This window comes from Chionomys nivalis, chromosome 1 (genome assembly GCF_950005125.1).
Source record: "Chionomys nivalis chromosome 1, mChiNiv1.1, whole genome shotgun sequence".
Lineage (NCBI taxonomy): Eukaryota > Metazoa > Chordata > Mammalia > Rodentia > Cricetidae > Chionomys > Chionomys nivalis.
Genome location: NC_080086.1, coordinates 22,482,072 through 22,554,160, shown reverse-complemented (window position 1 = coordinate 22,554,160; position 72,089 = coordinate 22,482,072). Strand labels below are relative to the sequence as shown.

Below are 72,089 nucleotides of genomic sequence, written 5' to 3'. Positions count from 1 at the left end.
ACACATCAGAAAAATTATCCATTATGATCAAGTAGGCTTCATCCCAGAGATGCAGGGCTGGTTCAACATACGAAAATCTATCAATGTAATCCATCATATAAATAAACTGAAAGAAAAAAACCATATGATCATTTCATTAGATGCTGAAAAAGCATTTGACAAAATTCAACATCCCTTTATGATAAAGGTCTTAGAGAGATTAGGAATACAAGGGTCGTTCCTAACTATAATAAAAGCTATTTATAGCAAGCCGTCAGCTAACATCAAATTAAATGGAGAGAAACTCAAAGCTATTCCACTAAAATCAGGAACACGACAAGGTTGTCCACTCTCTCCATACCTCTTTAATATAGTGCTTGAAATTCTAGCAATAGCAATAAGACAACATAAGGGGATCAAAGGGATTCAAATCGGAAAGGAAGAAGTTAAACTTTCATTATTTGCAGACGATATGATAGTGTACATAAGCGACCCCAAAAACTCCAGCAAAGAACTCCTTCAGCTGATAAACACCTTTAGTAGCGTTGCAGGATACAAGATCAATTCCAAAAAATCAGTTGCCCTCCTATACACAAAAGATAAGGAAGCAGAGATGGAAATCAGAGAAGCATCACCCTTCACGATAGCCACAAATAGCATAAAATATCTTGGGGTAACCCTAACCAAGGAAGTAAAGGATCTATTTGACAAGAACTTTAAGTCAATGAAGAAAGAAATTGAGGAGGATACCAGAAAATGGAAGGATCTCCCTTGCTCTTGGATAGGGAGGATCAACATAGTAAAAATGGCAATTCTACCAAGGGCAATTTATAGATTCAATGCAATCCCCATTAAAATCCCATCAAAATTCTTCACAGATCTTGAGAGGACAATAATCAACTTTATATGGAGAAACAAAAAACCCAGGATAGCCAAAACAATCTTATATAATAAAGGATCATCTGGAGGCATTACCATCCCTGACCTCAAACTCTATTACAGAGCCTCAGTATTGAAAACAGTTTGGTATTGGCATAAAAACAGAGAAGTCGACCAATGGAACCGAGTAGAAGACCCTGATTTTAACCCACAAACTTATGAACACCTAATTTTTGATAAAGGAGCTAAAAGTATTCAATGGAAAAAAGAGAGCATCTTCAACAAATGGTGCTGGCAGAACTGGTTGTCAACGTGTAGAAGAATGAAAATAGATCCATATCTATCACCATGCACAAAACTCAAGTCCAAATGGATTAAAGACCTCAATATTAGTCTGAACACACTGAACCTGATAGAAGAAAAAGTTGGAAGTACTCTACAACATATGGGTACAGGAGATCACTTCCTACGTTTATCCCCAGCAGCACAGACATTAAGGGCAACATTGAATAAATGGGACCTCCTGAAACTGAGTAGCTTCTGTAAAGCAAAGGACACTGTCACTAAGACAAAAAGGCAACCCACTGACTGGGAGAAGATCTTCACCAACCCTGCAACAGACAAAGGTCTGATCACCAAAATATATAAAGAACTCAAGAAACTAAACTTTAAAATGCTAATGAACCCAATAAAAAAATGGGGCACTGATCTGAACAGAGAATTCTCAACAGAAGAAATTCAAATGGCCAAAAGACACCTAAGGTCATGCTCAACCTCCTTAGCGATAAGGGAAATGCAAATTAAAACAACTTTGAGATACCATCTTACACCTGTCAGAATGGCTAAAATCAAGAACACCAATGATAGCCTTTGCTGGAGAGGTTGTGGAGAAAGAGGCACACTCATTCATTGCTGGTGGGAATGCAAACTTGTGCAACCCTTTGGAAATCAGTGTGGCGATTTCTCAGGAAATTTGGGATCAACCTACCCAAGATCCAGTAATACCACTATTGGGAATATACCCAAGAGATGCCACATCAAATGACAAAAGTATCTGTTCAACTATGTTCATAGCAGCATTGTTTGTAATAGCCAAAACCTGGAAACAACCTAGATGCCCTTCAATGGAGGAATGGATGAAGAAAGTGTGGAATATATACATATTAGAGTACTACTCAGCAGTAAAAAACAATGACTTCTCGAATTTTGCGTGCAAATGGATGGAAATAGAAAACACTATCCTGAGTGAGGTATCCCAGACTCAAAAAGAGGAACATGGGATGTACTCACTCATAATCGGTTTCTAGCCATAAAATAAAAGACATTAAGCATATAATGTGTGATCCTATAGAAGCTAAATAAGAAAGTGAACCCAAAGAAAATCATATAGTCATCTGCATGGAGAGGGGGAAGTAGACAAGATTCCAGGGCAAAAACTGGGAACTTGCAGGTGAGGTGGCATGGGGCAAAGGGGAAATGGGATGAGAAATATGAGAAGGGGAGGATGGGAGGAGCTCGGAGGATTGGGATGGTTGGGATATAGGAAGGATGGATACGGGAGCAGCGAAGTATATATCCTATCTAAGGGAGCCATCTTAGGGTTGGCAAGAGACTTGACTCTTGAGGGGTTCGCAGGTGTCCAGGAATATGTCCCCAGCTGGTACCTTGGGCAACTAAGGAGAGGGAACCTGAAATGACCCTATCCTATACTGATGAATATCTTGCATATCACCTTAGAACCTTCATCTGGCGATGGATTGAGGTAGAGACAGAGTCTCAATTTGGAGCAACGGTCTGAGCTCTTAAGGTCCAAATGAGGAGCAGAAGGAGGGAGAACATGAGCAAAAAATCAGGACCACGAGGGATGCACCCACCCACTGTGACAGTGGAACTGATTTATTGGGAGCCCACCAAGGCCAGCTGGTCTGGGACTGAATAAGCATGGGTTGATTCCGGACTCTCTGAGCATGGCGGTCAATGAAGACTGATGAGAAGCCAAGGACAATGGCACTAGGTTTCGATCCTAATACATGAACTGGCTTTGTGGGAGCTTAGCCTGTTTGGACGCTCACCTTTCTGGACGTAGATAGAAGGACCTTGGTCTTCCCGCAGGGCAGGGAATTTGGACTGCTCTTCAGTATCGAGAGGGAGGGGGAATGGAGTGGGGGGAGGAGAAGAGGAGTGGGGATAGGGGGAGGGAAGTGGGGGGAGGGCAATATTTGGGAGGAGGGGAGGGAAATGGGAAATGGGGAGCAGGTGGAAATTTTAATTAAAAAAGAATAAAAATAAATAAATAAGTAAAAAAAAAAAAAGTAGATGTTTCTTTCTGTCAAATGAGAAAAGCAACAATGCCCACAGCATGGGTTTTAAATAAAGATTGAATGAATCATTAAAGACAAAATATTTAGGATAATGCTTGGCCTGTTACAAGAACTCAATAAATATTAAGACTGATGAACTGGTAGAGATTTTATGTCTAAGCCAACCTTGGACGCGGTGGTCTCTTTGCTGCTGTCGGATGTGACCACAGCACAATGTTCTGTCTCTATGGTTCCATACATGTTTAGACAGCCTAGTCTATGGTTAGCTTAACTGATATTTCTAGCCAAAGAAAAGGTCAGTTTGCTTAGAAGAACAGTTGCTAGCTGGCTGCCAGGCAGTGGTGAGCATTGTTCCAGGAAGAAGAAGGATCATAAATATTTTGCTGGGCCCTGGACTCTGCCTAATTGATCCGTCACTGTGCAAATGATTACAACAATGTTTGGTTAGTTCAGCCCAACCCAACACAGAGGCGTTGCCTCCATGCTTCCCCGCTTCTTCCAGGACTCAAAAGCTTGGGAGGGGTGGGATGTGGAGACTGAAAAAACAAAGCAAAGCAAAAGCCCTACCCCAACCCAACCAAACCAAAATCTACGTATCACTCAGATCTTTCAAAAACCAGGCATTTTCTTATTTTGGGATTATAAAATATTAGCGAGTCCACATTAGGCTAATGTCTTTGTTAGCCTTTTATGATCTGAACCGTGTCTAGCTTCCCTTTGTTCACTGACTTGTGATCCCTTTAAATATTTAAATGGAAATTGTGCACTACTCCAAAGCCATGTGAACAGAGCCCTTGGAAGACAGACCACCTGCTCTTCAGGACCCTCATGAGGCCACCTTTTGTTTGTTCTGAAGTGGGACTTCCATTAACTCCACAGACCTCATCCAGTCTCAGCAAGTCCTAACCAGTCCTGCTCAATTCAGAATTGACATTGGTTGTGTCATTCAGTACTCAAGCAAAAGTGTGAGCCAGAGGTGTGTAAATGGAAATCCACTTAATCTTTTTTAAATAAAAGTGTGTTTGTTATTATAATTATTGTTGTTGCTGTTTGTTGTTTTGTTTTCATCTACATTGCTTTTGACATTGCTAGTTCGTTATTTGTTTTTTCTATTTAATAGTAGAGAGCAAAACCTGTCTTTTTCTGCTTCTGTTTCTGTTTCTAAGCATAGGACAATTGCTCGGTATGCATTTTTACACAAATGGCTATTTTTATTAATATTATGGAGAAATTGATCAAATGTGAATTATTCAATTACTAGGTATGATCAAAGTTTATCTTTAAAGTAAGAGCAGCTTTTAAATCCGTTTTAATTTTATTTTTATGATGTTCTTTTGAATATGTGTGTGTGTGTGTATGTACCACATCTTTGTAATGCCCATGGAGACCAGAATATGGCATCAGATGCTGTGGAATTGCAGTTACAGATTGCATTAGCCAGAGTTCTCTACAGTAACAGAATGTATAGAATGAATCTTTCTTTAATTATATTAAGGGGAATTTTTTTGGAATGACTTACAGGCTGCAGTCCAGCTAATTCAACAATGGCTGGCTGTGGATGGAAAATCCAAGAATCCAGTAGTTGCTCGGTCCACAAAGCTGGATGTCTCCACTGGTCCTTAGTATATGCTGGAGTCCAAAGAAGTAGGCTCTCATGCCAGCGAAGGAACAGGTGTGCTAGCAAGGTGAGGGCAGGTAAGCAGGCAAAGAGCAAAAGCTTCCTGTTTTATGTACTCGTATAGACTTCCAGCAGAAGGCGTGGCCCAGAATAAACATGTGTCTTCCTGCCCCAGGATCTTCATTGAAGGCATGTATCTTCCTACCGCTAAGGTCTGGACTAGAAGGAGATTCACCCACTTCAAACCAAGTCAAAAAAATCTCTCACGGGTGTGCCTTCCATTTCTGGATTGTAGTTCTTTCCAGACGTAGTCAAGTTAACAAGCAAGACTAGCCATCACACAGATAGATGGTTGTGAGCTGATATATAGATGCTGGCAACTGAACTCAAGTCCTCTGGAAGAAAGGTCAGGAGTACGGAATTAGTCCTTTGTTCTTGACTGTGGTGCTGAATGAATATGATAGCATGTTAATGAGCCAATTATTAAGAATCTTACTTTATTCACATTAGGCATAAAATAAAAACACCCTTTAAAATATTATATAGCAAAGCCAATTAGGCAATTGAATGGATTTTTCTGAAGTGTTGCGAAGAGATGAAACCTGCAGATATGTATTCTCCAGGTATGGTGGAACGCACCTGATCTCCCAGTGCACAGTACTGAGGAGGTGGGAGAAGGATGGGGAGTTCAGGGTTATTTCTGGCTATAGGGTGAGTTTGAGCAACCTTTTCTGCTCAAGCCTCAGTATCAATAGTAAATAAAGACATAAAAACAAGACCTACTGCCTTAGGCTCTAGGTAGCAGTCTAGGAAACACTCTTGCAGTACACTCAATACATTTTTTCTTTCTAAAAAAATGAATTTGAGGTAGTTGAGCATTATTGCCATATAGTTACTGAGCATTAGCCAAGCAGAGCCAGTCAAGGTCTTGTAAGAATTTAAATCAATAGCCACCACTGTATTTATCCTAAAAACACATAAAATTAAGGCTTATGTACTTCAGGATAAAGCAGATTCCCAGGAAATTTTTCAAGTGTTTTAATGCATGATCAAATATAACTCTAGCCAAAAGTCCAAACATAATTTTACCCTGAGTTTAGTGTATAGTTTTGAAGTATCTGTAGCAAGTCTCATCATGTTAGGTCAATATTTCCTTTGAAAAAGAAGAGGGGGGATATCGACTTTTGGCAGAACCCACAATGATTTGGGGTTTGTTTTTCCTTTGTTCTTTTCAGATTAGATTAAATTTAAACACAAAGAGTATGAGATGTGTTCTAAGGGTGGTGGTGGTGGATGCCTTTAATTTCAGCACTCAGGAGACAGAGGTAGGCAGATCTCTGAGCCAACCTGCTCTCCAGAACAGGTTCAAGGACAGCCAAGGCTATACAGAAAAACCCTGTCTCAAAAACCCAAATGAAATAAATAAAGAAGAGTATGACACTGTCAATATAAATTAGTTTTCCAATATTCTTTATGTTGTAGTTACAGAATCATCTTACATTACAGTTTTGTTCATATTCTGTAATGGGAGTATGGCTCTCCAATCACGCTCTTGGCTGAAAATCGTCCCCACTCACTGGAATTACACACTAAACACAACTTACCCAACATTTTTATGACCCTCAACACCATCTCTTACTCATTCAAAACAACAAAATGTTAATCCTGCGTCACTAGAAATAATAAATACTAAGCATTTCATGAATAAAATGAGGTGTTTGGTCCAAAGATACTTTTGGCTCTCTAATATTAGGTATTTTTACACAGTTGGCAAACCATCTTATTGTTTTACTAGTTCATCCTACCAGTCAACTCAGAACAAAATAGTTCTATCTGATGATATTTAAGATGGAGAGTTCTTTTTATTATTTTCTTATTCTTTGACAGTTTCATAATACAATATTTTATGGTTATATTTAACCCTTCATTACCCTCTCTTATCATTTATTCCTCTGAATTATATCTTCCACCTAATTAATTTCCCCTCTATTTTTCTATTTTTGTGCCTCCTTTTTTTCTTTTCCTTTCTTTGACCCACTAAGTTTGTTAAGGTTGCTTGTAAGACAGTGGATAGGGGGTTGTTTGTAGGAGCCTGGGCAACTTACAGGGTTACACCACTGGATAAAATGACACCCTCTCTGATGGCAGCCATTCACTCCTCACAAAAAGGTGGGGCCTCATGGCACCTCCCTCATATATGATGGATGTTCAAGGGCTTAATCTTGCGCAGTCACCCTTGGCTGCGGCTAGCTCATGATCAGCACAGTCATGGCACAACCAGACGCCAGGGTTACAGCAGTCGGCTCACACCCCAGTTCTTACAGCCTGCTTTTTTCTTCTGCGTTGCCCTATTACAGCTGAGCATGCAGCTGTCACTTATTCTCAGTACTTTGGCCAGATAACAAGCTTCTGCATGAGTCATTGCCTGCTGCAAAAAGGAGATCCTCTCTCAAGGCTGAAAGCTACACCAGTCTATGGGTATAACAGAAGGCAGTTTGACAATATATCTGTTTACCATTTTGGCAAGGCTTACGGTATCATGCATGTTGTGTTTTTAAAACAAGCGCCATGAGAGAAAGACGCCAAGTGACAGAGCTCACATGGAGGGCTTTTCTATTAGGAGGAAAGGGAACATAAAAAGAGGGAAGGGGAGGGGGAAGACCAGTCCCTGGGGACAGGAGTAGCAGAAGAGAGAGGGAGAGAGAGAGAGAGGGGGGGGGGGGAGAAAGAAACAGACCAATAGAGAGAAAGAGAGAGGGATGAGGTGGGCAGGGCCCTTTTAAAAGGGAACAGAGGGAATGTGCACAGCAGGTGCTCTTAGTGGCTGCAGCTGAGGGCTATCCTGTGAGGACCCCAAGGGCAGGCCAGTGCAGATGCCTGGATACTAACAATGCATGTGTGCTTTCCCGTGTAGTGGCATCAAATCCAATTGGAGAGCAGTTGCTTATCCCCGAAACACTCATGTCCTTATCGCACCAGTGGACATTTCTTGCCTAGCAGGTCAATATTGTATCATGCTGTGTCTACAGCTGGGTAAGATCATCAATGAGGCTGCTTTTCCAGTAGGAGTCTGCATAGTACCTTCTGGCATGATGTATGGTCACTGGAAGGGAAGGAGCTTCTAGGTTTGTTCCAGGTAGATTTCTCTGTAGCCTGTAACCAAAGTATTTGGTATCTTCAGCAATAGGGACTACCATCTAATTCTGGGGGCCAATCAAGAGTCAGGACACTAGCTGGTATTATTTGAGGACCTTCTGAGGTCAACAATTCGCAGGGTGGTGTCTTGTATATGACATTGGGATTTTAATTTTAAAACCCATGACTCTGGGTAATGCAGGATTCCTCCATTCCGATCTCATATATATACAGGGTTTCTCTGTAGCTTTTGGAGCCTATCCTGGAACTAGCGCTGGTAGACAGGATGGCCTTGACCTCACAGAGATTTGCCTGCCTCTGCCTCCTGAGTGCTGGGATTAAAGGCGTGTGCCACCACCATCCGATTTATAAGTATATTTTTAATTAGCCCATAAAATAGTAAGTTTCTATATGACTTTTCCACAAAAGGTTTCACTTCTAGAACTTTAGGCATTATTCTTTGGATTGAAGCAGTGATCCTGCATCTTTATTAAGATTCTTACACTTTAGACCAGAGCAGGCCTAAGACAATGAACTCTACAGGAGCAGGACTGAGCCAGCAACCTAGACTGGAGCAGGTCTGAGACAGAAAACTCCACAGGAGCAGGAGCAGACCCAGACCAGGGACATTTACAGAAACAGGACTGAACCAGCACCCTAGGCCAGAGTAGGCCTGAGACAGTGAACTCCACAGGAGCAGGAGTGGACCCAGACCAGGGACATTTAGGGAAGCAGGCCTGAGACAGCAAACTCCACAGGATCATACCAAACCCTGGGAGCACAGAGTGACTTCCAGGAACATGGAGTGACCAACAGGGTGACTGGAACCGTGGCATTGACTGCACCATGAGGAGCAACCATCTGAGCCTTGATTCCACTGGCACCTGGAAGATTGATCACCAGAGTCACAGGTAGCCCCAACTACACCAATCAGAGAAAAAGATGGGTAGACGAGGTAAGAACACATGCAACACTGCAAAGAGTAACATAACACCAGTAAAAACTAGTGGCCCTCCAACAGCAAACTTGAACAACCAAATATAGATGAAGCAGAAGAAAATGACCTAAATAAATATCTTTAGGAGAATGTTTGAGGACCATCAAGAGGAAATACAAAATTCCCTCAAAGAAATAGCAGAAAAGACAAACAAAAAATTGGAAGATATCAACAAATCCCTTAAAGAAAACCAAGAAAAAGCAATCAAATGTGAAAGAAACTATTCAAGACTTGAAAACTAAAATAGAGACAATAAAGAAAACACAAGCAAACAGAATTATAGAAACAGAAATCATGAGAAAACAATCAGAAACCACAAATGCAAGCATGAACAGCAGAATACAAGAAATGGAAGAGAGAATCTCAAGCACTGAAGATATAATAGACTCATCAGTGAAAGAAAACATTAAATCTAAGAAAAGCTTAACACAAAATATTCAGGAAATATAGGACACCATGAAAAGACAAAACCTAAGAATGATAGGTATAGAAGAAGGAGAAGAAGTGCAATTCAAAAGCACAGAAAATATATTTAACAAAATCATAGAAGAAAACTTTCCCAACCTAAAGAAAGATATTGCTATGAAGATATAAGAAGCTTACAGAATACCAAATAGACTGAATCAAAAAAGGCCCCCTTACTGCATAATAATCAAAACACTAAACATACAGAATAAAGAAAGAATATTAAGAGCTGCAAAGGAAAAAGGGCAAATAACATATAAAGGCAGACCTATCAGAATTACACCTGACTTCTCCTTGGAAACAATGAAAGCCAGAAGGTCCTGGTCAAGCATTATGCAGACATTAATAGACCATGGATGCCAGCCCAGACTACTTTTACCCAGTAAAACTTTCAATCACCATAGAATGACAAAACAAGATATTCCATGACAAAATCAGATTTAACCAATATCTAGTCACAAACCCAGCCCTTCACAAAGTACTAGAAGGAAAACTCAAACCCAAGAAAGTTGGCTACATCAACAAAAACACAGACAATTGATGATCTCACAGCAGCAAATCTCAAAGAAGGGGAAAACACACAAAATAATATCATCAACAATGAAAACTAAATTAACAGGAGATAGCAATCACTGGTCATTAATATCCCTTAATGTAAAGGTACTCAACTCACCTATAAAAAGGCACAGGCTAACAGATTGGATATGAAAACAGAATCCAAAAAAAAAAAAAAAACAAAAAAATAAAAAAAAAGAAAGCAAACAGAATCCATCCTGCACACAAGAAACATACCTCAACCTCAAAGACAGACAATGCCTCAGAGTAAAGGGTTGGAAAACATTTTCCAATTATTGCAAAGAGGGTCCACTTGTTTGTTCCAGCCACCCGACTAGCTTAGCCCAGACAAGCAAACTAAACAGACCTATAACTGCTGAAGAAATAGAAACAGTCATCAAAAGTCTTCCAACCAAAAAAAGCTTGGGACCAGATGGTTTCAGCTCAGAATTCTACAAAGATTTTCAAAGAAGAACTAATACCAATACTCCTCAAATTGTTCCACACAATAGAAACAGAAGGAACATTGAAAAACTCTTTTTATGAGGCTACAATTATCCTGATACCCAAACCACAGAAAAACATTGCTAAGAAAGAGAATTACAGACCAATCTTACTCATGAACATTGATGCAGATACTAAATAAAATACTGGCAAATTGAATCCAAGAACACATCAGAACCATCATTCACCATGATCAAGTCAGCTTCATTCTAGAGATGCAGGGATGGTTGAACATATGAAAATATGTCAACATAATCCACCATATAAACAAACTGAAAAATAAAAACCACATAATTACCTCATTAGATGCTGAAAAAGCCTTCAACAAAGTACAACATCCCTTCATGATAAAGGTCTTGGAGAGAGCAGGGATACAAGAAACATACCTAAATATAATTATGGCAATATACAGCAAGCCAACATCAAACTAAATAGAGAGAAACTCCCAGAGATCCCACTGAATCAGAAACAAGAAAATGTTGTCCACTATCTCCATATGTATTCATTATAATTCTTTAGGTCCTAGCCACAGCAATCAAACAACAAAAAGAGATCAAGGGGATACAAATCGGAAAAGAAGAAGTCAAATTCTCACTATTTGCTGATGATATGATAGTTTACATAAGCAACACTGAAAATTCTACCAAGAAACTTCTACAACTCATAAACACTTTCAGTAATGTAGCAGGATACAAGATTAACTAAAAAAAAAAAAATCAGTAGCCCTCCTGTATACAGATGATAAAAGGACTGAGAAAGAAATCAGAGAAACATCACCCTTCACAATAGCCGCAAATAGCATACAATATCTCAGAGTAACTCTAATCAAACAAATGGAAGACTCATATGACAAGAACTTTAAATCTTTGAAGAAAGAAATTGAAGAAGGCACCATAAAGTGGAAAAATCTCCCATGCTCTTGGGTAGGTAGAATTAACATAGTAAAAATGGCAATCTTACCAAAAGCAATCAGATTCATGCAATACCCATCAAAATCCCAGCAAAATTCTTCACAGACCTCAAAATAATGTTACTCAATTTCATATGGAAAAGCAAAAAACCAAGGATAGCCAAAACAGTCCTGTACAATAAAAGAATTTCTGGAAGGATCACCATCCCTGACTTCAAACTCTACTACAGAGCCACAGTACTGAAAACAGCCTGGTACTGGCATAAGAACAGACAGGAGGACCAATGGAATCAAATGGAAGACCTGGCTATCAATTCACACACCTTTGAACACCTAGTTTTTGACAAAGGGGCAAAAAATATCAGATGGAAAAAAGAAAGCATATTTAACATACAGATTGTTTCCAGGTTCTGGCTATGACAAACAAAGCTGTTATGAACATAGTTGAGCACATGTCCTTGTGGCATGATTGAGCATCCTTTGGATATATACCCAACAGTGTTATTTCTGGGTCTTGAGGAAAGTTATTTCTTAATTTTCTGAGAAATCGCCACACTGATATCCAAAGGCTATAAACATAGAAACATTGTTTGCCATAGCCAGAACCTGGAAACAACCTAAATGCTCCTCGACTGAAGAATGGATAAGGAAAATGTACATTTACACAATGGAGTACTACACAGCAGAAAAAATAACATCATAAAATTTGCAGGCAAATGGATGGAGCTAGAAAACATTATTTTGAGTGAGGAAACCCAGACTCAGAAAGACAATTATCATACGTACTCACTCATAAGTGGTTTTCAAATATAAAGCAAAGAAAACCAGCCTACAATTCACAAACTCAGAGAACCTAGAGAACAATCAGGACCCTAAGAGAGACATACATGGATCTAATCTGCAAGGAAAATAGGAAAAGATCTCCTGAGTAAATTGGGAGCATGGGTACCATGGGAGAGGGTTGAAGGGGAGGGGAGAGGAAGAAAGAGGAGGAGGAGAGAAAAATGTATAGCTCAGTAAAGTTAATAAAATAATAAATAATTCTTACACTTTTTCTCTCTCCACATACTATGATCTGCCTCTCTTACCTCATGAATGCTTGACCTTGCTTATACTCCCAGTGTTTAGCTGTTATTAGAAAATTATCTAGTCTTTACATAAGTCCTTTGTAGATTCCTTCAAATAATATTGATTTCATTTTATTTAATAACAGTATAGATTTAAAAACAAAACATATTAAGAATGTCAAGGAGGCTATTCAATTACAGATTCAGATTTAATCCAGAAACATGTATGACTGACTGATATAAATATCCCCCCCTCCATTTCCAGGCTAAAAGAGAAAGGTCATCCTTTGTACAGATAGTGCTGTGTTCATTTTTTGTTTTATTTTTTGTTTTGTTGCTTGCTCACTGGTTGATGGCTTTCCACTGGAAATATTCTAAATAACTTCATAAAAATTTACACTTTATAAAAACAGCTTCTGGTATTCAGCAGAAAACAGAACCCAAAACCAAAAAACCTTCAGAAACTGTAGATCTTCTATGTCTTAAAAGGGAAATATTGCAAAAATTGGTGAGAAAGAAAAACTCTACCACTGTCTGTTTAAGGCACTTCCCTAGTGTAAACAGGATTGATTAGATATGGCAGTATCTAGTATCAATACTAGATTGACCAGTACTATATTGATCAATACTAGATCAATACTATTGTTATATTGATCAATACTAGATCAATACTATTGTTATGTATGAATCTTCTTGCTGGTTCCTGGCTGCTCAGCCCCAAAATAATCACACAGAAACTATATTATTTAAATCACTGCTTGGTCCATTAGCTCTAGCTTCTTATTGGCTAACTCTTACATCTTAATTTAACCCATCTCCATTAATCTGTGCATCACCACGAGGTTGTGGCCTACCAGTAAAGTTTTAGCACTTCTGTCTCCCGCAGCAGCTCTATGGCTTCTCCCTGATTCTGCTTTCTTCCTTCCAGCATTCAGTTTAGTTTTCCTTGCCTAGCTAAGTTCTGCCCTGCTATAGGTCCAAAGCAGTTTCTTTATTAACCAATGGTATTCACGGCATACAGAACAGAGTCCCACATCATTGATACAGTCTTATCTCTAAACACGTAGAAACAACTTTTCTGCAACAATCACCAAGCACGTCCCTTCATGACTTGAACATGGGAATTCATTTTTCCTAGAGAGACACCATGAAAACAAAAGCTACCACCACCCTTTGAATGAAGACCTTTGTCACTACTGCCATCAGCAGCACAGCCACCATGGAGTATTTTAAATATACATTACATTTTTTTCTAGCAGAATATTTATAATAAATGATACTGGTAGCATTGCCTATATGAATATGGATACACATGTCCTTATATGGGACAGAGCCAGATCATTTTTGGAGAGATCATCTCTGTGCTGGATGTTCTTACATCTAAGACACCCCATGACATATTGAAGATCAGACAATTTGAGTGACCGAATTAGGATCTCAGTCCAGAGAATCTCCTTTTTGCTTGTGCTGTATATACATGATACATGAAAAGAGACTTTTTAGATAAAGAAAGGAACAGCTTTCCCAGCTTCTTCCTTGCCCCTTAGAGCAAGCATAAATAGTGAAATAAGAAATGACTTGGTGCTGGCATTGGAGATCAATAGCACTCACTCATTGAAAGATGAGACTTCAATGATTGAAGCAGTTGCTGGAAACATTAAATGTTGTAACAGTTTGAAGGATTGGGAAAAGGTCCCTTTAGACCATAAAATTCTATTTATTTATTTATTTATTTATTTATTTATTTATTTATGTGCATGAAAAGTAATCTATGATTCTGAAACATCACCAGGGCCATCAGCCTCATGAACAGAACTTGGAGCTGAAGGGGCAATAAAGATAAATTTGTTTCAATCATTTATTGTATTAAATGTTCTATGTACTACTGGGCAAATTCCCCCCAAATGCGCCAGATTGAAGCATCCCTTACTTTATGACCATCTACTGTAGCGTGGAGGCTCACCTGGTTCCACCACGTGTTTTCCTCAGTTTCCACTGGAGTCACACACACAGGTGGTTCCTCTGACTGGGGGCGGGGGGGCTTTCCTGACTTACACACCCATGGAGAAGGGTGTGCATCACCCTGAACCTCCACCTGGGACTGTTGGCTAGACACAGCACACGCAGAGTCTCCAAAACAAGTTTCCCAGGAGGACTGGGCAGAGCCTCTTCGAGCTGTGTATCAGCACCACCCGGCATCTCCCCCACTCCATCCCACCCCCATTCACTGAAGCAAAAGTCTAATCTCGTTCAAGACATGGAGGTGGACTCTTCCCTGCAGAAATTGTCCAAGAATTTGCGACCCAGCTTTTGACACTGACACTGAATGAGGAAGAGACAGTCACACATATCCAAAATACCAGGAATTCTACAGTAAACTTGGCTTGGACTCGTCAGTCAACGAATACCAGAGTGGAGGGAAGGATGGATGGCTCTTTTAAAAAAGAGACCAAAGTGTCAACAGCCAACTCTAAGCTCTAAACTGGGACTGGACTCTGGTTCTAGAAGGGGGAGGTCCAAAACATATTAACAATAGTTTAGTAAAATTTGGAAAATTCAGATATAAGAAGTATCTTAGAATATGAGCTTGGTTTTTTCAAATCTTAGTTTCTTCCTTATGAATGACTTTCAAATCATTCAGAAAAAAGGGAGTCAAGAACATTTGGAAAGACTATGACTATTATGGACCTATATAGGGAAGATACCAGTGTTCACTAAACATTGTCCATCAATTGAATAAAAGTGAAAATGCCCCTAAGGTGCTATGCTTTCAACGTTGCAACTGCATATTATGGACACAAGGTGGCGATAGACTCACTTTTGGATTTTTGTGAAAACACTTCTGTAACCCAAAGAAGCAAATACTTCCTAACGTAAAACCCTCACTAACCTGACCCAGGAAGAGAAATGTGTGAAGGTGCCTCAGAAGGCAGGGGGCTCCGAGAAAGTTCACAAATGAGTAGTTAATGTGCAAATCAGCTGGAAGTCGAAGAAGCAACTATTGGCCTTGAGAGAGATCTAGGCTCAAGCCCTGGCTCTCATGATGGTTAATTTTGTGAATTACCAAGACATATGGCTTTGAGAGGCAAAATGAGGAGAATGGTTTTGAATATTTGGGGCTTTTCTTTTGGTTGGAAGAGCCATCACTTCCTGTTTGGTTATACTTACACACACACACCCAAGTAAATAAGATTGAAATTTTAGACGAATATGCAATTATATGAATGTTTCTGTGCAGTATCTCTAGTGCAGAACAGAAGTTATTCCCAGAGCACAGAGGTGGATTGGTAAGAACTAAGCTGCCACTGGGCAGGAGTATAAAGGTTCCATGTGCTGGTGCACAGTGGGGGTGACTGTAGATAATGATACAGTACTTAAAAGGGAGGGAAAAAGCTGAGAGAATGATTAAATGCTTTCATTATAAAGAAATGATAAGCATTTGAGGGTAGCTACATGTACCCTGCTTCAAACATTATACAATGTATATAGCATCTAAACACCGCATCCTATAAACATGCACAATTTTATGTCTTTTTAAAGATTTGGTGTGTGTGTGTGTCTACTCACACACGTGCATGCCACATGTGTGCAGTGCCCGCAGAGGCCAGGAGAGAGCATCAAATCCCTTGGAATTGGAGTTATAGGAAACTGTGGTCACCCCACATGGATGCTTGGGACTGTTTGGAAGGGCAACAAGTTTTGTTAACTGCTAAGCCATCTCCCCAGCCTTGATTTTATGTTTTATATACTAGATGAAAATTTCAATGAAAAGATCAAATGTCTGGATTTCTGTGACTGTTTCTTTCGTTTTTATTTTCCTTTTCTCTCTCTCTTTTTTTTTTTTTTGTCAGAGAACACGGCTGTTTGGGGCCAATTATTTCTCCTGCCTTGAATGGCACTGGTGGGTCCTAACAGGGAGGTGGTGTAAAGTAACAGATTCAGAATGAGGAGACCACAGTGATAGGGCAGACTTTGAACTAGCAAGACTGAAATGTTGTATTATGTTATTGGAAAAGAAAGTAGACTAGCCCTTTAAGGAAAACCACACTATGCGACAATCACCTTGCTTAGGGCCCCTTCCTGGAGCCTACTGCCAGACGCTACACTTTCAAAGTTGTAGCTGTGAACTCAGCACTCAGAGATGTAGAAAAACCCAGACCTCCTTCTATTGTCCTGTCCCAGCCTGCTATTGTTATTTTTCTAGCGGTCTTGCTATCAAATGACTCCTAAACATGTTTATGCTCATGGACCTGGGCTACTCTTGGCTTGGGTCAAGGAAGCTTTTGTGCAGTGAACAGCCCAGCAGACAGATGCCTTCCTGACCAGAGCGCTGAGAATAAGGCTGAGTGTGGAGTCAATGACTGGGTGAAAGCTGCCCTCCACACACAGCATGGCTACTTCACTCATGAGCTCCCAGCAGCTCTGATTACTGCACAGCTGGGGTAGAAGATTTCCACCCTCTACCAAGTAGTTAGCGGCAGTGGACAGATGCCCAGGGAGAGACAACTTCTCTCTCTCTCTTTTGTTTTTGAGGATGTGGCCAATAGTAGGGCCCTCATGCTCCAGTGGATCCATGCTGACTGTAAAGTGACTTTGATTCTCCTTCCCTAAAGACAAGACAGCAGGTTCCCCACACTTGCACCTAGGGTGGTCTTTTGACTTGATTTACCTAGCAGAATGTGAGGGGCAGGAGTTCTGAGTTGACATCTATCCAGTGACCCCACAAACAAGCCATCTGAGAACTGGAGACACATGAGTGTGTGAGCCACGTGGTCCCTGAGCTCATGTCCCACGTGTGGTGGAGCTCAGCCTAGAGCAGCCTGGTCTCAGACAACCAATCGTGGGTAAGTTGGGTAGGTTGAGACTTGACGAGTCCAGATACCCAGATAATCACATCTGACACACAAAGTCAGTGGATGCTGAGATGATTGGCATGCAGCAAAGCTTTGCAGTCATGGGCATCAGAGGCCGACGACATTTGTATTGATTTATGCCACTACAATTTAGTTTGTCCAGATTAGACAATTTTGTCAATTACTTTGACGTAAGTTTGAATCATTTGCTACTGATTTATTTGCTCTGATCTTACAAACTACAATTTTCAGAGGTTTTCTTTTTAGTATTCATTTGGCCTATGTCTGTTTAACAGGTCACTGCCATGGATTCTAGATTAGGAAAATATATAACTAGATCAAAAGTAGCCTAATTATGTGCTAACCAGGGCATGGGTAGTGTAAAAAATACATCATATGTCCTTTCTAGTACTGTTCTATGATGTAAGGAAACAGCACAATGACCTTAGTTAGGGTAACCATTGTTGTGATGAGACACCATGACCAAAGCAAGGTGGGGAGGAAAGGGTTTATCTGGTTTATGTTTCCACATCACTGTTCATCATCAAAGAAAGTCAGGATAGAAACTCAAACACCACAGGAGCTGATGCAGAGGTCATGGAGAAATGGCCCACCTGTTAAAGTCTAGGCATCCAGGGTCTTTAAAAATTCAAAACCTCTAAATTGTAGGATCCTATAACATTAAAATTAGCTTACTGGTCAAATACGCCTTCATTTATACTTGGCGCCCAATGTGGGGATTTTTAGAGCCCTTTAAGGCTCTGGCCAGTTGGGGCCACCCGCACTGGTACATTTGGGCATAGATACCCGCATCTTTGCGCTCCCACTTTCTGTGTACCCCATCATTGTGTTGCGCACTTCAGCCCTCCCACAAGCCCTGGCTCCCCTCTGGCCAGCCTGTGCGCTTGCATCAGATTTGCAGCTATCTCCCCAGCGGGGCTGGGGAGATGGCTCAGAGATTAAGAGCACTGGCTGCTCTTCCAGAGGTCCTGAGTTCAATTCCCAGCAACCACATGGTGGCTCACAACCATCTGTAATGAGATCTGGTGCCCTCTCTGAGGCAGTGTAAGTGAAGGCGTATTCGACCAGTATGCTAAAATAACCAGACCAGCTCAAAACAACAAATATAATTTAATAATTGAAAAAATGGGAAACCAGGTCCAAAGTCCAAACAGGCCAGGTGATCACCGCGCCTATCTCCCTTGTTTATCTTCCTGGCTCCAGGTGGCCACAACCAAGCCAGATGTGATTGGCTGAGCTTCCCCATCAAAGTATTCAAACACCTGAATTTCATCTTATTTCCATTTTATAATACTGTATAAAACACAGCTCTCTATGGACTGTGGTGGTTAGAATGAGGTGAGACTAATCTCCGTAGGCTCAGATGTTTGAACACTTGGTTTTCAGCTTCTAAAATTATTCATAATTTGCAGTAGATAAAAAGGAAATTTCAGGATACAGTGAAAAGATAAGATATTGTTACTGTTTACGTGCTACATATTCTATTTATGAACCACTTTATCCTGTTAAGATAAATAGATTCTATGAATTAACTATTAATTTATATCATCCTGTAGTGCTTCTTAGTGTCCCAAGTGACAAATTGAAGCAAGTCAGTAGCAAATCCCAGTGGGGATTTCCTCTCCTGTGTTACTCATGAAAACCGCTGCTGATGAATGGAGATGTCTGACTCTAAGCATCTGAACAAAGCCAGTCAAATGCAGAGGAATGACAGTCAGCCTTGGAATTTGATTGGTTGCTGGTTGAAAAACTTTGCTCAGAAATGTTTAACTGTTGTATTGGATAGTTTTATATCATGTTGACAAACACTGAAATCATTTGAGGAGAGAGAACACCAATTAAGAAATTGCTTCAGGGCAGGGCAGTGATGGTGCACACCTTTAATTTCAGCACTCAGGAGGCAGAGACAGGTGGATCTCTGTGAGTTTGAGGCCAGCCTGTTCTGCTGAGTGAATTCCAGGACAGGCTGCAAAGCTATAGAAAAAAATCTGTCTAAACAAAAATAACTACAACAACAAAAAGAAAGCAAAGCAAAGCAAAACAAAACAAAACAAAACAAAACAAATCCAACCAACTTTCATAAGGTCAGGCTGTAGACCTGTAGGACATTTTCATAATTAGTTATTTAGCAGGAGGGCACAGCCCTTGTGAATGGTGCTATCCCTGGGCTGGTGGTACTGGGTTCTATAAGAAAACAGGCTGAGGCCCCCTATTCATAGCTAGAAACCAATTATGAGTGAGTACATCCCATGATCTTCTTTTTGGGTCTGGGTTACCTCACTCAGGATAGTATTTTCTATTTCCATCCATTTGCATGCAAAATTCGAGAAGTCATTGTTTTTTACTGCAGAGTAGTACTCTAATGTGTATATATTACACACTTTCTTCATCCATTCTTCCATTGAAGGACACCTAGGATGCTTCCAGGTTCTGGCTATTACAAATAATGCTGCTATGAACATAGTTGAACAAATGCTTTTGTCATATGATAAGGAATCTCTTGGGTATATTCCCAGGAGTGGTATTGCTGGGTCCAGGGGTAGGTTGATCCCAATTTTTCTGAGAAACCGCCAGACTGATTTCCAAAGTGGTTGCACAAGTTTACAGTCCCACCAGCAATGGATGAGGGTACCCCTTTCTCCACAACCTCTCCAGCAAAGGCTATCTTTGGTGTTTTTGATTTTAGCCATTCTGACAGGTGTAAGATGATATCTCAAAGTTGTTTTGATTTGCATTTCTCTGATCGCTAAGGAGGTTGAGCATGACCTTAAGTATCTTTTGGTCATTTGAACTTCTTCTGTTGAGAATTCTCTGTTCAGTTCAGTGCCCCATTTTTTAATTGGGTTAATTATCATTTTAACGTCTAGTTTCTTGAGTTCTTTATATATTTTGGAGATCAGACCTTTGTCTGTTGCGGGGTTGGTGAAGATCTTCTCCCAGTCAGTAGGGTGCCTTTTTGTCTTAGTGACAGTGTCCTTTGCTTTACAGAAGCTTCTCAGTTTCAGGAGGTCCCATTTATTCAATGTTGCCCTTAATGTCTGTGCTGCTGGGGTTATACATAGGAAGCGATCTCCTGTGCCCATATCTTGTAGGGTACTTCCCATTTTCTCTTCTATCAGGTTGAGTGTGTTCAGATTGATATTGAGGTCTTTGATCCTCTGAGTCTATAATATGTGGTCCTAAAGAAGCTAAACAAGAGGGCAAACCCAAGGAAAAACATATAGTTATCCTCCTGGCTATGGGAAGTAGACAAGAGTGCCGGGCAAAAAATTGGAATCTTGGGGGTAGGGTGGGATGGGGGTAAGGGGAGATGGAGAAAGAAAAGTGTGAAGGAGAGGATGAGGGGAACTTGGGGAAACGGGATGATTGGGGATATAGGAAGGTTGGATAGGGGAGCAGGGAAACTCATATCTTAGTTAAGGGAACCACCTAAGGGTTGGCAAGAGACTTGAACTTGGGGTGGCTACCAGATGCCCAGGGCAATGTCCCCAGTTAGTTCCTTGGGCACCTGAGGATAGGGAACCTGAAATGATCCTATCCTATAGCCATACTGATGAATATCTTGCATATCACCATAGAACCTTCATCTAGCGATGGATGGAGATAGAGACAGAGACCCACACTGGAGCACCGGACTGAGCTCCCAAGGTCCTAATGAAGAGCAGAAGGAGGGAGAACATTTACAACGAAGTCAGGACCACGAGGGGTGCACCCACCCACTGATACAGTCGGACCGATCTATGGGGAGCTCACCAAGGCCAGCTGGACTGTGACTGAAAAAGCATGGGATAAAACAGGACTCTCTGAACACGGCGGACAATGAGAGCTCACAAGAGGCCAAGGACAGTGGCACGGGGTGTTGATCCTATTTCAGGTTCTGGCTTTGTGGGAGCCTAGACAGTTTGGATGTTCAACTTCCTAGATCTGGATGGAGTGGGGAGGACCTTGGACTTTCCACAGGGCAGGGAGCCCTGACTGCTCCTGGGACTGGAGAGGGAGGAGAAGAGGAGTGGGGGGAGGGGGAGAGGGGCGGGAGGAGGGGGAGGGAAATGGGAGGCGGGGAGGAGGCGGAAAATTTTTTTTTCAATTAAAAAAAAAAAAAAGAAAACAGGCTGAGCAAGCCATGGGAAACAATCCAGTAAGCAGAACCCCTCCATGGCCTCTGCATCAGCTCCTACCTCAATGTGTCTGCTCTGTTTGAGTTCCTGTCCTGACTTCCTTTGGTGATGACCAGTAATATAGGAGTGGGAGTCAAATAAACCCTTTCCTCAACTGGCTTGTTGATCACAGTGTTCCACTGAAATAACAGAAACCCCAATGAAGACAGCAGTTACAGGTTACCTGCTTTCAGTGTCATTTGCTGGGAATTTAGGATGAAAGACAAAGCACACATGCACGGCATGCCATGATTTCATTTTCACAGGCGTGTGAGAAGGGGCCTTGAATTGGTGTTGGGGTAGTGCACACCAGTGCAGTCAACTCGGGGTTCAGCTCTATAAGTGGATTACCTCCAAATATTGACAAATCATTCCACACTCTGCTTTATTATTTGAAAAATAGTTCTCTTGGGAAAGTCACTGTTGCTGCCCAGTTTAGGAAGATTGCTAGGTGTGTTGTTTAGAGAGTGGTGTGTGTGTGGACTTAGCCTGTACAGAAGAGGAACTGAGGACGTCAAGGGCATTACCAGAAGAGAGGTATGTGCATGACTCAAATGAGTTAGATGCCTTGTGACTAAATTGTTCCCTGTGCTTGCCGGCCTCACAGGCAAATGTGTTCACTCTAATTCCAAGAGCAGTGTTGTCGTTTTTGATTAACTCACTCTCTCCCCACTGACTCCTCTGCTGTTTTGAAAATCACCATGACTAAGGTATCCTACAGAAGAAAGAATTTATTTTGCATTTTGGTTCCAGAGGATTAGAGTCCATAATGGTGGGAAGAAGGCAGGAAGCAGGGTGGCTGGAGCAGAAAGCTGAGAGCTCACATCATGAACTGAAAGCATACAGCACAGGAAACTACAGAGTGCCACCAAATGGAGACCAAGTGATAAAATGCCAAAGGCTGTGGAGGACATTTATCATTTAAACCACCACACCCAGGCTGTCCTTGAACCCTGGATCCTCCTGGCTCAGCTTTTCCAGTGCCATTCATGCGGGGCATGTGCCATCAGTTCCCATATTAAGAGATTTTAACAATGATTTTGCAAATGGTCATCTGTGCTGTTTGAGGATGACCTCAGACACAGAGAATGAGGGTCACAGACTCCAGGATTAGAACCCAATGTTCCTCAGCTGTATGGGCTTCTGTCCACAGAGCACTTCTCTGAAATGGCACATCAGTGTCTCTATCCTCTCTTCAGAACAAAGAAACAGAACACGGGCATCTGTAGAAGTCACAGTGGTTTTAGAGTCCATGCTTTGTGTCACCAACTGTGCATTGTTTGGGCTGACAGCCTAGACAGAGGTAGTGCAAAGATCTGTATGATAAAGGAATCGAGGTGAAATTCAGTATCAGGAGTCGTTACACCTGGTTTCAGAGATATTTTGGTTCCTTCTGGCAGATCCACCTGTTTTCTGAATCACAGTTCTCAGAAACCAGTTTGCCATTTGAGACAGTGACACAGCTGTTTCTTTTAGCATTACCAATGATTATGAATCTGAGGAGGAAGAGAACAGCCACTCTTAGTGTTTAGGATTTTGTCATAAATGTCTTGTCATTGCTTTCATGAGGAATTTAAAGGAAACAGGAGAATGCACAGTTGTTCAGTGTAGTAAACACAGACATAATGTTATAAACATTGAAGGCAGGGTTGATTCTAAAACCTGCTGTTTCTTCACTGGCAAAGAATCCTTCCAGTAACAATGTTCATGATGATGAATAAAGGAGAGGTGGTTTGAAGGGATGGAGGCCTCCTCATTCCACTACTAACATGTCATGTGACCTCCTCTTTCCACTACTAACATGTCATGTGACCTCCTTATTCCACTACGGACACATCATATAATGAGCTTCTTTTTCTTCTTTTAGTTTCAGTGTTCTTTTATAAACATGGTTTGGGCTGGTTAGATGGCTCAGTGGTTAAATCACTGAATGCTCTTGCAAGGACCTGAGTTCAGTTCCCAGCACCCACATGGCAGCTCACAGTGTCTGTAATTCCAGTACCAAGAAATCTATACCCTCTTCTAGCTTCCATGGACACAGACATTCATTTGGTACACATACCCACATGCAGGAAAACACATAAACCAAAAATGAATAAATTTCTAAACAAAGATTAATAGCAGAAAAGGATGAATGTATACATCGTAATGGACTGCTCTGTCCCTTTAAAAGACAAGCCATGCCCACTCCCTCCCCCATCACTAGGCAAGCTGATCTTTAGCTTCCAGTGAGTCCCTTCTCTTTTCTATATCTCCCCTGAAGAGGCAACTTCTGTCTCTTTTTTCCCCACTTCTCCCCTTCCCCCTCTGTTCCTCTCTCTTTTTCTTTCTCTCTCTCTCTTTCTCTCTCTCTCTGTCTATCTCTCTCTGCTCTTTCCCCTTTTCCCCTTACCACCTATCCCCTTGTCTTCCGTAACCCACTAAATAAATATCCAACCTCATTCTGCATAACATGCCTATCCATGTCTCTGTCTCTGGCCTGCTACCTGGCTCCCTATCTGGTATCAGCTACCTGCAGAAACCTGCAGCTTGTTCTCATGGCAGGCCCATCTGTCTGTCTCTCCTCCTAGGACTGGCTGCACCATCAAGGTCTCTCTCACCTCCCTGCCTGGGACTTGTGGCCCACTGCTGCCACTTGGGGAACTGCTTCATCTTTGCCTGGGACTGGCTGCTCTCAGACCTGCTGCCCACTGCCTGATACCACTCTGGGGACTTGAGGCATGGTCTCATGACTCTCTGCCTGCTACAGCAACTCAGAAATCCTCATATTTTACACAGACACAGACACACACACACACACACACACACACACACACACATGGTTTAACTAGCTAATGTTTGGAGAAGTATTGAGATATACCTGAATGGGTGAGAACTGTTACACACAGTAGGTGCTCAATGAATGTGTCCAGTATACAGAGTGAGCTCACAGGGTCTAGATCACAGAACTGGATGCAGGGAAGGAAAGATGCTCAGCTCAGGAGACTCATAGTCATGATTCCTTTCATTCTACTCCCTTAGGATGGCAACTACTGATTAACACATGGATTTCAAATGTGCATGACTCCCATGGCCCCATGCTGGTGGGAACACAACTAGAATCCAAGCGCTAACACACAGTATCAGGGTTTACTGTAAGGGAGAGGTGAGTTCTAAGCACACTCAAAGGTCTTATAAAGGAGGTGGCATCTGACAGTGGCCGGGCTCCTCACGGGTGTCCTTCCTTTGTTCAGCTCTTAGTGGAGCCCTTGAGCTTGAGATGTGAACCTGATGCCATCCTAGTGGTCAGTCTGCAATCCAGCCACGATTTCCCTGGATTCTCCATCCTCAGGATCTGTCTTCAGTTCTCAGCATCAATTCCCTGTGGCTGATCTGTGTAGTCAAGGACTTCCTTTCACAATCCCTTTAAGGCCTCCCAGGCCTTCTCCTGCTGGACTCCTGGAGAGATCTCTGACATTCCTTATTAATCCCCAAATAACCCTGTGGGGAAACTGTTACTCTCTCCCTTTCCCTTACCTGAAGCCAGGGTCAGAGAGTTAAAGCAAAGGCGGGCTTCCTTGATTGACACTTCCTACTGAGCACAGCAGCCTCCAGGCTTCTCAATCCCTTTAGTCTAAGCACAGAGACATTTTGTCCTCAGAGTAAAGGACAGAGCAGCCAAGATTAATCCATACACTTCACATACATTTCCATACTCTATGCCAACTTTTTATGTTGATGAATTTCTATGCTTAATAAATGGTCATGACATTTTAAGTAAATCTAAATCAACATTTTACATTTCAATCTCATGTGTTCTGAATAAGAAGAAGTACATTTTCTTTTAAGGTTTGCTTGTTTATTCAAGCAAGATTAATAAACAGCTCTCAATATCCTTTCTGAAAACCTCATAGAGAGCAGTGTATAGGAATTTGACTGAATCCTACATACTTTTGCTAATGAAGGGGATGAATAATATGTTCTTGAGTCATTTTCCATGCTGTGGTGAAATGAGCCATAGTGTGCAGTGAGGCCAGTAGCTCAGGTCACAGCCAGCAGAGGAAGAGTGAGTGGGAAGGGAAGGCAGTGTCAGCAGGGAGTTTTGTCAGCTGAGAGAAATGACCTCATTGTCACAGGCTGCATTTTGGTTCACAGTTCAGGGGCCTCAAGTCCATCTTCATCTTGCTGCATTGCTGCTGGCCCTGTGGCAGTGCAGAAATGCTGTTAGTGCACAGCAAAGTTCTCACCTCAAGAGGGGCAGAAAATAAAGAATAATATATCTTTAGTTCTGAAATGTCAGGTCTCTCATTGCACAGTTACCATGGTGATCTCAACAATAAGAAAGTGAGAAGACACCAATGAGCTAATGGCTTCTTTGTGAGCCACAACACACACAAATATACTTTTGATATTCAGTACCCCAAGAGGTCACGTGAAGGATAGCTGTCACAGTGTTAAGAGGTTACTGGATCATGGGAGCCCTAACTCCATCAAGCAATTAACCCATTGCTGAGATCCCACCAAACAAAATGAGGCCTTCTAGAAAGATGTCAGTTATGGTGTGGTGGCAACTTTTGAAGGGCAAATCTCTGCTTCTCATCCCAACCAAGGACTTGCCATCTCCTCTCCATCCTGCCCCTCTTGAGGTGAGAACTTTGCTGTGCACTAACAGCATTTCTGCACTGCCACAGGGCCAGCAGCAATGCAGCAAGATGAAGATGGACTTGAGGCCCCTGAACTGTGAACCAAAATGCAGCCTGTGACAATGAGGTCATTTCTCTCAGCTGACAAAACTCCCTGCTGACACTGCCTTCCCTTCCCACTCACTCTTCCTCTGCTGGCTGTGACCTGAGCTACTGGCCTCACTGCACACTATGGCTCATTTCACCACAGCATGGAAAATGACTCAAGAACTTCTTTGAAAAATATAAAAAATATTAAAGTGTCGAGACCAGCCTGATCTACAAGAGCTAGTTCCAGGACAGGCTCCAACAAAACCACAGAGAAACCCTGTCTCGGAAAAAAAAAAAAAAATTAAAGTGACAAAAGAAAAAATCCTTCTGCCTACAGGTTCTAAGTAGGCATTTTAAAATGCATACTTCTATGGGTACATTTTCCTTATCCAATCTTCAGTCGAGGGGCATTTAGGTTGTTTCCAGGTTCTGGCTATGACAAACAATGATGCTATAAACATATTTGAGCACGTGTCCTTGTGGCACGATTGAGCATCCTTTGGATATATACCCAAAAAGTGGTATTACTGGGTCTTGAGGAAGGTTGTTTCCTAATTTTCTGAGAAATCTCCACACTGACATCCAAAGGGGCTGTACCAACTTGCATTCCCACCAGCAATGCAGGAGTGTTCCCTTTACCCTACAACCTCTCCAGCATAAGTTGTCATCAGTGTATTTGATCTTGGCCAATCTTACAGGTGTAAGATGGAATCTCAGCGTTCCTTTGATTTGCATTTCTCTGATGACTAAGGATGTTGAGCATTTCCTTAATGTGTCTTTAAGCCATTTTAGATTCCTCTGTTGAGAGTTCTCTGTTAGGTCTGTACTCCGTTTTTTTTTTTTTTTTTTTTTTTTTTTTTTTTTTTTTTTTTTTTTTTTTAAACTACACAGCAGAAAAAAATAACGGCATCTTGAATTTTGCAGGCAAATGGATGGAGGTAGAAAACATCATTTCAAGTTAAGAAACCTACACCCAGAAAGACAATTATCACATGTACTCACTCAAAGTGGTTTTTAAACATTAGCAAAGCCCAGAAATCACAATCCCAGACAACTTAGACAACAATGAAATGAGGACACTAATAGACACTTAAATAGATCTAATCTACATAGGTAGTATAAAAAGATGAGATCTCCTGAGTAAATTGGGAGCATTCAGACCTTGGAAGAGAGTTGAAGTTTAGGGGAGAGGCAGGGAGGGGAGCAGAGAAAATGTAGAGCTCAATAAAAATCAATAAAAAAAGAAAAAAATTGTTTATGAAAACATTTAACATATGAAAAAATACATTTTCTTTCCTAAGAAGTTAGTTTAGTCCCCAGTCTTAGGAGTCCATTGTATATATACATACATACATACAGACATATATACATGCACACTTGACCTTATAGAAGGCTAGAAACTTTTTATACATGAATACTTTCAGCCACCTTTGTAATCATATTTTCAAACCCTTCTGAATATCTTTAATCTTTGGTATCATTATTAGAGCCCTGAGATGACCTGAAATGAATATCAAAGTGAGTTCTTCCAATACTCACACATCAGAACTTAAAGTGGAGCCGTTTATCCATCTCCAGTTCTTGTCTGGCAACGAATAATTTAGTCCAATCCAAAATGAACTGCCTCTTTCCTGTACTGAATTCTTTATGAATCTCTACAATCAAAACAGAGAAGAGGACTTAACCTGAGCCTGTGTGCTGTGACTCATATTCCACAGCCTACCAACACCTAGGTCAAGTGTCACCTGTGTCTGTCCTGAATCCTCAGCACAGTTCATTCTTCCTCCCTTGAGGAATCTGTGCCCAGCATTTATGATCCTAGGACACTCACCTTACATATGTAGTTGGTGGCTCACATGTCCCTCTAGTCTCTCAGACTATGAGCTTCAATAATGTAATGTCTCCACTGCCTTTGCATGGAAGATCTGTGAAGTCTAGAGACGTTGGTACAGCTTCAGAAATGTGTTCACGACTCTGTTTTATAGCACAACTCACCAGTTCTTCTTGGTTCTGAATGAGCAGCAATGTGGCTCCTTTTCTAGGGCAGTCAGATAGACCTTCCTCCCAAATACTGGTCTCTTGAGAAAACTGTAGGCATTTATTTTGGTATGTCATCCAGCCATTGGGGCACCTTAGCTGAACTGAACTGTCTGAAGTGAGGAACAGACATGGTAAATTTCTAGCCTGTCCCTACTGCATCCAACCAGTTACACAGAGTAGTTGCTTTGCTAACAAACACTTTTAGTAACATGTGCTGGGATGAGATTATTGTTATGACAAAAAGATATACAAACAAAAAGGAATTCATTTTCCTTTCTATCAATCAACTAGACAGAGCTAACTTTAACACATTTGTTAAAACAAATATTCTATTAGGATATTTTTAAAGTTATTGGTCTAGTGTGATGTGATAGCATTGGAGGCAGCATGGCAAAGTGATTAATATCTCAGGCTTCAAGGTTACATTGCCTCAAAGAAGTTCCCAGCAGTATCAACTACCAGTCATGAGACCTCCATACGTTTCTATACTGCAATTTTTTCTAACATAAGACGATGGTGCTGTCTTTGTGGGTGAGAGTTTGCAGCATCCGCTGACATAAGCCCTGGTAAAAAGCAAATGTCAACTGTTATTCTTGGGAAAATCAAGCTGTAAAAATTTTGTGCTGTGGAACAATGGTTTTACCCTGTAAGGTTTGTTTCTTGTACTTGTTTAATAAAGTGGCTGATTGACCAGTAGCCAGGCAGGAAGTAGAGGTGTGGTGACCAGGCAGGAAGAAGAGGTGGGGCAATGAGAACCGGAGAATTCTGGGAAGAGGAAAGATTCAGTCTGCAGCCGTCACCCAGAAGTAGAGGACACAGATGAGAATGCCTCGCTGATGAAAGGTACCAAGCCACGTGGCTGACACAGACAAGAATTATGGGTTATGATGTAAGAATTAATTAATAAAAAGCCTGAGCTACTAGGATAACTAGTTTATGATTAATATAGACCTATGTGTATTTCTTGGGGATATAAACCTTGATCAAGGATTACCTGTTGAGCTAGCCGCGATCCTTCGTATATAGTCTCTGCATTTTTCTATGGATGGCTTTTGTATTAGGACTCGCACTAGTAAATAAGAAAACAAACAGAGAGGATTAAATACTAAACTGAATGGTGGAATGGGTGTTTTTCTTCCCACTTCAGGAAATCGAGTTATTTCAGCAAAGCTGAACATAAGAACTGAGGGTAAAATATCAGCCACTGAGGAACCTGTTTGGAGATAGAATGTGTAAACAAACAAGAAAAGCACAGAACATGTGATTTCAGACCACTGTTGAGGTCACATATCATATAATGGCCTTACAGAACCTCTTAGCTTCCCACATTCTTGTCTGAATTCCCATCTTCAGAATGAGTATTATCACACTGTCTCCAAGGAAGGCAGCTTTCTGCCACTGGAGTTCAGAAGCCACTTAATAAATTAAACACTTGAGCTTTTTAGTTTACTACCTTGTTGTTTATGTCACAATCAAGACTTGTTTTTGTTTTTGCTTTTTATGTTCTGGGTGGACATGTGTTGTTGGGTGCTTAGGGTCAGCTGAGAACACACACAGACACCAAATTTTCAACACAAAGGAGATTTATTAACCTGTAGGGTGTGAGGAGGGGCTGCCTCTTGATCTGGCATAGACAGCAGCAGCTGTTTTTGCAGGACTGAGTTGTTAAGGAGAAAAGTCTGTGTTAGGATGAGTTGTAAGTCCTGATTGGAGAGGTTAACCATTGTAGCCAAATAATTAACTTTGCTGGACCTTGGATGTTGTGATAGTTGGATCTTGGTGCTCAGCCTCAAGAGTATTCCATGACCAAATAAAGGACTGGACTGGACTTGGGGTCTAGTTTACGAGTGTAACCTAGCTATTTAGTGAGAAGAAAGAGAAAAGGGCAAAACCTGCGAGTGCCATGTTTCCATGCACGGGTCTGTTAGAGAGCCCTTCATGTGTAAAAACCCCTAACGGCTCTCAGAGAAACTCAGAAGCACAGAAATGGGAAGCTTCTGCACTGCGCATGAGACACAGTCCTGTAACCACTCATATGGTCGACCTTTCCCCAGCTCAAGGAGACCAACCATGTAAAAAGACCTGATATCTAGAGGAACAATTCTGAAGCAAAAGCTCTGGCCTCACTTACCTAAAACACTCAGTCCAATCACGGTCAAGAGAAGAAGGATGAGCCCAGCACAACTGAGTTTCAGAGCCAACCTGTGGGAACGTGGGCACCGGCAGGCATCTGTGAAGTTAAACATCTGGTTACTGCTTAAGTTAGTTGAGTACATCTGGGATGAAGGTTAAAGGTGGTTTGGATTAACACAGACAACTGGATTCAAGTAGAGGGTGGGCTGCAGATGTGGGTGTTTCTCTGCCACCTAAAGCCGTCTTCCAGGAGCTGAATTCTGCATTATGTTCAGCTGTTTGCTCTGATAAAGTAGGAAGGAAAATGAATGCTCATGCACGTACTCTGCATAAAGACTCATTGGGTGACGCAGTCTTGGTAGATGTGAACGTCTGTTGAAAACCACTGAGCGCTGTAAATCAAAAAGCAAGTTCTGTTGTGGGAATAGATCAATGCATCTCTAAGGAACCTTCTTTTATCCAAGATATGTTTGATGCTCACTTTTGTGGTAATTGTGACTTTTGATGCTATGGCATGTGATTCTATTCCTAAACATGGGGTCTGCTTCACTGAGGTCTACAACGTTCTTCTCCAACTTGGATTAAAGTTATGGCTTCCAAGGAGGGGCATCTCATGATCCACACCATATTTTCAGTATTTCAATTGAGGTAGTTCCTCCTATTGGCTGAGTTCTAAAGCCCCTTGATGGACAGATGATCTGGAAGTGTGGCTAATACAACACTACACACACAAGCATATACACACACATGCAAACTAAAACCATACAACACTTTGTGAATGTTGCCTTCACAGTGCACTTTCTTTAATTATAGTGCATTGATAATTGCTTTTGCTGTGCTCTGTTCTGTTTCTGAGAGAGAGTTGTCCATTGGTCCAGGCTGACCTCTAACTATCTGTGTGGCTGAAGATGACCTTGAGTTCCTCATTCTGCTGCCTCCACTTCCCGAGTGATGGGGATCTGTTGGGTGGCCCTGCTGATCAGATGCTGCAGTCTACCACAGCCTGGCAGCTTTCTCCAAGCTCTGAAACATGGAGGACTCCCTCTCCATCCATTGATATTTCCTGCTCTCTACCTTCTGCTATCTGGAGGATGTCTCTTGGCTGGGAGGACTGTCCTAAGAAAGCTGTCTCCAAGTCTGGAATCCTGATTTATCTTCAGCATGACCCCTGGCACAGTTTCCTGCTAGAAGCCTTTCCCTGTTGCTCTTGAGGTAGCTGAGACTTGTACAGGAGCTTTGCTATAGGACCCTGCTGCGTCATACGAAGCTTTATGATAGGAGCGTGCTGCTTAATACAAATTAGGGTTTGTCCCCAGGTCCCCATTCCTATATATTTCTTATACTCTGGAATAAAGCTGAGCTGATTCATCAAAGTCTGGAGGTCTGTCTCTGTCTTACTGACAGCCATGCAAACCCTGTTCTCCACTTCTGCTTTTTCCACCCCATGGACCACTGCAGCCAGCCACCCAAGGAAGAAGCAGGACAACAGGATTCTAGGTGTGCACCAGCCACAAGTGGGCAGCATGTAGAGAATAAGAGACTACGAAGTCCTCCACTCTAAATGGGACATCTGCATCCTAACCCATCCCATGCCCAACCAAGGCTCAGGCATTATCACAGAAGGGGTGAATGACCATAGATCCAGAAGTGCTGGATAATTACAAGGAAACACTGTCATCTGGACATAACAGGGCAGTTACAGAGATGAACTTAATGGCGTGCACAAGACCTTCAAAAGCTCAAGTCTGACAAAAGATTGTGGGGGACTTGGACATGAGGTTCCCCAGCCTGGGAATATATTGACAGCTGATGGCAGCTAGGAGTAGGAGATTCAGTTTTCTTCCAGGATACAGTCTCTAAGAAGAACCCTATGCTCCAGGACATGGCCTTCACCCATGCACACACTGGCAGGGCTGACTGGACTCAGTGGGAAATCAAACCCCAACCCTTAAGCTCTTTAAGTTCCTTCTACTTTTACAGGTATAGACAGGGAAAACAAAGACTTTCTTGTGCCTACCACAAGTAACTGGCTCTGTCAAATCTTCCCTCTAGTTATTTAAATCCCCCACTTTTCCCAGACCCTTTGTACAGATCATAATGAAGTCATTTGGTGACTCAAAGACTTTTTTCTCATTAAAAATCTGCTAATTTAATAGTTCTTGAAAAGCATCCTTAAAAAGTTGTGATTCACATTCTTGGCACAATATAGAATGATTAAATTTAAAGCATCGCAGTATTCTATAAGGAAGCTCAGTTGCATCACGGAATCTCATACTATGCCATGGCCGTTTTAGATTTAATTTCTGCCTCAGTGTCTGTCTCTTATCACCCATTCCCCTAAATCATCATATCCTTCATATTTGTCTCACTTCAGTCTTCCACATTAGTTCTCAATTCTTTCCCCCAGTTTTAAATCTTCTGGCAGACAGGGTGCTGATTCCAGCAGTTCTCATTTCTAGGAGGCCATGGAGCTGAGTCTTAGTGTTTGTATTCTACAGAGAAGTTTGGACCAGGCAAGATGCTTTATGGTGAATCTCTGCTAGAAGCATCCCTTTCCTTGTAGATGTAAAGCATCCCTACTTCAGGGTCTTGTGACTGAAGCTGGAAAGAAGGGCTGCCATGTCTCACATTAACTGACTGAAGTGGTGTAAATGAGCTTCTTATCTCTAAAGCTGTGAGCATCTACTCTCTTCAGCATGGACAGAGAGCTGCTCACCTTCAAAGCAACTACAAAACTGTAAGAGAAAACCACATCTCTGGAAGATATTCAAATGCCAGAAGGAGAAATAAAGCTACTGACCTGGGGGACGAGATGGAGGCGATGCACACAGAGGCCCTGGAGTGAGGTCTTCTACCTTGGAGCAGACCCTTGGTGTGTCCATTGCGAATGGGAGATGTGACGCTGAACTCGTGAACAGTGACAAACTCCTACTTCTGTAAGCGAAATGATCAAAGGGAAGTGCCCTATGAATGAATGCTCTGATGTGTATGTCCACACCCACTCACGCTTGACTGTGAGGGTTTCTCGGTAGTTTTGACCTGGGTGTCTGTCCTGCTCACACAGCTTACACAATGTTATCTCTTTTCTCTTTTTCTTCATTCTTTTCTCATACAATAGATCCTGACTGAAGAGTTCCCGTCCTCCCCTCTTCTCAGTCTCTCCCTGCTCCTGCCTCCTCTCTCCCTGGCTTCATTTTCCTTCAGAAAAGCACATTCTCAGTGATTTCAATGAAGGCAGGATAACAACATGTATTTAGAGCAGTCATAATCCCCCACATTAAACCTTGATGAGGTAGCCCAGCAGGAGGAAAGGTGTCCCACAGGGAACAAAAGAGTTAGAGATGCCTTTAATTCCCACTGTTAGGAGTCCCCCAGAAACCCCAAGCAGAACCACCACAGCATGTTTCCAGAGGGCCTAGTCAGACCCATGCAAGCTCCCTGATTCAGTCTGAACCCCTGAGACCCCTGCAAGTTGACTCCTGGTCTCCTTGATCCCTCTGCCCCCACAATCCTTTCTCCTCATTTCCTGTGGGGTTCCTGTATTCCCCCAACCTTTGACTGTGGGTCTCTGTGTCTCTTCCCATCACATGCTACTGTGTTAAGAAGGTATAGCATGTGGTCTTTTCTTTCTTTCTTTCTTTCTTTCTTTCTTTCTTTCTTTCTTTCTTTCTTTCTTTCTCCTCTTCCTCTTCCTCTTCCTCTTCCTCCTCCTCCTCCTCCTCCTCCTCCTCCTCCTCTTCTTCTTCTTCTTCTTCTTCTTCTTATTATTATTATTATTATTTTAACAAAACTTCTTGTTCTGATTCTGATAACCATGTGTTTTGAGTTCTTATTTAAGGGGAAGCTCAGGGTAAGTGATATATAACATTCTTCCTCCATTTAAATTTAAGTGACCATTTTCCACAAGTTATCAGCAATTAAGATACACAGTATATTATGCTGTGGTAGAAAAATAATTAACATGTGAACTTCATAGTTACCGTTGACATGAATTGAAGCTCTAGAATCCTCTGGAAGCATCCATGCTGTGAAGGAAACTGTGAGATACGGAAGTGAGGATAAGACTGTGGGAAACACTTGTGTCGGACTGACACAACAGGAAGAGCAGGGAAGAGGGAGCCCCATACGCTGCTCAGCCCTGTCCTGAAGGTCCATGTGGATGTGACATCATTCACCAGTGGAAGGACTTCGTCTGTCAGAGCTACAGAGAGTGGAGGACACAGGTCTGTGGGATGTGCTAACTCCTCCAAGGATTTCCAGGCCTAGAGCCTTAGAGCAGGACTACACATGCCAAGTCAGACATTGTCATAGAAAAGCAAAGATTTCCTGAAATCACTTGCTGTGGTTGGTATGGATTGACACAAGGCCCTCACAATTATGAGACAGCAGCTGCAGTCTTCTGGCCGTGAGTTCCAGGAGACAGAAGGTGCACACATTGTATGGAGCTCACATTCATTCCCCAAGAACAGTGATGATTACAAAGTGTGGAGAAGCCTTGCGAGGGTTTCACAGCACACTTAGGACCCCATGAATCCTCCTCAGCTGTCACTGTTTGATGACAGTTATTCCATCCAATGCCAGGCACAGGATTCTGCCTCATGCTTTATCTTTTAATTTTTTGGAGCACTGGGAATTGAACTCAGGACTTCCTAAATTTGAGGCAAGCATTCTATCACTGAACTATGTTCCTGGCCCTTTGTGAGTTACCTAAACTGAAGATTTCAGCAATTACAGAAGGATTCCATCTTGAGACATTAATTTTTCAACAAATATAGAGAATTTATAAAAATATCCTTGGCTTTCAGTACATAAAGGTTTCAGCATATATAAGGCCCTTAGGCCTTAGTACATAGAGGACTCACCTGATTGCTCATGAGTGATGCTTGTCCTTGCCTATAATCCTCTTCCCTTGCCGAGACATACCACCTAGTTTTAGATGAGGAATGTGTGAAAAAGCATTGCTACTATTTAGGTGTTTATAACCACCTAGTATCCCGGGAACCAATGACAATGGTGTGGATGTATTAGATCAATAAGGAGAAATCTGATGCTCTTAGCAGAAGATTCAAACTATGCTTTGTGGACAGTGAGGTTTAACTAAGTTCTGAAGCTGCCTGTGGCTGCCAGGAATCCATAATGGCCTGTGAAATATGACAGATCTGAGGTGAGACGTTTTCTTTAACTGTTACTGGCAAAAGTGTGAAGTGACCAGAAGTGAGAAGAGCTCCATGCGTCTGTGGGCAGCATGCAGTATGCAGCTAACTGCGATCATTTTGCCTGATACAGAATCTGGAACATCAAATACCTAAATAATCTTTACACGGCAAACATCCTTATAATCATCATTGTACATGTAAAAATAAAACCCTTTGAAAATTCGTACTTAGAGAACTTGTCTAGCTGTGCTAATGAAGCCACATGATCACATAATTGCCAAAAAGATACTTTACTTCATAATCTATCTAAATTCAGGTTTGTCTTGATCATGTCACAATAAAATATAATCATAAAGAGTGGGTGTTTGTGTGGGAAAAGGAGATTACAGTGGGATATTAACCACAATGTGATATTAAATATAACTAATTCCCATGGTGAGTTAGTGGGGTCTGGAGATATGGTTCAGAGCCTATGAGTCCCTGCAGCTCTTGTGGAGGTCCCAGGTAGATTCCTACACCTCCTTCAGGTGCCTCAGTACTGCCTGTAACTCGAGCTCCAGAGGGTTCTGTGCCCTCATCTGAATCTGTTTTGGAAATAAAGAGGCTATTGACATAGAAAGCAGCATTGTGATTCAGAGAATCTGCAAAAATATGTCTGTTTGTGGAATAATCTTCTTAAAAATTTGACAAATGACCTGAAATAGATCTGTCATAAGAGTTTAAAAATATTTTGCTGATATTTTCTGCTTTTACAGATGATCTTCTGAGCTCCATTTGTTTGTTTCTACAAAAAAGCAAACATTTCAAACATATTTTCTTTTTTCCTGCAAAATCTAGATGCTCCCGACAAGCTATTTTTTGGAATGTACAAAATCATTTTCAAATTGTCCACCATTCTTTTGTGATGCCTACTAGCTTCTTTGGTAAAAACAGGTACAATTTTTAAATAGTAAACAGGCTTAGTTCTATGTTACAATTTAAGTCGTCCAGTCTCCTAAATTGTAAAGATTCAATTATCAGACTTACTAGGTCTTCATAAATATTTCTTATACCATATATTTTTTTACACATATATGTACATACTTTATTGTTGGTGGAGGCTGCTTGTTCATTTCCCTGCTGCCCAGACCAAAATAATTACATAGTAACTATATTAATTGCAATACTGTTTGGCCAATAGCTTAAGTGTATTTCTACATAGCACTTACATCTTAAATTAACCCATTTCTATTAAATTATATTTTACCATGAGACTAGTGGTTTACCTGCATGATTCCGGCATTACTGTCTTCTCCAGCGGCTACATGGTGTCTCTGACTTCGCCTACTTTCTCCCAGCATTCAGTTTAGTTTTTCCTGCATAGTTATACTTTGCTCTGCCTCAAGCCAAAGAAGCTTCTTTATTAATCAATGATAACAATGCATATTCACAGCATACTGAGGGGAATTCTACATTACCTCCCCTTTTCTGTCTAAATAAAAAGAAAGGTTTTAACTTTAACATAGGCAGATTACATATAACAAAACAGGTATCAAACAAGAATTACAGTTACAATATTTATATCTACTTTGTCTTTCATCATAATTTAGGAAAACTATAATTATAATTATCTATTCTTGACTCCAAAAAATGACTCCAGAAGGATGTAATATTACCCAAGTAAACAGGAAGTGCATTTTAAACAACTTCCAAAACTCTAGAATTGACAGAGACATCTCACTGCCTGGACAGTCACCCAAAGTTCTTCTGTAACATTGTGGCATCCATTTCCAGCCTACAGGCCCATAGTATTTGGCAGACTTTTCCATGAAGCTTGGAATTTGAAGATCTGTTCTGCCTTGTAATGGCAAAGTCCATCAGTTGCTTTCTTCTGTGCCCTACAGAATGTCCTGCAGATTTTTTGATGAAGCAGGAACCCCAAAGGACCCCATCACCTTTAAGCAAGTTTAATAATTTTTCAGTGGGTCCTGCATGTCCAGTTTATACAGCATAACATCAAGTAGTACGGGTAATAGCAGTTTCTTGCCCAAATGGCTACCAAAGTCCATAAGGAGCCTCTTCAATGCCCATCTTCCTCTTGAAGTAATGGATAAAAAAAGTGTGGCACATCTACACATTAGAGTACTACTCAGTGGTAAAAAAAAAAAAATGACATCTTGAATTTTGCATGCAAATGGATGGAAGTAGAAAACACTATTCTGAGTGAGATAACTCAGACCCACAAATAAGTATATGGTATGCATTCACTCATTAGTGGATTCTAGCCATAAATAAAGGACAGTGAGCCTAGAATTCATGATCCTAGAGAACCTAACTAATAAGGTTAACCAAACAAAACCATATATAGATCCTCCTGAAAACTGGAATCAGACAAGATTTCTAGGCACAAGTTGGATGCATGTGGGTGGGGGTGGGGTGGAAGAAGGGGAGAGGGGGAGAGAGAGAGGAGAAGAGGGGGGTTGAGGAGAGCTTGGGGGAGTGGGATGGTTGAGATAGAGAAAGGACAGATATGGGAGCAGGGAAGAAGATATCTTAATCAAGCGAGGCATTGTGGGGTTGGCAAGAGCCTGGACTCTAGAGGAGGTCCCAGATGTCCACAGGGATGCCCCCAGCTAGGACCCTGGGCGGTGGAGGAGAGGGTGCCTGAACTGGCCTTGTCCCATAGTCAGACTGATGACTATCTTGAATATCACCATAGAACCTTCATCTGGCTACAGTTTGGAAATAGAGACAGAGACCCACATGGGAGCACTGGACTGAGCTCCCAAGGTCCAGTTGAAGAACAGAAGGAAGGAGAATATAACCAAGGAAGTCAGGACCATGAGGGGTTGATCCACCCACTGAGATACTGTGCCTGAACTAAAGGGAGCTCACCAAAGTCAGCTGGAATGGGACTGAATGAGCATGGGATCAAAATGGACTCTCTGCATGTGGCTGACATTTGGGGCAGACTGAGAAGCCAATGATAATGGCATTGGGATTTGTCTCTATGGCAGGCACTGGCTTTTTGGGATCCTAGTTTATTTGTATGCTTACCTTCCTAAGCCTGGATGGAGGGGGGAGGGCCTTGAACTTCCCACAGGACAGGGTACCCTGCCCTGTCTTAGGACTGGAGGTGGAGGGGGGCGGGTGAGTGGGGGAGCAGGAGGGAAGTGGGAGGAGGGGAGGAAGTAGAAATTTTGATTCCTAGTATTACTTAAAAAAGAAAAAAAAGGAAAACAAAAACTAAAACAAAACCAAAACAACAAGCAAAGAGAGAAATATTCTACACAGATAAAAGAAACAGGGAAAGATGGCCCCTTCTTTCAAGTGAAGAAACGAGGAAAGATGGCCCCATCAGATGAAGAAAAGGATGCTCCACAGCTAAAGTGTCACAGATGTGTGAGCCTCTTGACAATAATTAAGAAAAACATTGTCCTAAACATAGTCAGCTGAGAGAAGGACAGAGAAAGCACTAACAGAAGACAGAGAAATGATGAATAAACAAAATTATCCAGCAATATAAATCATGTTGAGGCAGGTTCAAGCTCCTTCCTGCTGCATCAAGGGTGAGCAAGGCATCCCACCATAGGAAATGGACTCCAAAAAAGCCAGCTCATACATCAAGGATAGATCTTGGTCCCATTGCCAGTGGCCCAATAAACAGAGTAAGTCATACAAATTTCACCCACATACAAAAGGCCTTGTTCCCAAGCAGGCTTCATGGACGTTTGTCTAGAGGTCATGAACACCTACTAGTGTAGTAAGGCAGCCACTTGTTTGTTTCCTATCTGCCCAGACTCCTGATATAACCACATAGAAACTGTATTAATTAAATTGCTGCTTGGCCTATTACTTAAGCCTATTGTTAGCTAACTCTTACATCTAGAATCAACCCATTCCCATTATTTTATATTTTACCATAAGGCTTAGCAAGGTTTCAGCACGTGTGTTTCTGGCAGTGTCTCCGTGGCTTCTCTGCCTCTGCCTCCCTTCTCTCAGCATTCAGATTAGTTTTCCCTGCCTAGCTCTGTTCTATGCTATTAGGCCAAGCCAGTTTCTTTATTCACCAATGGTATTCACAGCATACAGAGGGGAATCACACATCACCTCCCCTTTTCTGTTTAAATAAAAAGGAAGGTTTTAACTTTAACATAGTAAAATGACATATAACAAAATAGGTATCAAGCAAGAATTTCACTTACAATATTTATATCTACTTTATCTTTTACCACAAGTAAGAAAAACTATATTATTACTATCTACTCTTCAATTCTATCAAAGATTCCAGAAGGATATAATATTACCTAAGTAAACAGGAAGTTCATTGAAAGCAACTTCCAAAACTCTAGAATTAACAGAGACTTCTCACTGCCTGGACAGTCACCCAATGTTCTCATGTACTGTTGGGGCATCCATCCCATATTTAGCCTACAGGCCCACAGGACCTGGCAGAGTTTTCCATGAAGCTGGAAATTTCAAAGACAGTTCTGCCTATATTGGCAGTTGTCAGTCACCTTTTTCTGTGTCCTGCAGAATGTCTAGCAGACTCTTTCATGAAGCAGGAACCCTGAAGTACCATCTCACCTTTAGGCAAGTTCAGCAATCATCTCTCTGTGAATCCTGCATGTCCAGTTCACATAGCATAGCATCAAGCACTCCAGGAAAGACCAGTTTTGTGCCAAAATGACTAACCAACTCCATGAGGAACCTCTTCGATGCCCATCTTCCTCTTGGACTAATTGGTGCTTCCAGGAGGAGATATGTCTCATTGCCATGAAAATTCCTAAGTTATTAAAATGTTTTAAATGCCATATTCTGCAGTCTTTGAAAGGTTTGAAGAATGCCTATCCATCTGAAATACATCTCTGTACATCTAGAAAATCTAACTAACATGACTATAAGCTTGACTATTATAGATGATTATCTATTAGCCCATATTTCTTAATTATACATTACATTTTGAAATGAGCTGTACAAACACAATACCTTCATCAAGAGCAGAAAAACAAAATTGATCTTAAATTTGTACCAAGAAACCAAGATCAATACCAATTCAAATCTCTATAGTATAACCCCCTTTAAATGTAAAGAAGCATTTATAGACAATATTTGATAATATGGGCATGGTTCTGTGCAAACTGCTTCCTGCTGTTTATTGGGCAAAGTAATTTTTTGAGGGAAGCTCAAGGCAGCCTTTTAGGGGGCCTTGGTCCATTAAACCATGTTAGTCTGGAAGTTTCCACAGGTTCTCATCCTCTGTGGAAACAAAAGAAGAACCTCTTTTCCAAAGCAACAAATCCTTAGACCCATATTTTGAAATCAAGATACCTTTAAAGTATATATATTGGCTTGGCTTAGCAGACCTGAGTATCAAATGTCTCTCTGCAGTCAAAAAATTCAAATAAAACACAGTAGTATACATAATCCAGATATCCCATCTTTATGTGGCTTATTCTTTATTTACTTCTTTTAATCTAAAGCTGACTATACTCTGTCTCTTTAAAGATTTTACCTTTTATTTTAAAAAAAATTTACTTCTTGTTATAACTGTCTATATTATTTTTCTTCTCTCTCCCAAGCCTATGTATATTTATTCGACACTGTGACCCATTTAGTGGTCTTTTCCATCTGAATTTATCTTTATTGTGTATCTGTTCTGAATAGGACAGCTTCTTAAAATGCAACGAGTTTCTTAAAAACCTAAGTGGCATCATTGCTAGGGCAAACAAGGCCCTGCCTGCTTGCTCCGCCCAGTCTGACATGGTATGGCAGAGGTCTTTTTAGCACAAGCCATGCTCACAGCCCCATTTTCAGGCATACAACTGGTCTATGTTACCATTAAGCAAATCGTAGTGCTCTGCTCCCAAACCTCATCTAAATGTTGGCATCCTGAAAGAGTCAGAGTTCATATTAGCAGCATGGCCCATGGCAGGGAAGCTGCAGTTTCAAAACCACATGGCTGTTTTTCTGCTACTGATGAATCAGAGACCTCTCTTAAATGAGCCACAGCATGCTGCCAGTAAGCTAATCCCATTTGGGGGGAAAATGTGGCTGAACTTTGTTTTTTAGTGTCTAGAATTACTTTCCAAGCTCTCTCAGGATTTACATGGATATAGTTGACCATGTTAGAGCACCAATTTGTTGCAAGGAGGCCGCTTGTTCATTTCCCAGCTGCCCAGATCCCAAAATAACCACACAGAAACTGTATTAATTAAATTACTACTTTGTATATTACTTAAGCATATTGTTAGCTAGCTCTTACATCCAGAATTAACCCATCTCCATTATTTTATATTTTACCATGAGGGATGTGGCCAACTGGCAAGGTTTCAGCATCTGTCTCTGGCGGTAGCTCAATGGGGTAGTGCACAGCAGTGCAGCCAAACTTGGGGTTCATCTCTATCAGTGGATTACCCACAAATGTTGACAAATCATTACACACTCTGCTTTATTATTTGAAAATTAATTCTCTTGGGAAAGTCACTGTTGCTACCCAGTTTAGGAACAGGGCAATGTCCATTATCAAAAATCATATATGTAAATAAAATATGTTGCGACTAGCCAGGTCACAGTGCAGTGTTTGCAGGTTTTTGGTTCCTCTTTCAAGGAGTACGAAAGTGACTTTATCTAAAGCAAGGCTGTAGTACAGATTAGAATACACAGGAAAGAGGACTTCCAGCAGCTGGAGTGAGTACTCCAGGGCACTGACTGTTGTTTGGAGCTTCCTTTTAGGGGGTCCAAGAGAAGGAGGATTTTGGTTACTAGGAGCTTAATGTGGGTAGTTCTTTATTTTGGCTGACAACTCTTCCCATAGCACGTTTGTAGGATTATATTTGTTTAATTATGTTAAGATGTGTTGTTGTTTTACCTTGCCTGCCTATGACACCTGATTGGTCAAATAAAAGCTGAATGGCCAATAGCAAGGTCAGAGGTATAGGTGAAACTTCTGGGCAGGGAGACTAGCAAGGAGGACAAATTCAGGATACAAGGGTGAGGGAGAAAAGAGACACCAGGGAGATGCCAGCCACCAATCAGCCAGACACAGAGGAGGCCGAAAAGTAGGACATACAGAATAATAGAAAGACCAAAGGCCCAAGGCAAGATGTTGATGAAGAGAAACAGGTTAAGTTAAAGGAGGTAGTGGGACATGCTGAAGCTAACACAAAAAATTCATAACTAATAATGTTTCATGTCTTTGTTTAGGAGCTGGTGGGCAGCCCAAAGAAAATTCCAACTACACACGTATGTTGTTAATAACATGCATACTCAGCTGTGCTAGGATTACCATGGTAAACAGGAGGGTCTCTTTACTCATTTGCTTCAGAACACAGTTTGTCTTATTGAGTGTGCACCCCTAGACCAGACTGACCCATGTTCACAGATACATTAATAGTATGTTTGAATAGAAACTGTCAATGTCCGATTGCCTTTGTGGGGTGAATAACTTTTTCCTTATATTCAAATGGGCTTGCAGTTCTATGGGTGTGGTGGTCTTGGGTGCTAGCAGATTGCTATGTGCGTTGTTTAGAGAAAAGTGTGCGTGTGGACATAGCCTGTACAAGAGAGGAACCGAGGGCGTCAAGTGCGTTACCAGAAGAGAGGTATGTGCATAACTAAAATGAAGTAGGTCCCAGGGTGATTAATTGTTACCTATGTTTGCTGTACTTGTAGGCAAATATGTTCACTCTAATTCCAAGAGCAGTGTTTGCCTAGTAGGTTCTGACTAACTCACTGTCTTCCCCAGGATATTAGTGACGTTTCTTCTGTTATGATAAATTACCATGACCAAGGTGACCTATAGTAGAAAGAGTTTATTGTTGGTTCCAGAAGTATATAAGGGCAGGAAGCTGGCAGAAACCATGGTGCCTGGAATAGGAAGCTCAGAGCTCATATCCTGAACCAAAAGCATGAGGCAGACCAAGTTACGCATGAGGCTTTTACTCTCAAAAGCCACCTTCAGGGACATGTCCTCCAGCAGGGCTGCACTCCTAAACCTCCCCAAACAGTGCCACCAACTGGAGACCAAGTGATAAAATGCCAAAGGCTATGGAGAACATTCCTCATTTAATCCACCACACCCAGGCTGGCCTTGAACTGGTTATCCTCCTGATTCAGCCTTCCCAGGGCTGTTAACACAGGCCTGTGTCATCAGTCCTCGCATTAAGAGCTTTTAACAATGATTTTGCAAATGGTCTTCTGTGCTGTTTGCAGATGACCTCAGACACAGAGAGTGAGGGTCACAGACTCCAGGATAAGAACCCAGTGCTCCTCAGCTGTCTGGGCTTCTGTCCACAGAGCACTTCTCTGAAACGGCACATTAGTGTCTCTATCCTCTCTTCAGAATAAAGAAACGGAACATGGGCATCTGTAAGAGTCACAGTGGTTTTAGAGTCCATGTTTTATGTCACCAACTGTGCAATATTTGGGCCGACAGTCTGGATAGAAGGAGTGCAAAGATCTGTATGGTAGAGTAATTGGGATGGGATTCCCAGTTAGGAATCATTACACCTGGTTTCAGGGACTCATTTTGGTTCCTTCTGGCAGATCCACTTGTTGTCTGCAGTACACTTCTCAGAAACCACTTTGTCCTTTGAGGCAGTGACACAGCTGTTTAATTTAGAGTCACCTATGATGTTCAGTCTGAGGAGAAAGAGAACAGCCACTATTAGTGTTTAGGATTTTCTCATAAATGTCTTGTCATTGCTTTCCTATGGAATTTAAAGGAAACAGTAGAATGCACAGTTGTTAAGTGTACTAAGCACAAATATAATGTTATAAACATTGAAGGCATAGCTCTTCTAAAACCTGCTGTTTCTTTTTTTTTTTTTTTTTGGTTTTTCGAGACAGGGTTTCTCTGTGGTTTTGGAGCCTGTCCTAGAACTAGCTCTTGTAGACCAGGCTGGTCTCGAACTCACAGAGATCCACCTGCCTCTGCCTCCCAAGTGCTGGGATTAAAGGCGTGCGCCACCACCGCCCGGCAAACCTGCTGTTTCTTTACTGGCAAAGAAACCTTCCAGCAACAATGTTCATAAAGATGCATAAATCAGAGACAGTTTGAGAGATAGAGACCTCTTCATTCCACTACTAATATGTCATGTGACCTCCTCTTTTCACTCCTAACATGTCATGTGACATTTTCATTTCACTACTAACATTTTATGTGATCGCCTCATTCACTACTAATATGTCATGTGATATCATCATCCCACTACTAACATGTCATGTGAACTCCTCCTTCCATTACTAACACATCATGTAATCTCCTCATTCCACAACTAACACATCAAAAGAACAGAATATTTTTTGAGTGTCAGTTTCATTTAATATACAGGGTTGGAAGGTGGAGATTTGGCTCAGTGGTTAAGGGTCCTGGCTGCTCTTGCAAAGAACTTGAGTTCAGTTCTCAGCACCCACATGGCAGCTCAGAATATCTGTAACTCCAGTACCAAGAAATCTGGTACCCTTTTCTGGATTCCATGGACACAGGCATTCATGTGGTCCACATACAAACACACAAGCCAGGCAAACACTCATTTACATAAACAAAAATGAATAAATCAATCCCAATAGATTATTAGCAAAGATCATGGAGTTATATGTATGTGTACACACACACATATATATACACACATATGTACATGTATATAATACACACATACATATACATACATATGAGGTTAACTAGCTAATGATTGTGAAAGGATTATGATATACATGATGGGTGACAACAGTTACACACAGTAGGTGCTCAATGAATGTATCCAGTATACAGAGTGAGCTCATAGGGTCTAGATCACAGAATTGAAGGCAGGGGAGGAAAGAGGCTCAGCTCATGATACTCATAGTCAGGATTCCTTTCATTCTACTCCCTTAGGATGGCAACTACTGATTAACACATGGGTTTCACACATGCATGGCTCCCATGGACCCCGGCTGGGGGAAACACAACTAGAATTTAAGCACTAACACCCAGTATCAGGGTTTACTGTAAGGGAGAGATGAGTTCTACCACACTCAAAGGTCTTAAAAGAAGGTGGCATCTGACAGTGGCCAGGCTCCTCACGGGTGTCCTTCCTTTGTTCAGCTCTTAGTGGAGACCTTGAGCTTGAGATGTGAACCTGATGCCATCCTAGTGGTCAGCCTGCAATCCAGCCACGATTTCCCTGGATTCTCCATCCTCAGGATCTGTCTTCAGTTCTCAGCATCGTTTCCCTGTGGCTGATCTGTGTAGTCAAGGACTTCCTTTCACAATCCCTTTAAGGCCTCCCAGGCTTTCTCCTACTGGACTCCAGGAGAGTTCTCTGACATTCCTTATTAATCCCCAAATAACCCTGTGGGGGAAACTGTTACTCTCTCCCTTTCCCTTACCTGAAGCCAGAGACAGAGAGTTAAAGCAAAGGCGGGGCTTCCTTGATTGACACTTCCTACTGAGCACAGCAGCCTCCAGGCTTCTCAATCCCTTTAGTCTAATCACAGAGCCCTTTTGTCCTCAGAGTAAAGGACAGAGCAGCCAAGATTAATCCATTAATTCCTATACTTCACATACATTTCTCTACTCTATGCCAACTTTTATGTTTATCAATTTCTATACTTAACAAATTTTCATTACATTTTAAGTGAATCTAAATCAGCATTTTACATTTCAATCTGATGTGTTCTGAATAACAAGAAGTACATTTTCTTGTAAGATTTGTTTGTTTATTCAAGCAAGATTAATAAACAGTTCTCAATATCCCTTCTGAAAACCTCATAGAAAGCAATGTATAGGAATTTTGCTGATTCCTACATATTTTGCTTATGAAGGGAATGAATATTCTGTTCTGTTATACAAAAATTCATGATTATGCTAAAATCTACAGTATAGCTCTGAAATGTCAGGTCTCTCATTGCACAGTTACCATGATAATCTCAACAATAAGAAAGTGAGAAGACACCAAAAAGCTAATGGCTTCTTTGTGAGCCACAACACACACAAATATACTTTTGATATTCAGTACCCCAAAAGGATGTGAAGGATAGCTGTCACAGTGTTAAAGGTGACTGGATCATGGGAGTACTAACTCCATCAAGGAGTTCCCACCAAACAAAATGAGGCTCCCAGAAAGATGTAGGTTATGGTGGGAAGCAGCCTTTGAGGGCAAATCTCTGCTTTTCATCCCACCCAAGGGCTTGCTATCTCCTCTCCATCCTGCCCATCTTGAGGTGAGCAACTTTGCCTGAATTTATATAACATTTCTGCACTGCCACAGGGCCAGCAGCAATGCAGCAAGATGAAGATGGACTTGAGGCCCCTGAACTGTGAACCAAAATGATTTTCCTTTCTTGTTTATCTTGACTAAGGTCTGTTTTCATCACAGCTCCTCAAATAATTGTAGCTTTCACAACTCAGCTAAGCCACACTGCAGCCTGTGACAATGAGGACATTTCTCTCAGCTGACAAAGCTCCCGGCTGACACTGCCTTCCCTTCCCCACTCACTCTTCCTTTGCTGGCTGTGACCTGAGCTACTGGCCTCACTGCACACTATGGCTCATTTCACCACAGCATGGAAAGGACCACTCAAGAAAATCTTTGAAAAATATAAAAAATATTAGAGTGACAAAAGAAAAATTCCTTCTGCCTACAGGCTCTAAGTAGGCATTTTAAAAGGCATTCTCCATTGGGTAACTGTACTATATTTACCTTATCCATTCTTCGGTCGAGGGGCATTTAGGTTGTTTCCAGGTTCTGGCTATGGCAAACAATGATGCTATGAACACATTTGAGCACGTGTCCTTGTGGCACAATTGAGCATCCTTTGTATATATACCCAAAAGTGGTATTACTGGGTCCTGAGGAAGGTTGTTTCCTAATTTTCTGAGATATTGCCACACTGACATTCAAAAAGGCTATGCCAACTTGCATTCCCACCAGCAATGTAGGAGTGTTCCCTTTACCCCACAACCTGTCCAGCATAAGCTGTTATCAGTGTTTTTGATCTTGGGCATTCTTACAGGTGTAAGATGGAATTTCAGAGTTGTTTTGATCTGCATTACTTTGATGACTAAGGATGTTGAACATTTATTTAAGTGCCTTTCAGGAATTTTATAATCCTTTGTTGAGAGTACTCTGTTTACTACACAGCAGAAAAAAATAACATCTTGAATTTTGCAGGCAAATGGATGGAGCTAGAAAACATCATTTTGAGTGAAGTAACCCAGACCCAGAAAGACAATTATCACATGTACTCACTCATAAGTTGTTTTTAAATATAAAGCAAAGAAAACCACCTCACAAATCACAATCCCAGAGTAGCGAGACAAAAATGAGGACCCTAAGAGAGACATGCATAGATCTAATCTAAATAGGCAATAGAAAAAGACAAGACCTTCTGAGTAAATTGGGAGCATGCAGACCTTGGGATAGGTCTGAAGGAGAGGGAAGAGGAAGGGAGGGGAGCAGAGAAAAAAGTAGAGCTCAATAAAAACCAATAAAAAAGAAAAAAATTGTTTATGAAAACTTTTAACATATGAAAAACGCATTTTCTTTCCTAAGAAGTTAGTTTAATCCTCAGCTGCAGAACTCCATTGTATATATACCTACACACTTGACCTTATAAAAGGCTAGAATCATTTTATACATGAAAATTTTAAGCCACCTTTGTAATCAAATTTTCAAACACTTCTGAACATCTTTAATCTTTGGTATCCTTATTAGAGCCCTACAGTAAAATGACCTGAAATGAATATTCGAGTGAGCTCCTCTAATACTCACACATCAGAACTTAAAGTGGAGCCGTTTATCCATCTCCAGTGCTTCTCTGACATGGAGTAATTTAGTCCAATCCAAAATGAATTACCTTTTTCCTTTATCGAATCCTTTACGAATCTCTACAATCAAAGCAGAGGAGAGGACTTAAGCTGAGCCTGTGTGCTGTGACTCATTCCACAGCCTCCCGACACCTAGGTCAAGTGTCACCTGTGTCCGTCCTGAGTTCTCAGCACAGTTCATTCTTCCTCCCTTGAGGAATCTGTGCCCAGCATTTACGATCCTAGGCCACTCACCTTACATATGCAGTTTTTGGCTCACACGTCCCTCTAGTCTCTCAGACTTAGCTTCCACAATGTAAAGTCTCCACTGCCTTTGCATGGAAGATCTGTTAAGTTTAGAGACGTTGGTACAGCTACAGAAATGTGTTCACGACTCTGTTTTATAGAACAACTTACCAGTTCTTCTTGGTCTTGAATGAGCAGCAAAGTGGCTCTTTTTCTAGCGCAGTCAGATAGACCTTCCTTCCAAACACTGGTCTCTTGAGAAAACTGTAGGCATTTATTTCGGTATGTCATCCAGTCATTGGGGCATGTTAGCTGAACTGGACTCTCTGAAGTGAGGAGCAGACAGGATAAATTTTTATCTGTCCCTGCTGCACACACAGTAGTTGTTTTGCTAACACACACTTTTAGTAACATGTGCTGCGAAGAGATTATTGTTATGATGAAAAAAAATACAAACAACAAGGAATTCATTTTCTTTTCTATCAATCAACTAGACAGAGCTAACATTAACATATTTGATTAAACAAATATTCTATTAGGATATTTTTGAAGTTATTGGTCTAGTGTGATGTGATAGCATTGGAGGCAGCATGACAAAGTGATTAATATCTCAGGCGTCAAGGTTACATTGTTTCAAAAAAGTTCCCAGCAGTATCAAATACCAGTCATGAGACCTCCATACATTTCTATACTGCAATTTTTTCTAATGTAAGATCATGGAGCTGTCTTTATGGTTGAGAGTTTGAAGCCTCCGCTCACGTAAGCCTTGGTAAATAGCAAATGTCAATTGTTATTCTTGGGAAAATCAAGCTGTAAAAATTACCTGCTGTGAAACAATGGTTTTACCCTGTAAAGATTTGCTTCTTGTACTTGTTTAATTAAGTGGTTGATTGGCCTGTAGCCAGACAGGAAGTAGAGGTGTGGCAACCAGGCAGGAAGTAGAGTCCGAGCAATGAAAACAGGAGAATTCTGGCAAGAGGAAAGATTCAGTCTGCAGTCGTTACCCAGACATAGAAGACACAGATGAGAATGCCTAGCTCATGAAAGGTACCAAACCACATGTCTAACACAGACAAGAATTATGGGTTAAGGTTTACGTAAGAATTAATTAATAAAAACCCTGAGCTACATCCCCTGTTCCTCTTTTTGGGTCTGGCTCACCTCACTCAGGATAGTGTTTTCTATTTCCGTCCATTTGCATGCAAAATTCAGGAAGTCATTGTTTTTTACTGCTGAGTAGTACTCTAATATGTATATATTCCATACTTTCTTCATCCATTCTTCCATTGAAGGGCATCTAGGTTGTTTCCAGGTTCTGTCTATTACAAACAATGCTGCTATGAACATAGTTGAGCATATACTTTTGTTGTATGATAGGGCATTTCTTGGGTATATTCCCAAGAGTGGTATTGCTGGGTCCAGGGGTAGGTTGATCCCGAATTTCCTGAGAAACTGCCACACTGCTTTCCAAAGTGGTTGCACAAGTTTGCATTTCCACCAGCAATGGATGAGTGTACCCCTTTCTCCACAACCTCTCCAGCAAAGGCTATCATTGGTGTTTTTGATTTTAGCCATTCTGACAGGTGTAAGATGGTATCTTAAAGTTGTCTTGATTTGCATTTCTCTGATCGCTAAGGAAGTTGAGTATGACCTTAAGTGTCTTTTGGCCATTTGAACTTCTTCTGTTGAGAATTCTCTGTTCAGCTCAGTGCCCCGTTTTATAATTGGGTTGATTAGCACTTTACAGTCTAGTTTCTTGAGTTCTTTATATATTTTGGAGATCAGACCTTTGTCAGTTGCGGGGTTGGTGAAGATCTTCTCCCAGTCAGTTTGGTTTCTAGCCATAAATAAAGGACATTGAGCCTATAATTCGTGATCCTAGAGAAGCTAAATAAGAAGGTGAACCCAAAGAAAAACATATAGGCATCCTCCTGAATATTAACCTTCATCAGGCGATGAAAGGAGACAGAGACAGAGACCCACATTGGAGCACCAGACTGAAATCTCAAGGTCCAGATCAGGAGCAGAAGGAGAGAGAGCACGAGCAAGGAACTCAGGACCACGAGGGGTGCACCCACACACTGAGACAATGGGGATGTTCTATCAGGAACTCACCAAGGCCAGCTGGCCTGGGTCTGAAAAAGCATGGGATAAAACCGGACTCGCTGAACATAGCGGACAATGAGGACTACTGAGAACTCAAGAACAATGGCAATGGGTTTTTGATCCTACTGCACGTACTGGCTTTGTGGGAGCCTAGGCAGTTTGGATGCTCACCTTACCAAACCTGGATGGAGGTGGGTGGTCCTTGGACTTCCCACAGGGCAGGGAACCCTGATTGCTCTTAGGGCTGATGAGGGAAGGGGACTTGATGAGGGAAATGGGAGGAGGTGGCAGGGAGGAGGCAGAAATCTTTAATAAATATATAAATAAAAAAATAAATAAAATAAATAAATAAAAAAGAAAGAAAGAAATTTGTTACAAAATAAAAAAATACCTTTAGCTACTAGGAGAGCTAGTTTATGATTAATGTAGACCTATGTGTGTTTCTTTGAGACAGAAACCTTGGTCAATGATTACCTGTTGAGCTAGCCGCAATCCTTGGAATATCCACTCTGCATTTTTCTATTGATGGATTTTGTATTAAGACTCGCACTAGCAAAGAAGAAAACAAACAGAGAGGATTAAATACTGAAGTGTATGGTGGAATGGATGTTTTTCTTCCCAATTCAGGAAATCGAGTTATTTCAACAAAGCTGACCATAAGGACTGAGGGTAAAATATCAGCCACTGAGGAACCAGTTTGGAGAAAGAATGTGTAAACAAAGAAGAAAAACACAGAACATGTGATTTCAGACCACATATCATCTAATGGCTTTATTTTTTTTTTATTTATTTATTTTTTTTTTGGTTTTTCGAGACAGGGTTTCTCTGTGGTTTTGGAGCCTGTCCTGGAACTAGCTCTTGTAGACCAGGCTGGTCTCGAACTCACAGAGATCCGCCTGCCTCTGCCTCCCGAGTGCTGGGATTAAAGGCGTGCGCCACCACCGCCCAGCCATCTAATGGCTTTAAAGAAACTCGTAAATTACCAAAATCATGTCTGAATTCCCATCTTTAAAATGAGTATTTTCACACTGTCTCCAAGGAAGGCAGCTTTCTGCCACTGGAGTTCAGAAGCCAATTAAGAAATTAAACACTTGAGCCTTTTAGTTTTCTATCTACATTGTTGTTTATGTCACAATTATGGCTTGTTTTTGTTTTTTATGTTCTGGGTGGATATGTGTTGTTGGGTGCTTGGAGTCAGCTAAGAACATACACAGCCACTAAGTTTTTATCACAAAAGAGATTTATTAACCTGAAGGGAGCAGGGAGAAGCTGCCTCTTGATCTGGCATAGGCAGCAGCAGGTGTTTTTGCAGGACTGGGTTGTTGAGGAGAAAAGAAGTCTGTGGGAGGATGAGTTGTAAGTCTTGAGTGGAAAGGTTAAGCATTGTAGCCAAATAATTAACTTTGATTGCTGGACATTGATGTTTTGAAAATTGAATCTTGGTGCACAGCCTCAAGAGTATTCCATGGCCAAATAGAGGAATGGACTGGACTTGGGGACTAGTTTATGAGTGTAATCTAGAAGTTCAGTGAGAGGAAAGGGAAAAGGACAAAACCTGCAAGTCTGGTTGGGTCTGCTAGAGAGCCTTTCATGTGTAATAGCCCCTAACGGCTCTCAGAGAAACTCAGAAGCACAGAAATGGGAAGCTTCTGCACTGCACATGGGACACATCTCCCAGCTAAAGGGGACCAACCACGTGAAGACGACCTGATATCTAGAGGAACAATTCTGAAGCAAAAGCTCTCACCTCACTAACCTAAAACACTCAGTCCAATCACAGTCAGGAGAAGAAGGATGAGCCCAGCACAACTGAGTTTCAGAGCCAACCTGTGGGAACGTGGGCACTGGCAGGCATCTGTGAAGTTAAACACCTGGTTACTTGCTTATGTCAGTTGAGTACATCTAGGATGAAGGTTAAAGGTGGTTTGGATTAACGTGGACAACTGGATTCAAATAGAGGGTGGGCTGCGGATGTGGGTGTTTCTCTGCCAACGTAAAACAAAATTCCATGAGCTGAATACTTCATTATGTTCAGCTGTTTTCTCTGATAAAGTAGGAAAGAAAATGAATGCTCATGCACGTACTCTGCATAAGACTCATTGGGTGACTCAGTCTTGGTAGATGTGAAGATCTGTTGAAAACCACTGAGTGCTGTAAATCAAACGGCATGTTTGTTGTGGGAATGGAGTCAACGTGTCCCTAAGGAGCACCTTCTTTTATCCAAGAGATATGTTTGATGATCACTTTTGTGGTAATTGTGACTTTTGATGCTATAGAATGTGATTCTATTCCTCAATATGGGGTCTGCTTCACTGAGGTCTACAATGTTCTTCTCCAACTTGGATTAAAGTTATGGCTTCCAAGGAGGGCATCTCAAGAGTCCACACCATATTTTCAGTATTTCAATTGAGGTAGTGCCTCCTATTGGCTGAGTTCTGAAGCCCCCTAATGGACAGATGATCTGGAAGTGTGACTAATACCACACTACATACACAAGCATATGCACACACATGCAAACTAAAACCATACAACACTGTGTGCGTGTTGCCTTCACAGTGTACTTTCCTTAAATATAGTACATCGATAATTGCTTTTGCTGTGCTCTGTTCTGTTTCTGAGAGAGAGAGTTGTCCATTGGTCCAGGCTGACCTCTAACTATCTGTGTGGCTGAAGATGACCTTGAGTTCCTCATTCTGCTGCCTCCACTTCCCGAGTGATGGGGATCTGTTGAGTGGCCCTGCTGATCAGATGCTGCAGTCTACCACAGCCTGGCAGCTTTCTCCAAGCTCTGAAACATGGAGGACTCCCTCTCCATCCACTGATATTTCCTGCTCTCTACCTTCTGCTATCTGGAGGATGTCTCTTGGCTGGGAGGACTTTCCTAAGAAAGCTGTCTCCAAGTCTGGAATCCTGATTTATCTTCAGCATGACCCCTGGCACAGTTTCCTGCTAGAAGCCTTTCTCCTGATGCTCTTAAGGTAGATGAGACTTGTACAGGAGCTTTGCTATAGGACCCTGCTGCCACATACGAAGCCTTATGATAGGAGCGTGCTGCTTAATACAAATTAGGGTTTGTCCCCAGGTCCCCATTCCTATATATTTCTTATACTCTGGAAAAAAGCTGAGCTGATTCATCAAAGTCATCTCCTCAAGGGCTGTCTCTGTCTTACTGACAGCCATTTAAATCTCATTCGCCACTTCTGCTTTTTCCACCCCATGGACCACTGCAGCCAGCCACCCAAGGAAGAAGCAGAACAACAGAATTCTATGTTTGCACCAGTCACAAGTAGTCAGTATGTAGAGAGTAAAAAAACTAAGAAGTCCTCCACCTTAAGTGGAACATCTGCATCCCCTCCCATTCCCAACCAATGCTCGGGCATTATCACAGAAAGGGGCAGAATGACTGCAGAACCAGAAGTGCTGGATAACTACAAGGAAACACCATCTTCTGGACATAACACGGCAGTTATAGAGATGAACTTGCACCGTTTGTGATGGCCTGCACAAGACCTTCAAAAGCTCAAGTCTGACAAAAGATTGTGGGGGAGTTGGGCATGAGGTTCCACCCCAGCCTGGGAACATATTGACAACTGATGGCGGCTAGGAGTAGGAGATTCAGTCTTCTTCCAGGATACAGTCTCTAAGAAGCACCCTATGCTCCAGGACACGGCCTTCACCCATGCACTCACTGGCAGGGCTGACTGGACTCAGTGGGAAATCAAACCCCAAACCTTAAGCTCTTTAAGTTCCTTCTACTTTTACAGGTATAGACAGGGAAAAAAAAAAGACATTCTTGTGCCTACCACAAATGACTGGCTCCAAGAAATCTTTCATATAGTTACCCAAATCCCCCACTTTTCGCAGACCACTTGTACAGATTATAATGAAGCTCATTTGGTGATTCAAAGACTTTTTCTGATTAAAAAATCTGCTAATTTAATAGTTGTTGACAAGAATCTTTAAAAAGTTGTTATTCACATTCTTGGCACAATATGGAAAGATTAAATGTACGCATTGCAGTATCTTATAAGGATGCTAAGTTACATCACAAAATCTCACACTGTACCTTGGCCATTTTAGGCCTATTTTCTGCCTCACTGTTTGTTTCTTTTCTTCCACCCTTAAGTCATTGTATCCTTCGTATTTGTATCACCTCAATCTTCCACATTAGTTCCCATTTCCTTCCCTCAGATTTCAAATCCTCGGGAGATAGTGTGCTGATTCCACCAGTGCTCAGTGCTAGGATGCTGTGGAACTGAGTCTTTGTGTTTGTGTTCTGTAGAAGTTTGGACCAGGCAAGATGCTTTATGGTGAATCTCTCTGCTAGAAGCATCCCTTTCCTTGTAGATGTAAAGCATCCCTACTTCAGGGTCTTGTGACTGAAGCTGAAAACAGTGCTGCCATGTCTCACATTAACTGACTGAAGTGGTGTAAATGAGCTTCTTATCTCTAAAGCTGTGAGCATCTACTCTTTTCAGTATGGACAGAGAGCTGCTCACCTTCAAAGCAACAACAAAACTGTATGAGGAAACCATAGCTCTGGAAGATATTCAAATGCCAGTAGGAAAAATAAAGCTACTGACCTGGGGGACGAGATGAAGGTGATGCACACAGAATCCCTGGAGTGGGGTCTTCTACCTTGGAGCAGACCCTTGGTGTGTCCATTGTGAATGGGAGATGTGACCCTGAACTGGTGAACAGCAATAAACTCCTACTTCTGTAAGTGAAATGATCAACGGGAAGTGTCCTGTGAATGAATGCTCTGATGTGTGTGTCCACACCCACCCACACTTGCCTCTGAGGGTTTCTAGGTAGTTTTGACCTGGGTGTCTGTTCCGCTCACACAGCTTACACACTATTGTCTTTTTTTTCTTTTCTCATACAATAGATCCTGACTGAAGAGTTCCCATCCTCCCCTCTTCCCATTCTCTCCCTGCTCCTGCCTCCTCTCTCCCTGTCTTCATTTTCCTTCAATGAAGGCAGGATAACAGCATGTATTAAGAGCAGTCATAATCCCCACAGCAAACCTTAATGAGGCAGCCCAGCAGGAGGAAAGGTGTCCCACAGTGGGGAAAAAGAGATAGATATGCCCTCAACTGTCACTGTTTTGGGTCCCCCAGAGACCCCAAGGTGAAGACCACAGCATGTATCCAGAGGGCCTAATGCAGACCCATGCAAGCTCCCTGATTCAGTCTGTGTGTACCTCCATGAGCCCTGCTAGTTGACTCCTGGTCTCCTTGACCCTCTGCTCCTATAATCCTTGCTCCCCATATCCTGTGGAGTTCCTGTACTCCCCCAACCTTTGACTGTGGGTCTCTGTGTCTGTTCCCATCACATTCTTCTATGTTAAGAAGGTATAGTATCTGGTCTCTCTCTCTCTCTCTCTTTTTTTTTAACCAAAGCCAAAGGACACTTCTTGTTTTGATTCCGGTAACCATCTATTTTGAGCTCTTATCTAAGGGGAAGCTCAGGGTGAGTGAAATTTTTCCTCAATTGAAATTTAAGTGACCATTTTCCACAAGTTATCAGCAATTAAGATACATAGTATATTATGCTGTGCTATAAAAATAAATATTAACACGTGTACTCCATAGTTACAGTCGACATGAATTGAAGCTCTAGAATCCTCTGGAAGCATCCATGCTGTGAAGGAAACTGTGAGATACAGAAGTGAGGACAAGACTGTGGGAAACACGTGTGACTGACACAACAGGAAGAGCAGTGAGGAGGGAGCCACATGTGCTGCTCAGCCCTGTCCTGAAAGTCCATGTGGATGTGACATCATTCACCAGTGGAAGGACTTCGTCTGTCAGAGCTACAGAGAGTGGAGGACACAGGTCTGTGGGATGTGCTGACTCTTCCAAAAATTTCCAGGCCTAGAGCCTTAGAGCGGGACTACACAAGCCAAGTCAGACACTCTCATATCAAGTGAAGAAGAAGAAGAAAAGAGATTTCCTTAAAGTCACTTTTTAAATTCAAAGCCTCTAAATGGTGGGATCCTATAGCATCAAAATTAAGTTAAACACTTTCTTACTTCAAGAAGGAAGAACCAGGATATTGTCACAATCAGATCAGAGGAAAACCCAACTCCCAATAGTGTAAATAACAAATTAGTGAATGTCTCGGGTTTGCTCACAACCATCTGGTCTCCTCCGTAGGGTTTGTAGCACTTCTCTGGCTTGGTCCTCTACAGTACACACAGCTTGTGTCCCAGGCTCAGGCCTACATTCCATACTTCAGCTGTCCTCGGCAGTCAGCCCAATGCACTAGCATCTCCAAAATTCTGGGGTCTTCTACTGCAACTGTGCTGCACTTTCACCAGGATCTTCTCATAGGCTCTCTTCACGGCGTCAAGCTTCAACTTCTCTGCATGAACCCTGCCTTCAATCCTAGGCCTTGAAATATGGCTGTTGCTGCACCTTTACCAGTGGCCTCTCCTGGACTCTCTAAGAGCCACACTCGACTACTTTCCATGACCTCTTTGTGCCTTCAAAACCCATACCACCTGAGTGACACTTACACTACCAAGGTCAGCTGCCAGCTTGTGGTTCAGCCTTGGCCAAGTCTAAAACCCAGCTTCTGTATGTTCTCAGGAAAAACTTCCCAGGAGATTTCACCTCAGCGATTCCAAGTCTCTTCTTACTGCTAAATGCTCAGCTCCAGCTGACCAGCATATAGCATCTCAGCAAAGCAAAAATTCTACTTTAGTAGCTCTGGGGTCTTCTTAATCACAGCTGATTCTTCAGCCTCAGTTAACCAGGACGTCAGAATATTAATTCAAATAACAAATGTCCCAGTTAGAGACTTTAAATGTCCCTTTGAGACATCACAAGAAAAGCCTCAGTCTTTTGCATTGTTCTGAATATTCTATTCTTCCAAGCTCCTACATAACAGCTCACACAGTATGGAACACTCAATGGTTTTTCTTGCACAAAGTTCCAAAGCCCTTCCATAATCCTCTCTAAAACAATGTGGTTAGATCTGTCACAGAAATACCCTTCAATCCTGGTACCGATTTATCTTAGGGTTACTCTTGCTGTGATGAAACACCTTGACCAAAGCAAGCTAGGAAGGGTTTCTTTGGCTTATGCTTCCACATCAGAGTTCATCATTGAGTCTGTGTCAAGTTGACGTAAAACTATTCAGCACGGTGACTAAGGTAAAGAAAGGGTTGTTTGAGTTTACAGTTCCAGTGGATTAGGAGGTCTTCACGGTCATGGAGGGGGAAGGGAAGGCAGTAGGCAGGCATGGTGGTTGGAGCAGAAGCTGAGACCTCACATCTTGAATCGCAAACAGCAAGCAGAGAGAGCAAACTGGGAATGATGCCTGGATAAAGGCCACTCCCAGTGACATGTTTCCTCCAAAGCTGCACCTCCTAATCCTACACAAACCATGCCACAAGATGGAGATCAAGTATTCAAACACCTGAATTTTATCTTATTTCTATTTTATAATACTGTATAAAATGTAGCTCTCTATGGACTGTGGTGGTTTGACTGAGATGAGACTATTCTCCATAGGCTCAGGTGTTTAAACACTTGGTCTCCAGTTTCTAAAATTCTTCAGAATTTCCAGTAGATGAAGAGGAAATTTCAGGATACAGTGAAAAGATAAGATATTGTTACTGTTTGTGTTCTATGCATTCTATGTATGAACCCACTTCACCCTGTTAAGACAAATAGATTCTATGAATTAACTATCAGTCTATATCATCCTGTAGTGCTCCTTAGTGTCCCAAGTGACAAATTGAAGCAAGTCAGTAGCAAATCCCAGTGGGGATTTCCTCTCCTGTGTTACTCATGAAAACCACTGCTGATGAATGGAGATGTCTGACTCTAAGCATCTGAACAAAGCCAGTCAAATGCAGAGGAATGACATTCAGCCTTGGAATTTGATTGTTGTCTTTTCAGAAATGTTTAACTGTTGTATTGGATAGTTTTATGTCAAGTTGACGAACACTGAAGTCATTTGAGGAGAGAGAACACCAATTAAGAAATTGCTTCAGGGCAGGGCGGTGATGGTGCATACCTTTAATCTCAGCACACTCAGGAGGCAGGGACAGGTGGATTGTTGTGAAAAGAGCCATGAGCTGTATTCCCGCCGCCCAGCTCCCAGCTGCTTATACCCTGAAATAATTACATGGAAACTGTATTCATTTAAACACTGCCTGGTCCATTAGTTCTAGCCTCTTATTGCCTAACTCTCACATCTTGATTAACCCATTTCTAATAATCTGTGTACCACCACGAAGGGGTGGCTTACTGGGAAGATTCTAACCACCATCCGTCTTGGGTAGAAGTATGGCATCTGCCTCACTTCCCTTCTTCCCAGCATGCTGTTCTGTCTACTCCACCCACCTATGTTCTGACCTCTCAGGCCAAATAGGTTCTTTATTAATTAACCAATGAAACGACAGGTAGATAGAAGACCCACCTACATCAGTGGATCTCTGTGAGTTTGAGGCCAGCCTGATCTGCAGAGTAAATTCCAGGACAGGCTGCAAATCTACCGAAAAACCCTGTCTCAAAAAGACCAAAACAAAACAAAACAAACAAACAAACAAAAATAAAGCTTCAAGATCAGGCTGTAGGCAAGCCTGTAGGATATTTCCTTAATTAGTGATTTATCAGGAGGGCTCAGTCCTCATAAGTGGTGCCATCGCTGGGCTGGTAGTACTGGGTTCTATTCGAGACCAGCCTGGTCTACAGAGCTAGTTCCAGGACAGGCTCCAAAGCCACAGAGAAACCCTGTCTCGAGAAAAAAAAAAAAAAAAAAAACAGGCTGAAAAAGTCATGGGAAACAATCCAGTAAGCAGAACCCCTCCACGGCCTCTACACCAGCTCCTACCTCAATGTGTCTGCTCTGTTTGAGATCCTGTCCTGACCCTTTGGTGATGACCAGTAATATAGGAGTGGGAGTCAAATAAACCCTTTCCTCAACTGGCTTGTTGATCACAGTGTCCCACTGAAATAACAGAAACCCCAATGAAGACAGCGGTTACAGGTTACCTGCTTTCAGTGTCATTTGCTGGGAATTTAGGATGAAGGCAAAGCACACATGCACGGCATGCTCTGATTTCATTTTCACAGGCGTGTGAGAAGGGGCCTTGAAGTGGTGTTGGGGTAGTGCACAGCAGTGCAGTCAAACTTGGGGTTCAGCTCTATCTGTGGATTACCCCAAATGTTGGCAAATCATTACACACTCTGCCTTATTATTTGAAAAATAGTTTTTTTCAGGAAAGTCACTGTTGCTACCCAGTTTAGGAACAGGGTAATATCCATTATCAATAACCATATATGTAAATGAAATATGTTACCAGTAGCCAGGTCATGGTGGAGTGTTTGCAGGTTTTTGGTTCCTCTTTCAAGGAGTATTAAAGTAGCTGGGGAACTTTATCTAAAGCAAGGCTGTCGTACAGATTAGAATACACAGGAAAGAGGACTTCCAGCAGCAGGAGTGAGTACTTTAGGGCACTGACTGTTGCTTGGAGCTTCCTTTTAGGGGGTCCAAGAGAAGGAGGAGTTTGGTTACTAGGAGCTTATTGTGGGTGGTTCTCTATATTGGCCAACAACTCTTCCCATAGCACGTTTGTAGGATTATATTTGTTTAATTATGTTAAGATGTGCTGTTGTTTTACCTTGCCTGCCTAAGACACCTGATTGGTCAAATAAAAGCTGAATGGCCAATAGCAAGGGCAGAGGTAGAGTGAAACTTCTGGGCAGGGAGACTAACAAGGAGGACAAATTCAGGATACAAGGGTGAGGGAGAAAAGAGACGCCAGGGAGATGCCAGCCACCAATCAGCCAGACACAGAGGAGGCCGAAAAGTAGGACATACAGAATAATAGAAAGACCAAAGGCCCAAGGCAAGATGTTGATGAAGAGAAACAGGTTAAGTTAAAGGAGGTAGTGGGACATGCTGAAGCTAACACAAAAAATTCATAACTAATAATGTTTCATGTCTTTGTTTAGGAGCTGGTGGGCAGCCCAAAGAAAATTCCAATTACACGTGTATGTTGTTAATAACACGCGTGCTCACCTGTGCTAGGATTACCATGGTAAACAGGAGAGTCTCTCTACTCATTTGCTTCAGAACACAGTTTGTCTTATTGAGCATGCACCCCTAGATCAGACTGACCCACATTCCCAGATACATTAATAGTATGTTTGTTTAGAAACTGTCAATGTCTGATTGCCTTTGCAGGGTGAATAACTTTTTATTGGTTAAAGTGGGCTTGCAGTGCTGTTCTATGGGTGTGGTGGTCTTGGGTGCTAGCAGATTGCTAGGTACGTTGTTTAGAGAGTGGCGTGTGTGGAAATCGCATGTAAAAGAGAGGAACTGAGGGTGTCAAGTGCATTACCAGAAGAGAGGTATGTGCATGACTCAAATGAAGTAGGTCTCAGGGTGATTAATTGTTCCCTATGTTTGCCGTACTCACAGGCAAATATGTTCACGCTAATTCCAAGAGCAGGGTTTGCTTTGTTGGTTTTGACTAACTCACTGTCTTCCCCAGGGTATTAGTGACGTTTCTGCTGTTATGATAAATCACCATGACCAAGGTAACCTACAGAAGTAAGAGTTTATTGTTGTTTCCAGAATTACATAAGGGTAGGAAGCTGGCAGAAAGCATGGTGCCTGGAATAGGAAGCTGAGAGCTCATATCCTGAATCAAAAGCTGAGGTAGTATAGAAGGAGCTGCGGGCAGGCCTGCTTTTCAACCTGCCCAGATCCCGCATGGCTAGCTTTATACCCAAATTAACAACACACAAATTGTATTCATTTAAACACTGTCTGGCCCATTATCTCCAGTCCCTTATTGGCTAACTATCACATACTGATCTAACCCATTTCTAATATCTGTATTGCCACTTGACTGTGGCTTACCAGCATGAGTCTAACAGCTACTGTCTCAGAGAGGAGAGTCATGGTGTCTGACTCACTTCCCTTCTTCCCAGCATTCTGTTCTGTCTACTCCATCTACCTATATCTGACCTATCAGGCCAAGCAGTTTCTTTATTAATTAACCAATGAAAATAACACATATAAAGAAGACCCACTTACATCAAGGCAGACCAAGTTACACGTGAGACTTTTACTCTCAAAGGCCACCTTCAGGGATACTTCCTCCAGCAAGGCTGCTACCTACGACTCCCCCAACAGTGCCACCAACTGGAGACGAAGCGATAAAATGCCAAACGCTAGGAGGACATTCATCAGTTAATCCACCACACCCAAGCTGGATTTGAATTTGTGAACCTTCTGGCTCAGCCTTCCCAGTGCTGTTCACTCAGGCATAAGCCATCAAGTCCCTGTATTAAAAGCATTTTAACAATGATTTTGCAAATGGTCATCTGTGCTGTTTGAGGATGACCTCAGACACAGAGAGTGAGGGTCACAGACTCCAGGATAAGAACCCAGTGCTCCTCAGCTGTCTGGGCTTCTGTCCATAAAGCATGTCTCTGAAATGGCACATTAGTGTCTCTATCCTCTCTTCAGAACAAAGAAACAGAACATGGGCATCTGTAGGAGTCACAGTGGTTTTAGAGTCCATGCTTTGTGTTACCAACTGTGCACTGTTTGGGCCAATGGCCTAGACAGAGTGAGTGCAAAGATCCGGTGTGGATGGTAAAGTAATTGAGGTGGATTCACTATCAGGAGTCATTACACCTGATTTCAGAGACGTTTTGGTTCCTTCTGGCAGATCCACTTGTTGTCTGAAGCACAGTGCTCAGAAACCACTTTGTCCTTTGAGATGGCGACACAGCTGTTTTTTTTATTGTCACCAGTGATTTGTAATCTGAGGGAAAAGAGAACAGCCACTCTTAGTGTTTAGAATTTTCTCATAAATGTCTTGTCATTGCTCTCCTGTGGAATTTAAAGGAAATAGTAGAATGCATAGTTGTTCAGTGTAGTAAACACAAACATAATGCTATAAACATTGAAAGCAGAGCTAATTCTAAAACCTGCTGTTTCTTCACTGGCAAAGAAACCTTCCAGCAACAATGTTCATGATGATGAATAAGCAGAGGTGGTTTGAAGGGATGGAGACCTCCTCATTCCACTGCTAACATGTCATGTAACCTCCTTGTTCCACTACTAACACGTTGTATGATCTCTTCATTTCATGACTAACACATCAGGTGGAGAAAAAATATTTTTTTGGGTGTCAGTTTTATTTAATATACAGGGTTGGGAGCTGGAGATTTGGCTCAGTGGTTAAGAGTCCTGGCTGCTCTTGCAAAGAACTTGAGTTCAGTTCCCAGCACCCACACGGCAGCTCACAGTATCTGTAACTCCAGTACCTAGAAATCTGGTACCCTCTTCTGGCTTCCATGGGCACAGGCACTCACAAGGTCCACATACAAACATGCAAGCCAGGCAAACACTGGTTTATATAAACAAAAATTAATAAATCAGTCCAAATAGATAAATAGCAAAAAGCATGAGGTTATTTATAATGTACACACACACATACACATATATATATATACATATATGTATAAGAATATGTATGCACACATATATACACACATATGAGGTTAACTAGCTAAGGTTTGAGACGGTATACATGAATGGGTGACAACAGTTACACACAGTAGGTGCTCAAGGAATGCATCCAGTATACAGAGTGAACTCACAAGGTCTAGATCATAGAACTGGATGAAGGGAAGAAAAGAGGCTCAGCTCATGTGACTAGTAGTCACGATTTCTTTCATTCTCCTCCATTAGGATGGCAACTACTGATTAACACATGGGTTTCACACATGCATGGCTCCCATGGACCCCGGCTGGGGGCAACACAACTAGAATTTAAGCACTAACACACAGTCTCAGGGTTTACTGTAAGGGAGAGATGAGTTCTAAGCACACTCAAGGGTCTTAAAAGAAGGTGGCATCTGACAGTGGCCGGGCTCCTCACGGGTGTCCTTCCTTTGTTCAGCTCTTAGTGGAGACCTTGAGCTTGAGATGTGAACCTGATGCCATCCTAGTGGTCAGCCTGCAATCCAGCCACGATTTCCCTGGATTCTCCATCCTCAGGATCTGTCTTCAGTTCTCAGCATCAATTCCCTGTGGCTGATCTGTGTAGTCAAGGACTTCCTTTCACAATCCCTTTAAGGCCTCCCAGGCCTTCTCATGCTGGACTCCTGGAGAGTTCTCTGACATTCCTTATTAATCCCCAAATAACCCTGTGGGGAAATTGTTACTCTCTCCCTTTCCCTTACCTGAAACCAGGGACAGAGAGTTAAAGCAAAGGCGGGGCTTCCTTGATTGACACTTCCTACTGAGCACAGCAGCCTCCAGGCTTCTCAGTCCCTTTAGTATAATCACAGAGCCCTTTTGTCCTCAGAGTAAAGGACAGAGCAGCCAAGATTAATCCATTAATCCATACACTTCACATACATTTCTCTACTCTATGCCAACTTTTATGTTTATCAATTTGTATATTTCATAAATTTTCATTACAAATAAGTAAATCTAAATCAGCATTTTACGTTTCAATCTGATGTGTTCTGAATAACAAGAAGTACATTTTCTTGTAAGATTTGCTTGTTTATTCAAGCAAGATTAATAAACAGCTCTCAATATCCCTTCTGAAAACCTCATAGAAAGCAGTGTATATAAATTTGACTGAATCTGATGTGGGAGTCTTCTGTTTTGAGTTAATTTCATTGATTAATAAAGAAACTGCTTGGCCTTTGATAAGACAAAAAATTAGGTAGGCGGAGTAGACAGAACAGAATGCTGGGAGAAAGAAGCTGAGTCAGGCAGTCGCCATGATCCTCCTCTCCGAGGCAGAAGCAGGTTAAGAATCTTTCCTGGTAAGCGATTTGGTGGTGCTACACAGATTATTAGAAATGGGTTAATCAAGATGTAAGAATTAACCAATAAGAGGCTGGAACTAATGGACCAGGCAGTGTTTAAAATGAATACAGTTTCCATGTAATTATTTCGGGTAAAGTTAGCCGTGCAGGAGCTGGGCAGCGGGAAGCAGCCCGCAGCTCTTATTACAACATGAATCCTATATACTTTTGCTTATGAAGGGAATGAATATTCTGTTCTTGTTTTACAAAAATTCATGAATTATGCTAAAATACATAGGTTGTCTCTGAAATGTCAGGTCTCTTATTGCACAGTTACCATGATAATCTCAACAATAAGAAAGTGAGAAGACACCTAAGAGCTAATGGCTACTTTGTGAGCTACAACACACACAAATATACTTTTGATATTCAGTACCCCAAGAGGTCACGTGAAGGAAAGTTGTCACAGGGTTAAAAGGTGACTGGATTTTGAGTGCACTAACTCCATCAGCAATTAACCCATTGCTGAGATCCCACCAGACAAAATGAGGCCTCCCAGAAAGATGTCAGTCATGGTGTGGGGGAAGCTTTGAAGGGCAAATCTCTGCGCCTCATCCCACCCAGGGACTTTCGATCCTGCCCATATTGAGGTGAGCAACTTTGCTTGAATTTATACAACATTTCTGCACTGCCACAGGGCCAGCAGCAATGCAGCAAGATGAAGAGGACTTGAGGCCCCCTGAACTGTGAACCAAAATGATTTTCCTTTCTTGTTTATCTTGACTAAGGTATGTTTTCATCACAGCTCCTCAAATAATTGTAGCTTTCACAACTCAGCTAAGCTACACTGCAGCCTATGACAATCAGGTCATTTCTCTCAGCTGACAAAACTCCTTGCTGACACTGCCTTCCCTTCCCCACTCACTCTTCCTCTGCTGGCTGTGACCTGAGCAACTGGCCTCACTGCACACTATGGCTCATTTCACCACAGCATGGATAGGACCACTCAAGAAATTCTTTGGAAAATATAAAAAATGTAATAGTGAAAAGAAGAAAGTTCCTTGTACCTGCAGGCTCCGAGTAGACATGTAAAAATGCATTCTCTTTCCTAGGAGTAAGTTTACTCCCTAGCCTTAGAAGTCCATTGTATACATACATGCGCACCTACATAGATACACACACACACACACACACATACACACATACATACATACATACACACACATACATACCTGCACACAATTGACCTTGTAAAAGGCTAGTATCTTCTCATACATGGAAATTTTCAGCCAACTTTGGAGTCATATTTTTAAACTTTTCTGTTTGAAATCTTTAGTATCATTTTTAGAGTGCTGAGATGACCTGAAATGAATATTCGAGTGAGCTCCTTTAATACTCACACATCAGAACTTAAAGTGGAGCCGTTTATCCAACTCCAGTGCTTCTCTGACATGGAGTAATTTAGTCCAATCCAAAATGAATTGCCTTTTTCCTTTGCAGAGTTCTTTACAAATCTCTACAATCAAAGCAGAGGAGAGGACTTAACCTGAGCCTGTGTGCTGTGACTCGTATTCCACAGCCTCCCGACACCTAGGTCAAGTGTCACCTGTGTCCGTCCTGAGTCCTCAGCACAGTTCATTCTTCCTCCCTTGTGGAATCTGTGCCCAGCATTTACAATCCTAGGACACTCACCTTGCATATGCAGGTACTGGCTCACATGTCCCATTAGTCTCTCAGACTATGAGCTTCCATAATGTAAAGTCTCCACTTCCCTTGCATGGAAGATCCGTTAAATCTAGAGACATTGATATAGCTTCAAGAACATGCTTACACTTCTATTTTATAGAACAACTTACCAGTTCTTCTTCATCCTGAATGTGCAGCAAAGTGGCTCCTTTTCTAGTGCAGTCAGATAGACCTTCCTTCCAAACACTGGTCTCTTGAGAAAACTGTATGCATTTATTTCGGTGTGGCAGCCAGTCTTTGGGGCACTTTAGTTGAACTGGACTCTCTGAAGTGAGGAGCAGACATGGTAAATTTCCACCCTGTCCCTGCTGTACCCTGCCAGTTACACACCGTAGTTGCTTTGCTAACACACACTTTTAGTAACATGTGCTGGGACAAGATCACTGTTATGACACATCAAAGAAATATAAACAATAAGGAATTCATTTTCATTTCTTTCAATCAACTAGACAAAACTAACTTTAACACAATTGTTAAAACAAATATTGTATTAGGATATTTTTAAAGTTATTGGTCTAGTGTGGTAGCATTCGAGGCAGCTTGGCAAAGTAGTTAATATCTCAGGCTTTAAGGTCACATAGTTTCAAAGAAGTTCCCAACAGTATGAACTACCAGTCATTAGACTTCGATAAGTTTCTATATTGCAATTTCCTCTAACGTAAGACCATGGTGCTGTCTTCATCAGTGAGAGCTTGAAGCCTCTGCTGATGTAAGCCCTTATAAATAGCAAATGTCAACTGTTATTCTTGGGAAAATCAAGCTGCAAAAATTAGCTGCATTGGGACAATGGTTTAACCCTGTAAAGATTTGTTTCTTCTACTTGTTTAATAAAATGCTGATTGGCCACTAGCCAGGCAGGAAGTAGAGGTGGGGCAACCAGGCAGGAAATGGGGAGGCAATGAAAACAAGAGAATTCTGGGAATAGGAAAGATTCAGTCTGCAGTCGTTACCCAGACATAGAAGACACAGATGAGAATTCCTAGCTGATGAAAGGTACCGAGCCCCATGACTAACACAGACAAGAATTATGGGTTAAGACATAAGAATTAAAAGAAATGTCTGAGCTAATAGGCCAACTAGTTTATGATTAATGTAGACCTATGTGTGTTTCTTTGGGACAGAAAACTTGGTCAATGATTACCTGTTGAGCTAGCTGCGATCCTTGGAATATCCACTCTGCATTTTTCTATTGATGGCTTTTGTATTAAGACTCGCACTAGTAAATAAGAAAACAAACAGAGAGGATTAAATACTGAAGTGGATGACGGAATGGTTGTTTTTCTTTCCACTTCTGGAAATTGCATTATTTCAACAAAACTGAACATATGGACTAAGGATAAAATATCAGTCACTGAGGAACCAGTTTGAAGACAGAATGTGTAAACAAAGAAGAAAAACACAGAACATGTGATTTCAGACCACACATCACATGTGATTTTAGACCACTTTTTAGCTGTGTAGCATCTAAATGGCCTTGCAGAAACTCTTAACTTACCAAAATCATGTCTGAATTCCCATCTTCAGAACAAATATTATCATACTGTCTCCAAGGGAGGCAGCTTTCTGCCACTGGAGTTCAGAAGCCACTTAAACTAAACACTTGAGCCTTTTAGTTTTCTACGTTGTTGTTTATGTTACAACTATGACTTGTTTTTGTTTTTTAGGTTCTGTGTGGACATGTGTTGTTGGGTTCTTGGAGTCAGCTAAGAACACACACAGACACCAAATTTTCAACACAAAAGAGATTTATTAACCTGTAGGGTGTGAGGAGGGGCTGCCTCTTGATCTGGCATAGACAGCAGCAGGTGTTTTTGCAGGACTGGGTTGTTGAGGAGAAAAGGGGAAGTCTGTGTTAGGATGAGTTGTAAGTCCTTATTGGACAGGTTAACCATTGTAGCCAAATAATTAACTTTGATGGCTGGATTTTGATTTTGTGATAGTTGGATCTTTGTGCTCAGCTTCAAGAATATTCCATGGCCAAATAAAGGAATGTTCTTGTCTTGGGGACTAGTTTACGAGTGTAATCTAGCAGTTTAGAGAGTACAAAGAGTTCTCTCTAAACAAAGGGTAAAACCTGCAAGTGCCATGTTTCCATGCATGGGTCTGCTAGAGAGCCCTTCATGTGTAGTAGCCCCTAACAGCTCTCAGAGAAACTCAGAAGCACAGAAATGGGAAGCTTCTGCACTGCACATGGGACACTGTCTTGTAACTGCTCATGTCATTGACCATCCCCCAGCTCAAGGGGACCAACCAAGTGAAGACGACTTGATATCTAGAGGAACAATTCTGAAGCAAAAGCTCTCACCTCACTTACCTAAAACACTCAGTCCAATTACGGTCAAGAGAAGAAGGATGAGCCCAGCACAACTGAGTTTCAGAGCCAACCTGTGGGATTGTGGGCACCGGCAGGCATCTGTGAAGTTAAACACCTGGTTACTTGCTTATGTCAGTTGAGTACATCTGGGATGAAAGTTAAAGGTGGTTTGGATTAACATGGACAACTGGATTCAAGTAGAGGTTGGGCTGTGGATGTGAGTGTTTCTCTGTCCACTTAAAGCAGAATTCAATTTGTTAAGGGAAGAAGACAGCAGAAAGTGGAAAGATCTCTCATGCTCTTGGGTAGTTAAAATTAACATAGTAAAAATGGCAATCCTATTAAATCAATCTACAGATTCAATCTATCGAAATTCTTCATAGACCTTAAAAGAATGCTGTTCAACTTCTTCTTTAAAAGCAAAAAACCCAGAATAGCGAAAACAATCCCATACATAAAAGAACATCAGGAGACACCACAGTCCCTGACTTTGAACTCTACTACAGAGCTATAATACTGAAAACAGTCTGGTATTGTCATAAAAAAAGACAGGAGTACAAATGGTGGTTTGGGAGGTCCTTCTCTCTATGTGTTATTTTATTGGTTAATGAATAAATAACTGGATTGTCCTATAGCATGGGAAGAGGAAGGTGGAATCAGGGAGATACCATGGAGCCAGCACTGGAGAGAGACCTGCTGAAACTTTGCTGGTAGGCCACGACCTCATAGTGATATACAGATTAATAGAAATGGGTTAAATTAAGATGTAACAGACAGTAAGAAGCTAGAGCTAATAGGTCAAGCAGTAATTTAATTAATACAGTTTTTGTGTGATTATTCTGGGCTAAACTGCTGGGAACCAACAAACAGCCTTTTACAACAAATTGTCCCCCATGTGGCCAGCTAAATCCACTTAAAACCTGAGATAGGTTGGAAAAGAATTCTAGACACAAAATTACAAAGTTTAATATAGCTTCTTGGTGTTTATTGACAGCATGCAAATGATCCTTTAAGATTCATTGGTAGCAAAAGAAAAAAACACCATGCTGTTTAAATGGCGGTGCTGCCAATGCAAAGCTGACTCTTTCAGGCAGGAGGTCCGACTACAAAGCATTTGAGTAGGGTTTGTGAACAGACTGCTGCAGCTTGTTTAATGGCAATGTGGACTGACTGTGTGCTTGGAAGTAGGGTGGTGTGTGTGGGTCTCAGAAGCAGCGAGCAACTCTGACATTTTGGAATGGGCATGGCAAGAAGGAGTACCGTATTTATCCTAGTAATGTTGCAGCTTAGATTCTTAAGCACTTAGCATTTTAAAAAACACTTATGGTCATAAAAGAATTACAGAGATGCAATAAAGACAAATCCAGATGAAAAAGAACTTAAATGAGTCACAGTGTTGGATAAATGTACATAGGCTTAAAAGAGAGAAGAAAAAGAGTATAGAGAGTCATAAAATAAAGTTAATGCTTTAAAAAAGGGTAAAGTCTATAAAGAGACAGAGTACAGATAGTCATGGATTAAAAGGAGTAAAGAAAAACAAGCCACGTAAAAATGGAAAATTCACAGAGAGTCTGGATTATGTATATTATTGTGTTATCTTTGCATCTTTTGACTGTGAATGAGCTAAGTACAGAGAGACATTTTATTTTATGGGCTGCTAAGCTAAACCAGCATGTGTTCTAAAGGTATCATGACTTTGAAATTTGGTCTAAGGATATGTTGCTTTGGAAAAGAGGTTCTTCTTTTGTTTCCATAGAGGATGAGAATCTGTGGATTCCTTCCAGACTGGTGTGGTTTGATGGAAGAAGACCCCCTGAAAGGTTGCTGTAAACACCCCCACAAAGAAAATACTTTGTCCAATAAACATCAGGAAGAAGTTTGGAGAAACTATTCCCATATTCCCGAATATTGTATACAATTTTTTCTTTTTTACATTTAAAGGGCAATATAACATCGATATGCTATAGAAATTTGCATTGGCATGGATCTTGGTTTATTGATATAAATTTAAGGACAATTTTGTTATATATATATATATATGATGGAGGAGGATCATCTGTCTATAGGTGTTACTCTCATTGGTTAATAAAGAAAACTGCCTTGGCTTTTTGATAGGGCAGGATTTAGATAGGTGGAGTAGACAGAACAGAATGCTGGGAGAAAGACAGCAGTGAGAAAGATACCATGCCTCTCCTCTCCAAGTCAGACGCTATGGAGCCAGCCGCCAGGTCAGACATGCTGAATCTTTCCCGGTAAGCCACTACCTCATGGTGCTACACAGATTATTAGAAATGAGTTAATCAAGATGTGAGAGTTAACCAGTAAAAGGCTAGAGCTAATGGGCCAGGCAGTGTTTAAAAGAATACAGTTTCCATGTTATTATTTCCGGGGCCAAGCTAGCCGTGCAGGAGCTGGGCAGGAACGCAGCCTGACGATCCTTCTACATATGTGTGTGTGTGTGTATATATATACATATATATATATGTATATATATGTATGTGTGTATATGCTCTTGATTAAGATATTGTGATTGTGTAGCTCATTTAAAAATATAATATATAATTAAGAAATATAGGTTAAAGCTGGGCAGTGGTGGTGCATGCCTGTAATCCCAGCACTCAGGAGTCAGAGACAGGCAGATCTCTGGGAGTTCGAGGCCAGCCGGGTCAACAAGAGCTAGTTCCGGTACTGGCACCAAAGCTACAGAGAAACCCTGTCTCAAAAACAAAACAAACAAAAAAAAAAAACAAAAAAAGAAATATAGATTAATAGATAATAGTCAAATTTTAATCATGTTAGATTTTCTAGATGTATAGAGATATATTTCTGTTAGATAGGTATTCTTCAAATCTTTCAGATACCTATAAAATATGGCATTTAAAATGCTTTAATCACTTAGGACTTTTAATGACATGAGATACGTTTGCTCCTGGAAGGACCAATTACTTCGAGAGGAAGATGATCATTGAAGAAACTCCTTATGGAGTTAGTTAGCCATTTGGGCAAGAAACTGCTCTTGCCTAGACTGCTTAACTAGACATGTAGGACCCACAGAGAAATGACTGCTGAACTTGCCTAAAGATGAGACGATCCTTCAGTGTTCCTGCTATATGAAAGGGTCAGCCAAACATTCTGCAGGACACAGAAAACTGTGACAGACAAACTGCCAGTATAGGTGGAACTGACTTTCAAATTTCCTGCTTCATGGAAAAGTTTGCTGAATACTATGGGTCTGTGGACTGAAGATAGATGCCCCAATAGTACAGAAAAACTTTGGGTGACTCTCCAGGCAGAGAGATGTCTCTGTCAATTCTAGAGATTTGGAAGTTGCTTACAATGTACTTCCTGTTTACTTAGGTAATATTGTATTCTTCTAGAGTCTTTGATGGAGTTGAAGAATAGATAGTTACAGTTATACATAGTTATGAGAAAAGATAAAGTAAATATAAATATTGTAACTGTAATTCTTGCTTGATAACTGTTTTGTTATATGTAATTTTACTATGTTAAAGTTAAAACCTTCCTTTTTGATTATACAGAGAAGGGGAAATGGTGCAGGAGGTTCTTCTGTGTATGTGTTGATATTACTGGTTAATGAATAAAG

General features: G+C 41.5%; 1 protein-coding gene and 2 pseudogenes across 1 annotated transcript; all 3 read right to left on the bottom strand.

Moving 5' to 3' along the window:
* Positions 1-22,803: 22,803 nt before the first annotated feature.
* Positions 22,804-33,234, bottom strand: LOC130881893 (killer cell lectin-like receptor subfamily B member 1A). Its single transcript, XM_057781739.1, has 6 exons — positions 33,147-33,234; positions 30,345-30,443; positions 29,208-29,282; positions 28,169-28,323; positions 27,713-27,828; positions 22,804-22,957 (listed from the first exon to the last, which is right to left on the bottom strand). The coding sequence occupies exons 1-6, from the start codon at positions 33,226-33,228 to the stop codon at positions 22,834-22,836; spliced, it is 651 nt and encodes a 216-aa protein (XP_057637722.1). The 5' UTR covers positions 33,229-33,234; the 3' UTR covers positions 22,804-22,833.
* A 10,742-nt stretch (positions 33,235-43,976) lies between these two features.
* LOC130886824 (killer cell lectin-like receptor subfamily B member 1A) lies at positions 43,977-52,792 on the bottom strand (annotated as a pseudogene).
* Positions 52,793-62,217: 9,425 nt separating this feature from the next.
* The window catches only part of LOC130886811 (killer cell lectin-like receptor subfamily B member 1A), an 18,618-nt pseudogene continuing 8,746 nt past the window's right edge, over positions 62,218-72,089 (bottom strand).

What these genes read in the sequence shown, in the direction of transcription:
- LOC130881893 (XM_057781739.1), bottom strand. Translation starts at nt 33,228, where the DNA reads ATGGACACACCAAGGGTCTGCTCCAAGGTAGAAGACCTCACTCCAGGG. An exon ending in GATCGCGGCTAGCTCAACAG is followed by an intron (nt 28,324 to 29,207) that starts GTAATCCTTGAT and finishes TCCTCACTTCAG; the next exon opens with ACAGTTCAGTTCAGCTAAGG. An exon ending in TTCAGAACCAAGAAGAACTG is followed by an intron (nt 27,829 to 28,168) that starts GTGAGTTGTGCT and finishes TTTTGATTGTAG; the next exon opens with AGATTCATAAAGAATTCAGT.